The sequence below is a fragment of the Lactuca virosa genome, chromosome 3, assembly GCF_052849685.1.
Source record: "Lactuca virosa cultivar CGN04683 chromosome 3, Lactuca_virosa_CGN04683_v6, whole genome shotgun sequence".
NCBI classification, from domain to species: Eukaryota; Viridiplantae; Streptophyta; class Magnoliopsida; order Asterales; family Asteraceae; genus Lactuca; species Lactuca virosa.
The window spans coordinates 259,819,929-259,892,017 of NC_136428.1; the positions used below are offsets into that span (position 1 = coordinate 259,819,929).

The 72,089-nt window shown below is 35.5% G+C and overlaps 2 protein-coding genes and 1 long non-coding RNA gene across 4 annotated transcripts; 1 reads left to right on the top strand and 2 right to left on the bottom strand.

The window, feature by feature from the left end:
- Window positions 1-26,562: 26,562 nt before the first annotated feature.
- Window positions 26,563-30,987, top strand: LOC145167163 (protein KINESIN LIGHT CHAIN-RELATED 2-like). Its single transcript, XM_079086261.1, has 3 exons — window positions 26,563-27,010; window positions 28,195-30,090; window positions 30,684-30,987. Exons 2-3 carry the CDS (start codon window positions 28,256-28,258, stop codon window positions 30,856-30,858), a joined length of 2,010 nt encoding a protein of 669 aa, XP_078942387.1. The 5' UTR covers window positions 26,563-27,010; window positions 28,195-28,255; the 3' UTR covers window positions 30,859-30,987.
- An 89-nt stretch (window positions 30,988-31,076) lies between these two features.
- CA1 (carbonic anhydrase 1) lies at window positions 31,077-35,757 on the bottom strand. 2 transcript variants are annotated; one of them, XM_079086262.1, is made up of 10 exons: window positions 35,401-35,757; window positions 35,062-35,123; window positions 34,836-34,979; window positions 34,692-34,740; window positions 34,435-34,551; window positions 34,230-34,283; window positions 32,531-32,616; window positions 32,316-32,421; window positions 31,381-31,539; window positions 31,077-31,228 (listed from the first exon to the last, which is right to left on the bottom strand). In XM_079086262.1, exons 1-10 carry the CDS (start codon window positions 35,623-35,625, stop codon window positions 31,187-31,189), a joined length of 1,044 nt encoding a protein of 347 aa, XP_078942388.1. In that variant the 5' UTR covers window positions 35,626-35,757; the 3' UTR covers window positions 31,077-31,186. The 2 variants fall into 2 exon arrangements, with proteins under 2 accessions (XP_078942388.1, XP_078942389.1); XM_079086263.1 differs by having other exon boundaries at window positions 31,371-31,539; window positions 35,401-35,755.
- Window positions 35,758-36,811: 1,054 nt separating this feature from the next.
- On the bottom strand, window positions 36,812-37,148 carry LOC145162931 (uncharacterized). The gene is made up of 2 exons (XR_013739441.1): window positions 37,021-37,148; window positions 36,812-36,917 (listed from the first exon to the last, which is right to left on the bottom strand). It is a non-coding gene; the product is annotated as an uncharacterized LOC145162931 (long non-coding RNA).
- Between the last annotated feature and the right edge of the window lie 34,941 nt (window positions 37,149-72,089).

The window sequence follows — 72,089 nt, forward strand, 5'->3', positions numbered from 1 at the left end:
GTCTTTCAGTCATTGCAATGCTTCGTCTGCTTTTTCCTTCCATTTGAACTGCTTTTTATCTAATCACCCTTTGAGGGTTTGGTACATAGGAAGCGCCTTTTCTGCCGATTTGGCGATGAATCTTCCCAATGTCGTCAGCCTACCATTGATCTCTTGTACACCCTTGAGGTTATGGGGAGTTTTCGACTCGAGGAACGCTTGGATTTTGGTGGGATTGGGTAGGATCCCTTCCTTGGATATCTGATATCCAAGGCATTGACCTTCCCCTACACCGAAGGTACACTTATCCGGGTTTAACCTCGTCTGCACTTTAGCTAGCGTTTTAAAAGTTTCTTCCACATCATGGAGTAGAGTTTCTTTGCTACGACTTTTGATTACCATATCTGTTGGGTTTTGAGCATTCTAACACTCCTATGGTGTACATGCAACCCTATAAACCTTGGATCTATGTTTTCTCTATTATACATGCAAATATTAACTATTCCAAGGTTTCATCCTAACTAGCATATTATGAAACACCTATACTACAAAGTTCTAGTTAGATGACATACCTTTTGATGTAGCTTGATGTCTTCAAGCTTTAAGAGCTTAGCCCCAATAGTGTGGAAGCCTCAAATGGAATCACAACTCACCAAAACACCTTGGAAGAACTTGAGAGAATATGTATGCACACTAAAATCAGCCCGCTCTTATTTTCACACACTTGTGCCAATTTTGTGAGCCAAGGACCCCTTTATATATTATGGAGGATTAGGGTTACATCCATGTAAACCCTAATACCCATGACCTTTCATTTACATAGGATCCATGGGTTAAAAGCTCCATGGACCATCCATGAAAGCTTAGCCCAACCTAAATGAACTTGGCCCATTCCATATATATAAGAGTCCATATTTAATTAGTTCTTTTTGATCACTTAATTAATTCTAAATTAATTCTTGATCAATACTAATTAAATAATATGATTCCATATTAATATATTAGAACTTATAATATATTAATATAAATCATAAATATACTATTTTCAAAAGACTATCCATATAAATTGTGCCGATGAAGTGCAACCCAAATGGACCATGCCGGGTCGGGTCAAGTACATACCAAATATAGTTATGGACTTAGACATTAATCCAACAGTCTCCCACTTGGATAAGTCTAAAACTATTATTGAGTATGACTTCAAAACCTAACTGGCAATCGTAGCTCTTAAAGCCGCTGTCGAACTCTGACCTTGTCAATGACTTGTCCATTAGATAAGGGATCATATATTCCTCCATTCTAGATATCATATGGACTGAGACATGGATTATAATCATTCTCTCTGTCCATTTGTTGTTTCCCGATTTTCGATTTATGATGACTGACTGATTGAACAAATCAAATCAGTCCTGGCTTGGCCAAGCACTCACATGTGTCATCGCTAAATCATCGAGGGGCCCACAGATATTGTTTTATCCCGAAGGTAAAAGGAATGGATAAACTTCGACTCATATGGCTTGTTCTACTACTTGTTGAATCATACACAAAGGCACGTTTTATAACATCGAGTTACCAAATGCGTTTTCGTGCAATCAATGTATAACCAACTCATAGTAACAACTCATATCTCTAGGTTTGAAGAATATAAGATATTATCGTCTCATGATCAGTCGTGATAAAATCCATGAAGTGATTCAAATGAGCGCGGGTTGAATCCAATACTCAGAACTTATGAGCACTCATGAGTGTTGTAGCACCACTTTGTCCACCAACTTGGACCTCTACAAACCAACCCATGACAGTCTTGATTCATGTCTACTTCCAACATATGACCGACTGTGGATGGTTTGAATAACTTAATCATTCAGGAAGAGCGACTTAGTTATTCTGGAAGTCAAAACATGCAAAGTGAAACACAAGAATAAATGAATCAAATATGGTATCAAACCCTATGAATATAAATAAACACTTTTATTTATCACCATACTGATTACTCATTATTCATTGATTACTCAAATATGGTATCAAACCCTATGATCCTTACTTTGTGAAATAAACCAATTGAACATCATTTCAATGATTCTAATTTCACACTCCCAAATCCTTATCGAAAAATGTGAGAATTTCAAATTCCTATCATTTATCGAAATCTGTTTAGATTTTAAACTTATATGCACTGACCCTCCTGTAATGAATATGTACAAAGTCACAAAGACTTGTCAACAGTCATTATAAGGTATTCCAATGGAGATCAACTCCATGGAAACTACGTCTCATATTCAAAATACATTGCTTTGGACATGCTTCTTGCATTAAGTTTTCTAATCTTACACAGATAACTTCCACCTATGGAGACAACTCCATATTCTCATTTTGACTATCACTTCTGAATAAGATATGCCTCTTTTTCAGAATATGTCAATATGGTCCTTCCAAAATTAGCACTATACTTCCAACTGTCCCTGAGCAACCAATCTTTGGTAAACCTCAGATTGTCCTCGACAATTGCTTAATCATTTTAGTCATATCCAATTCTAGACCTTTTCCCTTCTTAATACCTCTGGGCATTTGGAAAAATTTAGAAATGACAAATATTATAGCACATGCAATCGATCCTGTACCCAAAGCAAATGGTACACGATTCATGATGTCTCACATAAAGACATGATTCTAGACCAGTCTTTTGCTACAATATTTTTATTTGCCATGTTTTTAAAATTTGACTATGAAGAGGGATGCCGTAATCATAATCGAATTTTGAGAACGCAATATATAGAATTTCCTTAAGTTGAACCAATCCAACATGAAATTCATATATATATTCTTGACTAAAGATGATTAAGGTCTCAATCTAAGCCTTTAGAACTGAAATGAAGTATATCCTCTCCCTTAATTATAGCAAAACAACTTTTTCAATCCCTGCAGCCTCACGAATTGAAACTTTTGTTTTCTATAATTAACATTGCTAACTTGCAACACTAACAATAATTATCATGCTCCCACTAACATGATGATTATTAGCATAACACTTATGCTCCCACTAGCTTTGACATGTACTCAGAAATCAGCTGGACTTCTAGAAAATCAATACTTTATTGACTTTCTTACCAAAGTTCAGATTTCTGATATGAGATGCTTTGATAAAACTTTATCAAAATCATACACCTTTCCTTAGATAGCATGCATGTGTGTCTAAACAATTTCAGAACTATGAAAAGGGATGCCGTAATCATAGTCTCAATTGTTTAGACCTTTTGCCATCTGTTTCAAATCTACTTGGTGGAAGTGTTTCCTCACCATCATTTTCATGAATCGGAGAGAAACCTTATGACCCTTAGATTTTATGGTGTATGTGTTCTTATCCATGTGAATCGTCAAAACCATAGTCACAAGACAAGGATAATGACAAATCCAAACTCATATGGACTGAACTTATGCAATCTTAACTTCTTGCCACCTGGCAGTACAGGGCCTGCCATTGCTTCCAAGTTGTTATGCAACCAATTGAGAACTTTCAGAACTCCTATGCAAAGCCAACTTTAACTGGAATGGGCACAGAATATGTCAACACGATAGGTTATAAACCTCAAGTCGTGTGCTAGTGAAGAACCTCAGGTTTTATTCTTGATTAGTTCTTGAAATTCTTTTTAGGATCTTTAAGACTCCCACTATCCTCTTGACATATAAGACTATCTTGCCAAATATTCAAGAGATAGTGCGGATTCTTTATCAAGACAAACACTTCACACAATTGGCCTTAGTTGGTCTTTGTTTTATCCAAAACATCACAACTTACCAATTTCAAATGTACAAGAGTAGGACACTTTTACTCTTACATTTGACAAGTGTTTTAAACCTTTCTTTAAGATATGTCACTCAAGTTACAATCTTGGAGTATGACTCTAAGAATTGTTTTTGGAACGAAGTATGACTCATCTTCCTGATCTAACCATTTCAACAATTCATGACTCCTCTTCTTAGTCATAAGAATGCACTAAGATGACCTTTAGAGGACTAATTGTGATATGATTTCTAAATCATTAAGATGATCACAAACATGATACTAAAGTACTCTCCCATCTTTTCAGATTTGAGAAACTTTTATCTTTCTGCCTAATTTGATTCTTCCCATTCGTTCTGCCATACATTGAGACTTTTTCCAATGTTTCAAAATTATACTTAAACTTGTAAGTATAACCATATTTACTAAACTTTAGTAAATCAAATAGTCTTAACGAGCGTTGTGGTGGACATGACCAGTGCACAAGAATGTGTACTCGATCCCTTTAGTCCTTCACTTGACTCACACATCCATGTGAACAAGTAATTAGTCTTGATTTTCCAATGCTTGAAAGTTCTCATTCATCATACTATTCAACTTGCATGATTCCAAGTTTCGGTCCAATTGAAACTTGGGCGATGAGGAACTTTCCTGATTTGGTAAATTTAGACACTACCACAAATCAAAGAATCAAATCCATTTTCCAATATTGCTGTCAGTGGAATCATATAAGCAACAACTTTACACAAATGTCATTGTAAGGATACTTCAAATAAATAAAATTAAACAATTTTCTTTTATTTTAAAACTTTGCGGAAAAACTTATCCTTACAATCCACATGGAAAATTGTTGTTATCTATTCCTTAGCAATATATCATAACTTCTTAAGCAACTGCTCAAAATTCTGATGCGATCGAAATCCACCTTCGCGATCAGAATCAGCATATACTTCCTTTAAGATTTCTCTCTATTCTTTGATTGTTAAAACATCAACATGTGATCCAGTCACATCATGTAATGAGGATCTCAGAATAGAACTTAACAGAGTTAGATAATGGGTTCTACCTGATGTAGAGTCAAACTTATTGACTTTAACATCCTTAGGTAAATTTGGCAGCTTTGCAATCAACGCCCCTTCCTTTGGCAAAATAAACATATGGACCCTTTGGTAATGGGACTATCTCAGACTTAGCCTTTTTCTTTACCATTTGGTCAACCGGGTTGACTATGGCCAATCCCTTTCCATTGGGAAGAGAATGCTTTTTCTGGATTTCCAGTGTCACCATTGTCACTGTCCATAAAGTTTTTGGGAAGTTGATCTTCTAATCAAATTTGCTTTACTATCGTTCCAAATCATTGCTGATTCAGCAGCACCAAGCAAATAGATATGATCATTAAGGTTCATGTCATAGTCTGTTTCATAGTAGTCCCAAAGGAACTCACTATGTGACTTAGAAAGTGATTGAACATCCAACTTTCTCAAGACTTTAACACCCAACTCTACCGGCTTGTCAATATGTGACTTCATCTCTAAGATGTGATCACACATAGACCTTGCTTGCCATTAGGGCTTGAGTGACCTTGAACTTGTGAGTTAGGGAGAATAATTGGAGGAGGTGGAGGAAGAGAAGTATGACTTCCATGAGCCAAACTCGGGAAGTCATATTCATTAGGAAAGCTTGGTTTGGGAAGATCATTGTTGTCTAAACCAGACATCAACAATGGGAGAAATTCACGTAAAGTTGATTTAAGTCCTTAATATAACACCCAATATGATATATTAAGGTTAGGACCCAACAAACTATTTTATAACTTGGAAGAGGGATGCCGTAATCCAAGCTATAAAATATAGGTAGGTGAATGACGATTCACCAATTTCCACCAAGATAAACGAAATGTATTATTAGGTTTTAATTGGTTTTGAAACTCCTAGATTCTTTTGAGATTCATTGAACTTTTCAATGGCATGTTTCAATCTCGAGTGTGCCCTTCAGGTTTTGTGACTGGGATGCCGAGGATCACAAAACAAGGTGTGAAGTAACCATGCAAATATACTTGGTACCCTTAATATTTACCCCTCAATCGATGTGCCGGTTAACCACACACGCTCCAACGATAGTATGATAAACAATAAGTTACCCTTTGCCTACCTTGTTAAGTCCAGGTTAGTGTGCCGGTTAACCACACACGCTCCACTAACAGCTTAAACAAAGTGCAAAGTGTAATTTCATGGATTAGCACCTTATTCATATTTTCCTAAGTAACTAAGATTGGGAATTTATAAGTGTTTAGTTACTTAGTATTTATCATTATACTTATAATGAAGGGAGAATTATAGTCCTTGTCCTACCTGTTCGGCTAACGACCCTCCACCGGTCAAGGAAGCGGTGAGTGAGAGTGGACACCCATTAAACTGCCATTTTATAGGCAGTAACCTTATACCCCCCTTATAGACCTGCTTCATGAATGAGGTCTACTAATGGTAAGACGACTTGCTCTTATACATATAATATATTAAACTTTTAATATTATAATAGTATAAGGGTGTATTTTAGACATTTAAAATACTTGGTGGTTTAATCTATTAATTAAACTAGACTTTTAATTTAATTAAACTCAAACCATATATTTATGGATTTAATAATACTCTTTTAATTAAACGCTTTAATTAACTATTAATAAAGTCCATAAGAGTTAATTTGAACTATTCAACAAAACATCATAATTCCAATTATTAAACTCAAAATTAAAACATTTAATTAATTGTTTAAGTTATGAACCCAAGAGTTTTAGAATTCAATTCTTTTTTTCATAAAAAACTTTTCTCAAATTCCAAAACTTGAGGGCAAGTTTTGTAATTCTTGAAAACCTTTGGATTCCATAACTTATGGAATTAATGGTGTTTTATGATGAAACTTTCCATGTTCCATAACTTAAGAACAAGTTATGGAATTCTTTAAAACATTAACACCAAATTTTGTAACTCCATAAAAACTTTGAATTAAATTTTTTTTTTTAAAAAAAACTTTCATATCCATAACTTATGGAAGTTTCAAAAACCCTTAAGATCACAACTTTAAAAAAACTTTTGAGCTCCAAAATTTTATGACAAAATATGTAACACCTTAAAACATTTAGATCAAACTTTTAAAACTAATAAAATAACCATATCATTTTATCTTTTACTAAATTTGACCTAATTCAACTCATATAACAAATGATTCAAATTTTACAAATAATTCGTTTTTCACAAAACAAGTAATTATCTTAAAATTTGACAAACGTCATGTTTTTTTTTCCTTTTTTTTCAACTTGAAAATAAAACATTTGCATCAATATAACAGAAAACAACCCATGTCTCTGATACCACTGTTGGGTTTTGAGCATTCTAACACTCCTATGGTGTACATGCAACCCTATAAACCTTGGATCTATGTTTTCTCTATTATACATGCAAATATTAACTATTCCAAGGTTTCATCCTAACTAGCATATTATGAAGCACCTATACTACAAAGTTCTAGTTAGATGACATACCTTTTGATGTAGCTTGATGTCTTCAAGCTTTAAGAGCTTAGCCCCAATAGTGTGGAAGCCTCAAATGGAATCACAAATCACCAAAACACCTTGGAAGAACTTGAGAGAATATGTATGCACACTAAAATCGGCCCACTCTTATTTTCACACACTTGTGCCAATTTTGTGAGCCAAGGACCCCTTTATATATTATGGAGGATTAGGGTTACATCCATGTAAACCCTAATACCCATGACCTTTCATTTACATAGGATCCATGGGTTAAAAGCTCCATGGACCATCCATGAAAGCTTAGCCCAACCTAAATGAACTTGGCCCATTCCATATATATATAAGAGTCCATATTTAATTAGTTCTTTTTAATCACTTAATTAATTCTAAATTAATTCTTGATCAATACTAATTAAATAATATGATTCCATATTAATATATTAGAACTTATAATATATTAATATAAATCATAAATATACTATTCTCAAAAGACTATCCATATAAATTGTGCCGGTGAAGTGCAACCCAAATGGACCATGCCGGGTCGGGTCAAGTACATACCAAATATAGTTATGGACTTAGACATTAATCCAACAATATCATCAACATAGACCTCGATATTTCTGCTAATTTGATCAGGGAATATCTTGTCCATTAGTCTCTGATATGTAGCGCCCGCGTTTTTTAGTCCAAATGGCATTTTCTGATAGCAGAAAGTGCCCTTCTCGGTATGGAAGGCTGTTTTCGCCTCGTCCTCTCGTTTCATCTGTACCTGATGATAACCTTTGTACGCGTCGAGGAAACATTTGAAATGAAAACCTTCAAGTGATTGGACTTTCTGATCGATCTTCGGGAGAGGATAACAATCCTTTAGACAGGCGTTATTAACATCTGAGTAATCAATGCACATTCTCCATGATCCATTGGCTTTTTTTTACCATAACAGGATTTGCTATCCATATCGGGAACATTACTTCCCTGAGTATGCTGGCTTTTACTAGGTCAGCGACTTCTGTATTTATAGCCTTGTTCCGATCTTCCACCTGGCCCCTCTTCTTTTTTTTAACAGGATTGCTTCCAGGCGTGATATTGAGACTGTGTTCTATAACCTGTCGATCTACACCTATCAGATCTGTTGGTTTCCAGGCGAAAACGGTGGAATATTGCTTCAGAAGCGCTACCATCTGTGCCTTGGTCTCGCCTGATAGGTGAGCGCGAATTCGTACGAGCTGTTCTGGATATTCCATGTTTATCTGGTGTTGTTCAGTGGAACATCCCTCCTTCGACTTCTTTGGTGCTCGCACCAACTCGGGAGAAGCTATCATCTGGTGGCAGTGTTGCGCCCTGGTATTTATGGCGATGATTGTCGATGATCCCTGGCGTGTGCTAAATTTAACTATGCTGTGTATCGTTGATGGCACGAACTGTAGTAGGGAGATTACTGACCGGCCAAGCAGAATATTGTAATCTGCTGGAAACCGGATCACAGAGAATTCGATTATTCTTGTGATTCTATCCCTTTTGTCATGAATAACCAACGTTAGGGGTAGCTGGATAGTTCCCAATGACCACAAGTTGTGTCCGGTGAACCCTACCAGCGGTCCTCCGGTTGGGGGACTTAACCCCTCCTTCCATGCCTCTGGTAGTTGCCTGAAACAATGCTCATAGAGTATGTCGGAGCAACTACCATTGTTAATATATATTCGATGGATTTTCGTATGACGAATGAATCCAGATATGAGGAGTGGGTCTCACAGATCCCAGTTCAATGGTCTGGGATCGGTGATCGAAAAACTAATATTGAGTAGATTTCTCGAGAGTACCTCTATCTTGTCCTCATCTTGGTGAGTTACGTTTCTCTTACGAGACTTAGAGATAGTGAGTACCTCGGTGCCATGATACGAAGGTTCCTGCAGCTGATCGGGATGCGGTATCACCGTCTGAGGCAGCGAACCTTCCAACAACAATTGCCGAAAACTGCTCTGGAGTGCTGGCTCTGCTATTTATGTCGTAATTGGTGGGACCTGTGCCATTAGCACCTGGATTGGGGCCTGTGTTCTATACTCACGATGGTGGTCGTTGTTTACCATCACCGGTATTCTGAGCAGATCTTCTACTGCAGTCCCAGATGCTGTTGGGTTTAGATCGCCCTTTTGCAGAGAACCAGCGTCGTTTATTGCCTGTATCACTCTGAGGATACGACCGGATGGCGCCAAATGTTGTGACATGTTCTACAAGGGATTGGAAGTTGGTTGATGGATCTATCCCGAAAGTTTACCTGAGAACACAACACAGAAGAATCGCAAAAGGATGACCGGGTGTTCTCCCAGGACGTCGCTCTGACGATCAAGTTAGTTTTCTTAGAGAGAGTTTAGGGTAAATTGTGTGAGGAAGAAGATGGATCCCCCCTTGATTCGGAAGAGATCCTTTTATACCTGTTTCTAACGGAACAAAGGGACTCTCCCATGTGGGAGTGAGACATGGCACCCTTTCATTGGGAGGTGTATCCCCACGGTAACTAACTGCCAGGTGACGTCAGTTCTAGGTGTCACTAGGATCCTTGTCATAACCTGATTGGTTGTGAGAGAATGAGAAGATTACGCGGAATATTCTTTCCTCATGAGGAGAAGCGGGCTGCTAGCTCAACGCTGGCCTACCCGAGCCAAGGTCGGGTACCGGCCAAGGCCCTGGCATGATAATTCTTCGTTAGTACTTTCCATTAAGTTTAACATGGCCGCGTACGGTAACGTTAACAGTATCAGAGCCTTGCTTTGAGGGATTCAGGCACACTCTCGGGTGTGTCTGAACTCAAGCTAATGAATTGATAATATTTTGAAAGAAAATAATTTTTTAGAAGAAAGATTGTTACTACGAAAGGGGTGCAACGCGTGCGATCAGCCAGGCTCAAGTAAGTGATTCCTAAAATACTCATACATTAGTATTATGATTAGTATGCTTTTATGTGAATCGCATGCTAGATTAGGGTTAAGGACACCCTCAGGAATGGCATGATAGAATTGCTTGATTTGTGTGATGCCTTGTAGCCCAAGGAGATTGGATGGTATGTATTACTTGGGATCGATATCGATAAAGTTAATTTCTAAGTGTATGCTTTAAAAGTGTATACAATTAGGAACTTATAGCCCTAGAATAACTAATTTAGCCTTATTTCCTATTCCTTGTCTGGTTGTGGGCCTATGGTACAATCATTTATTTGATAGTCTATGTGACCCCACTTTGTGTATAATTTGCATGCATAAGGCAACCGACGGTGTTGGTAGAAGTTCCTTGTAGTTTAGGAGCAAGTGAGATGAGGATTCCTACAAGAGCCTCGGAAGTGTTGTAGCAAGTTATGTATGTTGTTTAGGATAAGGATTTATGAGAAATACCATGGTTAAGTAACTTAAGGGATTTGATAAGATTCTTGAGGAAAGTACGGATTGGTGTGGAAGGTTGTATTGGGTCCGTACTACTGAAAGCACATGATTTGTACCCGATTCATGGAGATCTTAAGGAGATTGCAGTGTGAGAGTCCCCCGAGTATATTTTGATCATTTATATGTTTGTATTTCAGTATGGTGGTGACTACTCGAGGAGGAGGTTCTGGTTCAGGTTCTAGTTTTGGCTCTGGTGTAGAACCGATTGATGAGAGGATGCACGAGTTCAACACATATAAGATAACTCACGATAATATGGAGGCCACCCCTGTGATGTTTGGTACCATCAATAAGGGGATTATGGAGCTTTTGGATGATCGTCTGGCGGCCTGTCGAGCCGAAATTGCGGCGAGAAAGTTGGGGCCACGAACTCTCTCATTTCAAGAGTTTAAGGCTTGTAGAGGCCGAGAGTTCCTCGGGGTGAAGGACCCTATTGCTAGCTGACGGTGGATCACTGGCATGGAGCATGCTCAGAAAACGAGCTTCTTCCCCCAAGGGGTCGAAGATGGGATTCACATCTTGCCTACTGAGGAACCGAGCTCGTGATTGGTGGGAGGAGGTCAGACACTCGTTGGGTGCTACGACCATGGCAGCTATGACTTGGGATGATTTTGTGATAAGTTTAAGGGTGGATTTTGCATCAGCTATAGAGGTGCATCAGCTAGCGAGGGAGTTGTAGGACCTCCGCAGACTACGGAGACTATGGAGGAGATCACCGCCAAGTTCCGGGAGAGAGTTTTATTGGTTCGGCAGTACATGGCAGACGAGAAGATGAAGAATACAAGATACCATGATATGTTGAGGGATAACACATGGGAGTTTGTGAGCATCTCCAGCTATAAGACATTGGAGGACATGATTGCTAGGGCCCGGGAACGGGAGATTGATTTGGAGCTTCTAAAGAAGCATAAGCTAGTTCAGATATAGACGATAAAGGGCTCAACATTTAAGCCAAAGACTTTTGACTCGCCATCTAGAGGCCAGCAGGTCCGGAGCCGTTGCGGCAAGTGCAAGAAACCGCACAATGGGGCATATCGATTCAGTGGTTCAAGCTGCTATTGGTGCGGCAAGACTGGTCACATGAGCAGGGATTGTACCCTGGTATCAGGTCTGATTTGCTTCCATTGCAATCAGACGGAAAACAAGAAGGTTGATTGTCTGAGAATTATAGGAGGAGCAGTGGTGGCACCTGCACCATCCACTTTGAGGATTACTGATGGCCGCTAGGGCAAGACGGGGGCTCCTATGGTGAAGAGCAGGGGGTTCCAGTTGACACTTGAGGAGGCACGAAGTTAAAGGTTGAGATGTTAACATAACTAAATCATTTAAATGATAATCATATCATTGGTCGATATGAAGCTTGCAAAGTTAAAGGTTGAGATGTTAACATTTCAAAGTTAAGGGACCCAAAGTGTCAATTTGGAAAAGTATGTTTGACCAAGGATTGACTCACCAAGGTTAAATGGATGAGGAATGTTAAGAATGGGATGGTCAAGGACTCATTATTTCAACCTTTTAAGCAAATGTGAAAATAAATGAAGAAATGGTAAATTTGGCAAAATATGTAATCTAGAAGGACCAAAAATGACAAATCCGAAAATAACAATGTTTCATCTTCATTTCAGCCAAACAAGAACGATGGGAGGAGAAGAGAGGAGGTTGGATGGCGACTCAAGCTCAATAGAAACCCCAGGGGCCGATCTTAATCCTTCTTGGTTCATTTGGTGCAAGTTGTGAAGAAATCAAGTGGTTCAAGGTATAATTTCTTATCATTTTCACCTAGAATTCGGATTTGTGAAGTGGTTTTGACCCCAATGTCGAATTTAGATTCTTATAAGGGTTAGGGTTTTGGTTTCTAACCTCCCTTGAGTTGTTTTGATGATCCTAATCTCAATCCAATCATCTCATTGGTGGATTTGAGGATTTTGGTGAAAACCCTCATGAACCCTAGAAATTCAAATTGGGGATTTCATATTTATATGTTAGATTTTGAATGGATTCAATGACCTAGATGATGTTTGATGGCAATGGTAAATTGGGGATTTCATATTTATATGATTTTTGAATGGATTCAATGAAATGAAAACTGCCTGAGCCATGATACCTCGTAAGAGGCACTAGAGGAATCTATTGGGGTGGCGCCTCCCCTTTGCGAGATAGATGTCCTAATGGAAATGATTCCTTGGTGGATTGATTTGTTCTTTCCACCTTGGTCTAGACTTGGGAGTGGTTCCTTTATTGGACGTAGACCCTAAGTATAAAAATGACAACGATTTAATACCGGAATTAGCACTTAATGATAAAAGAAAATGAAATACGGAAATATGGCTTTTGAAAAGAAATGAAATGATAAGATATGAAATGATATTTATGACATGTATGAAATGAGTTATCCTTGAAAATCCTTGAAAATGTTTTATGGTCTAAAACTATGTTTTGCAAAGATGAAATGTTTTTGGTAAAAATGTGATAAATGTTTTGGGTCACAGACCCACGTAGCTCACGAGACATTATTGTCTTACGTATCTCTTTTTAATGTCATGTATCTCAAGTTACCTTTAAGGAGAGATGACGATCGATGGAAGTTAGAAGTCAAGTGATAGAGTATGGAGTGGAACTTGTTAAGTTCATTGTTAATTATATTGATGTAATTCTTATTGGCTTGTTATGGTCGTATTGATGGTTAATGGTAACACCCGTTGTTTTAAATTTGTAAATGTTTTTTTTGTGGGACAGGTTTTTGTTAAATGTGGGTTAAGACCCGAATGTTTTTTTAAAACCACAGCATGAAAAAGTTTTGAAAATTTTGGGGTGTTATATTATCGTTATGTATCTTTACGATATCTATTACTTCTTTCCTTGTTTATGCTTATGTTTTATCTAATCATGTATAGGGATGTTTTTGTCAATTGTATGACTGCTCATGTTCCATTCGATTCGGGTGCTACCCGATCTTTTGTGTCACTTGTGCTTATCAAGAAGTTTAGAAATGCTCCAGGTACTTTGGATTATCCGTTGGAGGTGGAAATTGTCGATGATCGTTCAGTTAGTGCTTCGAGGGTTCATTGGGGATGTGTTCTGAATATGTTCAGCAAGAGATATTCAATTAATTTAGTTTAGATTCCTTTATGGGGTCGAAGGTTATTGTGGGTATAGATTGGTTGGGCCCCAATGAGCTATGATTGATTGCAAGCACCAGTTGGTGGGAGTTAGAACCCCAAGTGGGGGAGAACTGATTATTCATGGCGAGGGTGCTCAGCATGGACTAGCAGTCTATTCAGCTATGAGAGCTAAAAGGTAAATTCAGTAGGGATGCTTCGGATTCCTTTTTTAAGTGGTGGATACACAGGAGGAGGGTAAGAGGACTATGGATGACGTACCCATTGTTCGGGAGTTACCTAATGTATTTCTCGAGGATTCCCTGGGAATGCCTCCAGAGAGGCAGGTTGAGCTTCAGATTGATCTGATTCTGGGCGAAACGCCGATTGCCAAGGCACCCTATCTTTTAGCACCTTCGGAGATGCATGAGTTTTCTACATAGCTGTAAGAGCTATTAGATAAGGGATTTATTAGACCGAGTAGTTCCCCATGGGGTGCACCGATTATGTTTGTGAAAAAGAAGGATGGTTCACACCGAATGTGTATTGATTACCGGGAGTTAAACAAGTTGTTAGTGAAGAACCGTTATCCACTTCCGATGATCGATGATTTGTTTGACCGACTCTAGGGTGCATATTGGTTCTCCACAATTAATTTATGATCGGGTTATCATCAAATGAGGGTCAGAGACAAGGATGTGCAGAAGACGGCCTTCAAGACTCGTTATGGTCATTACGATTTTGTGGTGATACCTCTCGAGCTCACCAACGCACCAGCAGCGTTCATGGATCTCATGAACCGAGTATGCAGGTCGATGGTGGATCAGTCAATGATTGTGTTTATCGATGATATTTTGGTCTATTCTAAGACCAAGGAGCAGCATGAGGAGCGGCTACTGGAGGTTTTGGAGACCTCGATGAGGGAGAGGCTTTATGCTAAATTCTCCAAATGTGAGTTCTGGTTGTGCGAGGTGTAGTTTTTGGGGCACATCGTCAACCAGAAGGGTATATTGGTCGTTCCGGCCAAGATTGAGGCAGTGATGCGGTGGGGGATTCCGAGGACACCATCTGAGATCTAGAGTTTCTTTGGTCTAACGGGTTATTATCGGAGATTTATTCATGATTTCTCCAGGATTGATGTACCTTTGACCCGCTTGACGAAGAAGAAAGTTTCCTTTAAGTGGGGTCCTGATCAACAGGTAGCTTTCGAGACTCTGAGGCAGAGATTGTGCGAGGCTCCAATTCTCACTCTTCCCGAGAGCATGGATGATTTTGTGGTATATTGTAATGCATCAATTTCAGGATTAGGAGCAGTACTTATGCAGAGGGGTCATGTGATTACATACGCTTCGAGGCAGTTGAAGCCTCACAAGACGTATTACCCTACCCATGATTTAGAGCTGGGGATGTGGTTTTTTCCCTCAAGATTTAGATACATTGTTTGCATGGGATCAGGTGCACTATATACTGATCGCAAGAGTCTAAGATATTTGATGGATCAGCCGAAGTTGAACATGAGGTAGCACAAATGGTTGGATGTGGTGAACGATTATGACTGCGAGATTTTGTACCACCCATGGAAGGCCAATATTGTGGCCGATGCCTTGAGTCGCAAGGAAGAGAATACACCCATCAGGGATATGTGTTTGAGGATGGTTATTGTTTCACCATTGTTGGATTTGATGAAGAAATCTCAAGTAGAGGGTTTAAAGAAGGAAAATTGGAAGGAAGAGAGAATCAGGGGTCATATTTCACTTTTTGTCAAGTATAGTCGTGGATTACTGACTGGGGGCGGTAGGGTTTGGGTTCCGATTGCTAGTGGGGTTAGACAAACATTACTGGAAGAAGCTCATAAATCAGAATTTTCGATCCATCGGGAGGACACAAAGATGTATAGAGACTAGATATTGAGCTACTAGTGGCACTGCATGAAGAGGGAGATAACATGGTTTGTGGAGCGGTGCTTGACTTGTTAGAAAGAAAAGGTCGAACATTAGATACCCACAAAAAGATGCAGTTATTACCCATTCCTATGTGGAAATGAGATGATATCTCTATGGATTTTATCACGAAGTTATCGAGGACGGCACGTGGGGTTGATTCTATATGGGTCATTGTCAATAGATTGACCAAGAGTGTTCATTTCGTCCCATATTGCTGAGAGCATTTCCACCGAAAAGTTGGCAAATGTCTATATCTGGGATATGGTTGTTCGATATGGGGTTCCGGTTCCGGTTGTTTCAGACCGCGATGTTCATTTCACTTCCAGATTGTAGAAGAATTTTCATGAGGGGTTGGGTACTCCGCTAATTTTCATCACCACATATCACCCTCAGACGGACGGGCAGAGTGAGCGGACTATCCATACTCTCGAGGATATGCTTAGGGAGTGTGTGCTAAATTTTGGCAGAAGCTGAGATACTTATTTTCCATTGGCCGATTTCTCCTACAGCAACATTTATCACGCCAGTATCGATCAAACTCCCTTCAAGATGATTTACGGGAGGAAATGCCAGGACCAGGTGTGTTAAGGTGAGGTCGGGCATCGTGTTATGAGGAGTACTAAGGTAGCACTTAAGACCACTGAGTTGATACAGCAGGTCTGCGGTTGGCTGCAGACCGCACATAGTTTCCAGAAAAGTTATGTCGACCGAATACAATCATACATCAAGTTCCAGGTCGGAGACTATGTCCTGTTGAAGGTGTCAACCTGGAATGGGGACATTTGGTTCCGAAAGCAGGGCAAGTTGGGCCCCCGGTAAATTGTTCTTTTCAGGATAATCGTTCGAGTGGGCACGGTTACATACTGGTTGGTTCTTCCTGACGAGCTCAGCCATATCCACAACACATTCCATGTCTCTCAATTGCGGAAGTGTTTGGCTGATGATTATGCAGTGGTTCCCTTGGATGATATTCAGGTTGATGAATGCCTTAACTATGTGGAGAGACCGATCACGATCCTTGATTAGAAGATGAAGATCTTGTGCAACAAGGTGGTGGTCTTGGTTAAGGTGCAATGGAAACATCGGAAGCGTTCAGAGTGGACATGGGAGTCTGAGGAGGAGATGATAGAGCATTACCCATAGTTATTTGCAGCAACAAACTTCGAGGATGGAGTTTGATTCAATTAGGGGCCAATTGTAACACCCATATCCATAGGTATAATTCTTAAGGTTTTATTTTCCATTTATGCATTATGGATGCCCTACTTTGGGTGTAGGATAGGCTCCTACGCGGGGAATAGGTAAAAGATTCCATGCGAGGGTTTAATGCCCTATGTTGGGCATAGGAGCTCATTATCTAATCCCGAATGGAGGGGTTATGAGCCCTATCTAACGTATCTAACTCCTTTAGGGCCTCCCCATGCTCAACCTCCACCCTCATATTCAGTCACCTCGAAACCTTCGCCATCTTGTGAGAGTTTTGAAGCCTTAGTGTGGTTTTTGTGTGCTTTTTGAAGAAGGAGTCCATTAGAGAAGATTTTTTTGAGTTCCAAGCTTTGTAGATCTAGACTTTACACTTCATCATCCACCTCCAGGAGGTATAAAGCTTGCATCTTGATGTTCCTTTATGATAGATCTAGTTAGCTCACGAGTTTTTATGTTTTTTGTCCCATAACCTTGGTCTTTATGGGTATGAGATACTCCAGACCCTATGAGTATCATTTCTAGAAGAATCTGATATTGTAGAGTCATAAAAATGGGAACTTGGTCACTCTTATCCATCCATGCATGAGCTCTTGAGCATTAGAATGTTTTATGGACTTAGGGTTTGGCCTTGTGCACTTTTTATCCATGCAAAGGCATAAAGTCAAAGACTTCACCCCTTAGGACGTTCATTAGATCCAAATATGAGGATTTGATGGTTGGTCTTTGTGTATTAAGCGCTTAATAGAAAGTTGGTGAATTAGCGTATTACGATGAGCATAATCTGGGCTACGCTTAGCTTAGACGGAAAGTTCCCCATTTTCCATCAGAGGCTTTACCTTGAGCGTAGAGCATGTTGTTACACTGCGCGTAGCACCAGAAGGTTGACTTTTTGGATAAAATGGATATTAGGTCAAGTGGAGTGGATTCTAGTCATTGAAGGGTAAAATGGTCTTTTACCCCCAAGCAGGTCAACTCTGAACCAAGACCCTTGAGTATGGATTATTACCTTAATTTATGATTAGGGTCTTATTGTGTATATGATTAGTGTGAGGAGTTCTGGTATCGACAGCTCAAGTGTGAGATTTGTTTGTCTTCAGATTGAGGTGAGTCTTTTCACTATATTATATAGAATGCTAGTTGTCTTTGTGATACTTGTATGGAAGACCCCGATGGTAGCCCGTGGCATTTGTATGAAAAACCATAGGGGTAGCCCATGGCACTTGTATATAATACCATGGGGTAGCCATGACAATGTGAGGAAAGACCATGGGGGTGGCCCATGGTAATGGTATGGAAGAACATGGGGGTACCCCATGACACTTGTGAAAGACCATGGGCGTAGCCCGTAACAATGTATGTATGGTATGTGGTATTTTGGGGAAGTCACTAAGCTTTGTGCTTACAGTTTTGTGGTTTGAACATTTTCAGGTACTTCCAGTTCTGAAGGGAAGGGCTCGACTTGACTGCACATCATTTCCCTCTGATGATTTTCCGCATCGATGATTTTTATTGTACTCTGATGATTATAATATATTTTTACTGTGATACGTTTTTGGAACAAATACTATGTGTTTTAATGAATTAAAAATGAAAAGTTTTATATATGTTTTTGGGATGTTACATACCACTGAATATATATTGAGTGATCAAAATACTTCCATATTAGTATATTTAACCCCCCTCATCTTCTAATCTTATTTCATTTACCCCTTAAATATATTTTAGTTTAAATATTTTGATTTATTTACTAGTAAGTTATTCAATTAAATATTGTGTAACGTCCGCAAGATAAGGCTAGATGATTTAAAGAATAATAGGATAATTATTCGACAGAACGATAAATGGATGTTGTTGATAGAAGATTATTTAGGATAAATAATCTAAACGAAAGTCGTAGGAATTATAAAACCGCGTGTGTGCATATAGAGAACGTTCAAATCTGAATTTTTAAGAGGAAGTTATGATTTTTCTAATATTTCGGTGTAACTGTGTTAACACAGAAATCAAAATTTAGATAGATTGGTTTTTAGCCGAAACAACCTAAACGAGCATCGAAGATCTCATAAATAGGAATTCATCGATATAAAGACAGACAAGAACGAATGTCGTATGGAAAAGACATGAATTTCAATAAATATGTTTTGCTGCTCATTTTTTTTCCAACACACATTCGCTCGCTCTCTCTCTCTCTCTAGAAATTTTCTTTAGTTTTAAGTTTCCATAGAGACTTTGAGGGCCCTGAGTGCCCGACATTAGTAGCTATCAGGTCAGAGTTTTTCCAGTGCAATTTCCGACGTTTTGCTAGAAAATCTCGTTAACCTACACTCATATCGCTTTCAGTGTAACTTATATTTATATTCATACTCGTCGTTATGAATTTATAAATAAGATTTATTAGTGATTCCAAACCATTAAATTGATTGATCTACTTACAAGAAAGATGTCTAGGTTGGATTTAGTGAGGTGTTTAAAGTGAGATTTCCAAACAGTATACTCTATATACCAAACGGACCCTACCTCCGATCGGATCCTACTTGGTTGTTCCTTAATTGATAGATCTTGATGTAGACATTGGGATTAGTGAGGAATATATACTATCATTAGTCGTCAGGAATATAAGACTAAGACTTAGTGACATTCGAACCTAGGTCACATCAAGAGAAGAGTCAAGGTGTTAGGCGAAGTGCTGCCAAATTCTCCAGTCACCAACCTAAGTCAGGTGAGTGCATAATCCCTTTCATGAACATGATTTTAATACAAGTATTAATTAAAGAATTAAATATATGTCAGAGAGTTTATATGTGAGTTATATGCTTATTGCCTGGAATATGTATTAAAAACGTATTTGATAATATACGATATGCGAGCCAAATATGGTTCTATATGTGTTGAGATAGATATCTACGGTTTCATGATAATAATAATAATAGAAGCATTATTAGAAAGAAAGGTAAAAGTATATTAATACTCTATGTCAGATAAACACATTAAGGTAGAATAGTGTTGCCTAAGCGGAGTTGGTATTCGGAGTTGAGCATTGTAGTCTTACCGAGAGATAAAATAAGACTTGTAAAGAAGGCCTAAGTTTAATTAAGTTAGATATTGGGTAGAATCTTCTTAAGAGTACGTGTGAGGTGTGAACGAAGGGTAGAATTCTAACATTTATGATCCGAGAGTATAAATTAGGTATAGTCATTCATCCTGATCCGAGAGTATGGATTATGTATAGTCATTCATCACTGATCCAAGAGTATAGATTAGGTATAGCCATTCATCACTGATCCGAGAGTATGCATTAGGCATAGTCATTCATTACTGATTCGAGAGTATGGATTATGTATAGTCATTCATTCCTGATCCGAGAGTATGGATTAAGTATAGTCATTCATCGCTAATCTGATAGTATGTATTAGGTATAGTCATTCATTCCTGATTTGAGAGTATGAATTAGGTATAGGCATTCATTCCTGATCTATGAGTATGGATTAGGTATAGTCATTCATCATTGATCCGAGAGTATAGATTACTTATAGTCATTCATCACTGATCCAAGAGTATGAATTAGGTATAGTCATTCATCACTGATCTGAGAGCATGAATTAGGTATAGTCATTCATTCCTGATCCAAGAGTATGGATTAGGTAAAGTTATTCATCATTGATATGAGAGTATGGATTAGGTACTATTATTTATCACTGATATGAGAGTATGGATTAGGCATAATAATTCGAGTATTCCATTATTTCCTCTGTTGTCTCTATTGATCCTCGTCTACTGCTAAGGAAACCCCAAAGCAGCATAGTCAAATTGTTGTTTACATTAATTCTTCTGGATAAATGTCGTAAGGTCGTATAGGATCAATATATTAGGATCGACGGGATGAGGTAAATTGTGGGTTTTTAAGATATATATTATTAAAACAATGTGTGATTGAAAACTCTGTGTATCTCACCAGGTTTCCTAACCCGACCCACTTAATTTCTTTATATCACAGCTTGCGATATGAAGGTACAACTCACTGAGAGATTCGAGGAGTTTAGACTATTAGTACAACAAGTTAATGTAAGGTCTGTAATGTTTATGCTTATGTTTTGTATAAGTTATGACATCTCAAGTTCTAATAATTAATGAAAAACATTTATTCGAAAATACTTTTTACGTGACAAATTCCGTTATATAAATTACATTATGTTTTTAAAATAAACATAAATAAAAAGGTCTTTTCTGACCATTAAAAATAGGGATATCACATATTTAATGACATTTTATTTATGAATTATAAATTTATAACAATTATTTAATATTTTTAATTTTTTATAACTATGACATATTAACTTTTTCGTATTTCACATTTATAAAATAAAGATCTGATATAATTTTATATCTATTAACATTTGTTTGTGGCATTAAACGTTAATAAAATATAATGTGTGTTTAAAAGATGACTAATTAAATGGAAGTGATTTTATTGAACATTTTAAATAGATAAAGGTCCAGTTAAAATTAAAGAAAAATCTATTGAAGGTGACTAATCACTAGAGTGGTTATTTAATTATAGATTAAAGTTAATAGAATTATGACATGATAATAATTTTAATTGATAATATATGTTAACCGTCGGGATATGTTCTAATAAACTTATTTGCTTTTTTTCATTTGAACATTCAATATATTTAATATACTTTCATGTTTATTATGTTTATCCTTCTCATCTTGTAAGCATATATGCCTTTTTACCCTTTAGTTATATTTTAGGTTTAAATATTTTTTTATTTTATTTATTATTTCTATCAAATATTTTTATGCCATTTTATTTCTAAAATATAAATTTATAAAGATTATACAATATTTTCCATCTTTTTTATAACTACAACATATTATTATTATTATTTCGTATTTTTCGTTTATAAAATAAAGATCCAATATATTTTTATATATATTTTCGTTTGTTTTGTAGCATTCAATGTCTATAAAATATGATGTGTTTTTTTTTAAAAAATAACTAAATAAATGGAGGATAATTTATATAACATTTTAAATAGATGATGATAGATCAGGTAAAATTAAATAAAAAAAACTATTAACCAAGGTTAACCATTAGAGATGTTTTTAATTACATATTAAAATTAACCGAACGTTGTACCGGTTACAATAATTATAAGAGATATCATATGTTAATCTATAGAGATACTCTCATCTTCCTGCTCATAAAAATAATGACATATAATTTTTTAATTCTTTCTTTTATATGACCAAAATAAGAGGATATTTAATTTCTCTTTTTCATATTGTTACTTATAGATATAAACATAAGACAACTTGACTATTGGTTTTTGTGTTTTTTTTTTATTTGCCACGAGTATCGAGTATCTTGGAGGCGAAAGGTTCGAATTTTTTTCCACTTCATATATTTTTTTTTAGGCGGGCAGGTTACAACTTACAAGCTCGGGTTTTGCAGTTTTGCTTTCCCAACCCTACTCTAGATTCTTACCCACCTAGACCAAGTTCGACCAAACCTTTTTCCTATTACATTTTTTCACTTAGATTTTAACTTTTGTTATAAATTTAAACCAAACATTTTTAAAAAGTTGCCCCAATATTTTTTACAGCTTTGATTCTATATATTGTCACAAAATTAGTTTTTGTTTATATGTATCGTTTTTTTTTAATAACTTTTTTCCTATGTTAAAAATACCATGTTTTATAAAGTTACTTCTTCATATAAATCCACTTTTACATTAATTTTTATATCAGTAACTTTACGACAAAGTTTACTAATGTCTATAATTATTTTATGGTGTTTTTTTTATCTATTAGATGTCTACTTCAAAGTTATCAGCGCTTCATTTAATCATTAAGAAAAGTTCTGGGTTTGATCTTTTCTCTTCCGCTTATTTTTGTAAGGGTGACAAAACTCGGGTTGGGTTAGCTCCATCATACCCCATATCCTAAACCAATTTTTTTTTTAAAAAAAAATTTGTCAAAAATTTTAATTTTGCTTTTATGCTTGTTTTCAGAGATTTTACCATTTTTAGAAAATAATTCTTTTTTTACAAAATCGTTTTTCCATTTTTTTTCGGATTGATTTTCATGTGTTGGATAGTAAAAACATGTTTGAATTATTTATTTACACATTTATTGTCAAACTATAAATGCATTTTCTATTTATAATTAAATATAATTTTACTGTAATTATGTCTTATTTACCGTATATCCATAAATTTTTCGCAGCATAAACGTTGTGCATCCTCTAGTTAGTACCAAGATAGATCGGTTATATGATATATACAAGTCATACATGACATAAAATGCTAAATGATAAAAACTTTTAAAACTATAACAAAATAATTTCATATTTTTTACATTATATGCTAAAAACTATGTGTTATATTTGTTAGTAAAGGTGGAAATATTGTAATAAAGAATCCATACGGAACTACCTTGAGAATAGTGGGGACTGGGGTGCAGACGGAAGCCAGAAAGAAGGTTGGACGGGGCCAGGGTGAGGGAGGGGTTGCACCATGAGAATATGCCTTGGTTGAGATTGTTTTCTAGCATATCTTTCTTATTATAAAAAGTTTGTTTTATTTTTTATATATATTTTATTGTCACCAACTCTTTTTTGTTTTTTAAATCATGGTTTGGTTATATAAGACCATTGTCGTCAAGGAAAGTTATAATATCATATTATTATTATGCAAAAAATGTGGGTGAAAATAAAAATTATTAGGTTTAGTCGATTTATTATTAAATAGCTTGATTGTTATTTATATTCCTTTGCACACCAATGCCCATAACTTGGTGTAGTCATCATAAAAATATAGGAATCATCATTTTATAAACATTTATCCACCTCATAACTAACATTTGTTATTTGAAAAAGTCTGAACCCCAGTAACAATTCAAAACCATAAGAACCCTAATTTTTAGCATCATCAGCCTTTGATATGTTTTGTGTAATTCATTCAATATTATCATCTTTGAGCTCAAATATAGATATAATGCAAGTTACTTCATCTTACACTGTCATTTTGGTGTCCATAAAGATACAAAACTATAACCCAAACATACACATCATTATCCAAACATATAAAACTATAACCCAAACATACACATCATTATCCAAAAGTACATAATTGCATAGATTATCAAAAAATTTACCTTTGGGGATGCTATCCTTTAATATAATATTTAGATTATCTTCAATTTGAGCATTAAAACTCCCTTCTCCTTCTAGATTTTGGTTCAAAGACTCTCTCCAAGAGTTTATAACTCAACTAGTGAAATAGATAAGTTACACTCTTAAAACAAGGTCATGTTCAAGGAATTTTCTCCTATCAACTATTGGTTGTAATGCAAGCCCCAAACTGTAGCCCTATTATGTCGGGGCTGAAGGGTATTCTCTATTGACTTTGGGGCTAATGCATGACCACCTGAGGGCTCGATGCACACCCCTTGACCACTACAATTTTCATGTCTCTCATTATGGTGGTTGCAGATCCAAAACTTCTTGATCTTTAAGGAAAACTCACCTAAACCATCTTAGAGACTTCATAAAGCTCTTCATATCCTTAAACCATAAAAACATAACCGAAAATTATTTGTTTCACTTTTGAAATTGAGTAAAGCATTATACTTGATTTTTTGTCATTTTCCTTCCAAATCTCTAGCATATATAGAACCTTGTCATATGTAAACATAGTCGACACATAAAAGCTTCCTCAAACATATATTAGATTTAAGACTTAACAGATAACACTATTGACACATTTCCCTTAAATATACAAAACAAGGCTTATTTTGTCGACTTAAGCATTAGACTCTCATTGATATCCACTTTCACAACATACTTCATTGTTTAGACATTTAAGTTTTTAAGAAGTGATTTGTAACTCTTATAAATTAAACAGTAGTTTGATATCTTCTTCTTATCAATATTACCATATCAACCTTATATTTCCTATTGAGGTAATATACTTTCACCAACATTATATACACATGTTACCACATATCATCACTTATATATATATCAGTTGTAACTCTTACAAAAATTAGGTGTTATACATGAATATATATCTCATGTATCACTTATATCTCAATTTCCCTTGTTGATTTCTACTTGATCTTCTAAACCCATTTATAACCAATAGGCTTTATGCCCACTATATAAATTAGTTGCAACCTAAGTCTCATTCATGTTTAAAGCCATTTAATCATTCACTACAACTATAATTATTATCTTTAATTGCATCATAAAAACTAGACAAAATCACATAAATGGTCATTATGGTATATAAAATGTCACGGCTTCGGTCCCTGCAGTTTGTTTTACAAACATGGTCATTATTTTTGGGATATGATGAACATAAGAGCACAAAACAACAAATTCATTAAAGTTATGACTTGATCTTCATGATCCGCTATGGATCTTGTTCTAGCAACTTTTTAACAACATAACTAACTAAAAAGACATAGAAGGAATCATACCTTCTTGTTAGGGCAGAAGGAACACATAAACTTTGAATACATGGACGGTATCTCTCACTCATCATGTCACAAACCAGACATTCCTTGTTTGACTGTTAATTATGGACAACATTAAGAGCACCAAAGCACAACAAACTACATGACTAAGAATCTCATTCATCTCCGTTTGAAGAATATATATGATATCACTATCTTAGAATTACTTGTAATAGTTTCGATGAAGTAATATTTAAGTACGGGTTATTCCAATACTTAATCTCCATTAAATACACATGAGTATTAGTCACATCTCCATACTATGTTCATCTCCATGAAGAATCTACTAATATTTCGTGACAGTCTTAAATCACTACTCAGTTCTAGAAGTACGACCAAATGTGGTATATGGAGGCTTTAAATAAATTAATATTCTATAATTTGGTCAAACATGCAAATGGAATGCAATAGTAAACTAATGAAATGACTTTTCTCCGACACACATTATGATATCCACTTAATAATTACCAAATCACATAAAGATTTACAATTTATAAGTTCCCAAATAAGATTAAACTAAACTAAACACATTCAAGCCAAATAATTTGTAAATCTAATGTCTTTTGACCTAGTATGACAATCATACTTGTGACAGAATTATATTTCGATATAACTCTACCGACTATAATGTTTTCACTTTCTACTAATTGTCGTATGCAATTATACTTGCTGAGTGTATGCCTTGTAGAGTAACGACGTCTCACACACCTATTTTCATAATTAATGTATATATTTGTTGATGGTTAACAAATGTAATGATTCACCCCTGACAAAAATAAATTAAATCTTCCTCTTAAATTTGTTAAAATTGTAAAAATTTATTATTATAAATAAAGTTACAATATGTAATATAAAATTAATTCAAAATACATTAATAATAAAATTTGTTAAAATTGTAAAAAATTATTGTTATAAATAAAGTTACAATATTTAATATAAAATTATATATTATTATTATTATTATTATCATTTGAGTTAAATTAAATATTGATGGGAGAGTGTAAACTAAAAAAGCACGATCAAAAATGACATGCCAAGTAACACGATGGAGAAAGGGCGAGGGAGGGAGCGTTGCGGTTGCTGAGAGGGCGGTGTTGGTGGGAGATAATAAGTCCCCTTCGCTTGTAACATTCCATCTCTCTCCACCTCCATTTTTTTTTTCACATATTTCTCCATTAATTCTCTCTGCACATTTCCACTTATACATACATATATATTTATATCTATCTACCAACACATCACCCACAGACATACCTTAAATTATACATATATCATTCATCAGAATTATTTTAGTTTTGATTCCATTTTTGGTTCTTATCTTCTTCATCAACCACCTTTTCTCTGTTCATCAATCGGCGTATACCTTCATCTTTTCCTCTATATAAACACACACACTCCACCTACTAGGAGTCAAACACACATCTTATAGTTCTTCCCCTTTCTCTGTTCTTCCTCTTGTTCATAAATCACACTCACAGAAACGATTCGGTTGATTTTGCTTCGAGCTTATCGAGGTAAGTTATAAATTCTCCCGCTCATTTTCGATTATTCCAAGATTGTCAATTTCGAATGAGAATTTATGAGATGTTTTCTCTTCGACGTTCTTCATTGATGAATGTTTGTTTATTAGTTTTTTTGATATTTTTGATATTATAATCGTGATTCAATTACACAAAAAATAGAACTAATTTAGGTTATAATCATGATTCAAAATGAACTGTATGTCTACATCTTTTCTATTCAGAATAATTAGATTATTATGGATATAATATCGTTTTTGTAATAATGTTTAATGTTAACTGCATAATATAATGATATAAAATCAGCATACTTTTGTTTATTTTTCATTTCGGCAATACAATTTTCTATTCTTTTTATTTTTTCTTTTCAATTTAAGACTTTTATATTATCGAAAACATATTGCTACTTTAGGTTAAAAATAACAAAAAATATTTTGTTTAAAAGGAATACACGTAAGTGTATGCTAACATTTTGCGTAAAATTTGTGTACATATAACAGATTTTTTTTGACAATTTCTAATTGGTTTTTCTTTTTAGTTTCTTAGCTTAGCTAGTTCTTTTAATAATATGTGGCTGTTAAATAAAAATATATAGCAGATTTTTTAAATTAAGTATTTGATAAAAAAAAACTTATTTATATATTAAAGAAAATAGAGATTATCGGTTTTATATGCTATCAACTCCAAGTGACCCAAATTTTACGACAATATATCCTTAATTCCTTATCTCATTATGCATTGAATTTTACGTTTTGTGATTCTTAAGTTTTGTATTCTTTTATTGTGATTCAATATTTTAAATTTTTGGGTGAAGAGAATATTAAACCTTGGAGTAAAAAGAACTGAAGTCGACATTAATTTCCATTTAGAATTTTATGAAACATTCATTAAATGTTACTCTAATTATTCCCTTTTTTAATATTCTTTATCTTTCATACCATGATTATTTCACACTCAAAAGTGGAGCACACGTTTTAGTAGAAAATTTTGTGTTTCATGAACATCCTTTTCAGTTTAAAATAATTATTATATTTCTACAATTTTTGTAGCTCCAATGCAAAATTTTTAGAAATTGTTAAAATAATTATTTTATTTTATAAAAGTATTTTTTTTTTTTTTCTATTTTTGATTGCTTCCATGGATATGGCTATCTGCTGTCATATTCCTATGCACACCAGGTGTTCGATCATTTGCCTCTGTGAGAATACCACCGTGTAATTCAAATCAAAGCTGTTCAAAATGCCTGAAATTGTCGCCGACGTTTCAACCTCAAATCCGGCCGGCGATAACATACAAACCGGAGGATATGTCCCACACAAAGAGCTTTTCGGATACTCATCGCCGAGAAGCCCATTGACGACACTCAGCCCGGAGAGCGACTCAATGGGTTTATCCGTTGACAGTCCCGGCGGCGTCGACACCTCCATTGAACAGCTTTATAACAACGTCTGTGAAATGCAAAGCTCCGACCAGTCACCTTCCAGGTTCAGTTACTTATCATATGGTCAAGAATCGCGAATAGATTCAGAGCTCCGCTTTCTCGCCGGAGGAGACTTTATGAAACCAGACGGCGGTCCTACAAAAGAGACGATCGTCGCAATCGATGAAAAAGAAGTGAAAGAAACATCAAACGACAGCAACCCGACTGTAATCATCCCAAAATCTGAAGAGTCTTCAACTCCAAAAACCCGAATTCCTTCTCGTAAGAGGATTCCATCGAGGATGAATCTCAAAAAACAAGAAAAAATTTCACCCAACGAAGATCCAGCGTACCTGGGGACTTATTTACTCAAACAAGCGCGAGACTTATTGTCATCAGGTGATAACCCGAAAAGGGCTTTTGAATTGGCTCAACGAGCATTGAAATCATTCGAAAGCATCCAATCAGAGACACCAAATTTGGAAGTCGTCATGTGTTTGCACATCGTAGCAGCTTTGAATTGCAGTTCCGGACGTTACACCGACGCCATTCCTTTGTTAGAACGTTCAATCGAAATCCCAAACATGGACCAAGGTCAAAAACACTCTCTCGCTAAATTTGCAGGGTGTATGCAGTTAGGCGACACGTATTCAATGATCGGAAACATCGAGAATTCAATACTTTGTTACACCGCCGGTTTAGAAATCCAACGACAAGTTTTAGGTGAATCCGATTCCCGATTTGGTGAAACTTGTAGATACGTAGCGGAAGCTCATGTACAAGGTATGCAGTTCGATGAAGCTAAACGGTTATGTCAAATGGCTCTTGATATACACAAAAACGGTTCACCGGAAGAAGCAGCCGACCGGCGGCTCATGGGGCTGATATGTGAAGCGATGGGAGATTACGAAACCGCCCTCGAACATTACGTTTTGGCAAGCGTCGCCATGGCCGGAGATGGACACGAAACGGAAGTTGCTGCTATCGATGTTTGCATCGGGGACGCTTATTTATCATTGTCTCGTTACGATGAAGCAATTTTTTCGTATCAGAAATCGCTTAATCTTTTCAAATCAACAAAAGGCGACAATCATCCATCAGTTGCTTCGGTTTTCGTCCGATTGGCCGATGTTTACAACAAAATCGGGAAACTACGTGAATCGAAATCGTACTGTGAAAACGCGTTACGGATTTACGTGAAACCAGTCGCCGGAATCCCTAGAGAAGAAATCGCGAGTGGTTTGATTGAAGTTTCAGGGATTTATGAGTCGATGAATGAACTCGATCACGCGATTAATCTACTGAAGAAGGCGTTGAAGGTGTACGGGAAGGCGGTGGGTCAGTTGAGCACGGTGGCCGGAATTGAAGCTCAGATTGGGGTTTTGTATTATATGATGGGGAAGTATTTGGAGTCGCATGGGTGTTTGAAGGCGGCGATTGAGAAGCTGAGGGCGGTGGGGGAGAAGAAATCGGCGCTTTTTGGGGTTGCTTTGAATCAAATGGGGCTCGCTTGTGTTCAGATTCACTCGATAAATGAAGCGGCTGATCTTTTTGAAGAAGCGAGAGGGATATTGGAGACAGAGTATGGACCTCACCATCCTGACACACTTGGGGTTTATAGTAATCTTGCCGGCACTTATGATGCCATGGGCAGGTATAGTATCTAATTTGAATCTATTCCATCTTTATAACTTTTTATGTTAGGATTTGATTTGATTGATTTGAACTAAGCTTTGTATTTTCAATGGTAATAATAAGGAGAGGGTATGTATGTCTTTTCCATAGACCAGATACCGAGATTTGACCGGTGTCTGACCGTGTTCCAATTTGTCAGCGGAACAAAAGATTGTAACTTTTGTATCTTTGATATCGGTTAGAATGCTAATGCATGTCAAATGCAGTATAATATGTTTGGTCATCTATGAAAAACAAGGCCTTAAGGCCTTGCTTGTTACGTAGAATACGACATTACAAATTATACTACGTTCGACATGCATTAACATTAACATTCTGACCTATATAAATGATACAAAAGTAACAATCTTTTGTTCTACTGAAAAAGTGGAACAAAATATGACATGGATCAATTCTCGATCTCTGGTCTGTGCAAATGATATAATTGCTCTCCTCACACTTATTATCGAAATTAGTCTAAAGTTTGTCCATTCTTGTCATATCTTGTTCCGTGTGATGTACACAGTCCGAATAATTCAAATATAATTAAAGTTAACCATTTGATGTGTGTAGATGGGACGATGCGATTGAGATACTTGAATATGTGGTTGGGATGAGAGAGGAGAAGCTTGGAACTGCAAATCCAGACGTAGACGATGAGAAGCGGAGACTGGCAGAGCTTCTTGGCGATGCGGGCCGGAATCGTAATAAGAAATCATTGTCACTTGAATTCCTTCTTGACGCCTAATTTGGACTTTTTAAATATGGTTTGATAGAAACATAGGAACATTAAAGTTGGGGTTCCATTTTCTATTGTTGTATGATTTTACTTCAAATTTTGTGTAAAATAAATAAATGGGAATTTGTGCTTTGTTAATTGTGATAGTAATATTTTGTTTATTCCCGAAATAGTTAGCTATTTTTTTAATTCCAACTTCCATAACATAGCATATAAGATTGATACCATTAACCGAAATATATGTTGTTATTTAATTTATGATCGGGTTTACAAGGTTATAGTTTTGTTATAAAAATGGACTTCTACATAACCACCTCATAAGCTTCATCCCACCCTCTTAGAAGAGCTTCCAATGGAGTATAGTGGCAACATCTTTTACCTAGCAAAGGAAGAAAGGTGCAAAATATATATAGTAACCACTTGTATATTATATATATTATTTTAGGAAATAGTGATGACAATTGACAAATTCCTTTTATTATTCAAGATACAAAAGGGTAATGAAGGAAAAGATGTTTAACTCGTTCATACAGAGGTAGGAGGTGAAAGGCCAAAGTCGAGTCCCCATAGCTCAAAGGTCCCATTAACAAAATCGTAATGACCACCCTTTAGTGCTAGTGTTTTCTTCACCAATCCATCTCTTACAAATGGGTAAGTCAATAGATGTCCCAATGATACGTTCACAGCTTCCTGCATACCCAAGATTCGTTAAAGTGTTGTTTCTTTACAAAATTTTGGACTTAATAAGAAGACTTGGTGCTTGTTTACATTTGATGTGATAAGCTTAGTGAGTTAAACACTTAATATGGACAACTACACATGTTTGCTTCTTTTTAACTTAATATGAAGAAAATGACTTAATGTGTTGAACAAAAAAAACTTGCCTTGATGTATTAAAATACTACCATTTCCATATTTATCCTTCTTGATTCATATAATCCCCTTCGTGTCAATCTTAATAAATATTGTGATATTTGTTTTTTAAAATGTAATTTTAGTCACATTTATATGGATTATTTAGTCTCGTGTACCAAAAATAGAAAAGAAAAAACATTATGCATACAATATATTATCAAGTAATACATCATTACATATTCAACCGCATTTAAATAATAAGAAAAAAACATCAACTAAGTCACGAGTGTTAATATAGAAATAACAGATTAATAGCAAAATCTTTAGATTAAATCTTAGATTTTATTATTTTTTTTACAAAAAAATTATGAATTTTTAGTCTAACGATATTAGAATTGACGAAAAGATTTATCTAAACCAAAAGTTGAGGATTTTCTACTCGTGTTTGGGACAAAATGTGCAGCTTTATGAATAGAATAGTGAGTGTTTTTAAGCCGTTTTTCTAAAAAAAAAACATGACTCCAAATTCTTAATAAGTGTCTCGACATTTTCATATATAATTTTTTAAACATTAACCGACACTGATAAAAAAGATCCAGTTAGTTGTTTACCTTTTCACAGCTAACACATTGATCATCAAGAGTTGAACTCCCACTTTCTGCTACAACTTTCGCCTTGGCAGGAGAACATACTTTAACCCAGTCCTCGATGAAATCGCTGTGGTTGTTCGCAATTTAGACGATAGAATTATGTTTTTTTTTTTTTTTTTATCAAAATTGAAAAAAAAAACATAAATTAAAGTAGTATTAGGGAGGAATTAACTTACGTGGTGTGAGGTCCCTCATCAGGGAAAGTCATGAGACCCTTGATTCCTCCACAACGGCTATGCCCAATTACGATTATTTGCTCTACCTAAAACCATTAGAACTGATTACAAATATTATCCGAGTAGAGGTGGCATTTGAGTCATTTTTCAAAAATTTTGGTGAATTTGGGATTTTTTATTTGTAATGGGTCAAACTAATAAAAAATAGGGAAAATGACCAAAAAAACACTATATTTTTCCAAAAGTTCGGTTTAACCATAAATTTTTAAAAAGTTACGAAAAAACCACCAATTTTTGATAAAATGTTTCAGCGTGGCCACTGTTACCTATTAAAACCTATTTTAAGTACGAAAAAAACACTATATTTTATCAAAAGTTCGGTTTAACCACCCATAAATTGGTGGTTAAAGCGAACTTTTAGAAAAATATAGTGTTTTTTTCGTATTTAAAATAGGTTCTATTAGGTAAAAGTGGCCATGCTGAAACATTTTACTAAAAATTGGTGGTTTCTTCGGAACTTATTAAAAATTGATGGTTAAACCAGAAAATGTGACAAAATATAGTGGTTTTTTCGTCATTATCCCTAAAAAATAAATAGAAAGTTATCAAAATATATTTAAATTTTTATAACGTTTCAAATTGCTTTATTAAAAAAATAGATTATTACTTTAACAGTATAGTTTCTATAATAATAATATTAATATACTAATCCGTTTTCTCACCAAAGGCTGTATGGTTAGGGCTGTATGCAAATAAATCGATTTGTCTTATCAGATTGAACAATTTAATTGGATTATATGGTACTAATATTTAGATTTATAGATTGTATTAGACCAAAATCGAAATATTAATTTATGATTAGTTTTGGTTAATAAAATGAGAAAAACTCGAATAAAATATTTATATTTATATATTTAATATATATCTTTAATAATCAATTATTTTTACCATAGTTATTATGAAAATGTTGTAATGGAGAATTTGGATTTTATTAGATATAAAGTTAATTTAACTATGGACAAAACTTGTGTTTCGTTAAACATATTTCATATCTTAGATTAGGATAACACTTTTTTTCAAATCGGTTTTTTGCATGTATTCGTTTACTAATGACTCTAGAAATTTAATTTTATAATTCGGTTGGTTTGAATCAAATTTTAATTTATTTTAGGTTATTTAGATATGTATAGCGAAAACCGAGGATCCATCTAATCATATCAGATTGAATCATAGCAGATTGGATCGAATCAATCCATTTAAACGAACAACCATAAATATGGCATAACAATATAAGAATTGATGAAAATATATTCCTCAACCAAATCGTCCCTTTGGAACATGTTGTAGATATAAAAGTAGATTGAAGGTAGGTAATTTTAGTCTATCAAAAAAAAAAAATCAAATCCATTTTGTCACATCCATAAAAGCTATTATTGGAATAATGAGATAAAGTTTCTAATAGATCGATTTGCATGTTATTCAATCCATTTTGTCACACCTATAAAACCGAATATTAAAAGAAATGATACAAATTTTCTAGTAAATCAATTTAAATGTCGTAAATACCCGAATATGCATTAAATAACTCAACTCTTAACCCATTAACATGTTTGCCTTTTAATAAACATTTCTTTAAAAAAATTCTAATTCGATTCGTTATCAATAATGTGTAACCCGTTGATTTCAAAATGTACATTACCTTGAGATGCAAAACTGCATACTCAACAGCAGCTCCTACTCCAGCATATTTAGTCTGTTTTTGTAAGCAATAGATAAAACACATGTTAATAACTTGATATATAAATATTTGTTTTAACAACACAGTATCAGTATCAGTACCAATATCAGTACCAGTATTAATATTAGATTAACAGTAACAGTAACAGTAATATCTGTAAAATGACCTTGTCAAAAGGAGGGACCATGTTGGCAACGTTACGGACAACAAATGCCTCACCGGGTTGGAAATCAAGGACATGTGAGGGGCAAACACGCGAGTCTGAGCATGCGAAAACCATGAACTACACAACACATAATATACATTATCACTAATGATTTTGTTATGTATACGTATAAACATTTGTTTATAACTTCATTTTGTGGGTTTTGCTTTCATAATGGGCCAAATATCATTTGGTAATTGGTAGAAAATCATTGTTACCTTTGGGCTCTGGCCTTTGGAAAGTTCATCATACAATACAGGGTTTGTTCTACATTCACATCACACATACACATGCATCAAATAACGTTACATAGAGCAAAAGATGAAAAAAATTGTTTAGAGCTTGTTTGAATTTGAATTTACTCGTATTTCTCTCTCTTGAACTTGACGAATCCGGTTTTGATCCTCTCAACCGGGTCAAATGGAGCTTTGGCGTCGGGTGTTTGAAGTTCGGCTGTGATTTGATCGATTCTGGCTGCAGCAACTGGTTCTAATTCGCCTCTTTCACTGTTGAATTACCATAAACTCATCGTTTTATTATGAATGATATGATTAAATTAGTGTTATACGAATGTCATACTTGACTTACATTAGAAGTTTCTTCAGTGCAGCAATGGCGTCTTCATACGATTCGTTTCCCATGTCTTCCGTCTGCATTTAAACATTAACACCGTTTATTTCTCGATCTAAGTAAGCTTTCACTTTGCATTTTGTGCTTGTTGACGATTCAGATTTATTCTTCATTTACTTAGATTTGAATTTGTTAGGTTTCCTAAAACGGAAATTACTTTTCGACACGGATTCCTCCATTAATGGCGGACACTCTGATTTTGTGTGATAATGTCGCTAGTCTCAAAAGCTATATTCGCGATCAAGTGCGCATTTGTGTGTGTGAGAGAGTTACACATCTCAAGAACAGAAAACGTACCCATTTCGGTGTGATGATCGGAGCAGGAGCAGCAAAAACAGGCTCGTTACGGATGAGCCTGGGAGGAGTTGCAGATGAAGACGACGACGATGATGACGATGATGACGAATTGCAAGTAAATCTGGCGGAAAATGAAGGAGATTTGGATGAAGAAGATGATTTCTTCAGAGAAGAAGCATTGATGAAACAGGGAGCGTTAATGGCGAAAGCAGATGAGGTCGACATTGTTAACAATTACTCAACCAAACTACTTGATTTCAGATCTCGTTTGGGGATTTATACAAATTCTTCAGATAAACCGATCAGGTACGAGCGTTCCAAATCACTCACACGTTTTCGTATCCATGCATAATCATCCATTATTCTTCATTTCAGTTTTTATCCATTATTCTTCATTTCAGTTTTTCGTTTGCTTTGTATTTTACGCAAAAATTAAAATTGATTCAAGGAAAAAAGTACAGGGCCCATGATTTTACAGTTTGCCATAGACATGTATGGTGTTCTATGCATATATCACACACTAACACATCATCGCCATTGATGATGGACCCACTGTGGTCTCACCATGCTCTCCGGTGATTAATTACACAAAACACATCTAAATTTCATAACAATTGCAACACTTTCTGATTACATTTCTCCATTGAGAATGAAGTTTCATAAATCCAAACACATTCTGAAATCAATTCAGTTCGATTTTTTTTTCGGGATGAATGGAATTAGGAATTCATGTTAAATGTCACTTAGTTAATTTGAGCTCTAATTAAGCAGCTATTGTATGATGATGATGATGATGATGGATGAATGGTCATGGATGGATGATGTATCTTATTTGTTGTTCACATTTTAAAAATAATCTCTTAATAAGAAAATAAAATGAAAATATAACATTTTAATTACGTGAATTTCAGAGTACAATGTTTTATTTTCAGAAAATTATACAGAAAATAAGTGTATGATGGATTTTTGTTTTGTTGATTTACCATATATTAATTTCAACGTATTTCATTCTAAAAGCTGATTACGACAATGACACATTCCAATAATGAATATGAATAAGGTGGTATATGAGTATATCTATCTTTTATTTCTATTTTAAAAAAAAAATTCTTGCTATTTCTACTTAAATATAATACAGATGACATGATATTATAGTTGTAAAATTTAAAATAAAGGGTGAGTTTTGCAATGTAATGGATGAATGGCAAAGGATGGAGGATATGATACTATGATGATAGATGGATAAGGTGGTGGTGGTGGTATGAATTGCTCTCTTTATCTACATTGAATGGCATGTTGATGCTCTCTTTACCCTTTGCCTTTTCTATTTAGCTTTTTTCGAGATATAGCTACATTTTATTTTATATTTTAAAATTTAAAATGTGTGGTACAAAGTATACGCATTATCACGTTCACATAGTTTCAACCACAAGTAAATAAGAAAAAGAATAACAAGAGAATCAAAGAATGAACTAATAATATAGTTTCTTGCCCATATCCAAATTAGTGTTCGAGTCCTGAAAAAAGTTAATGAAAATTTGGTATTAGCTAAATATGAGTAGGATTCTAAAGATTATATATATAAAAAATTAGATTAACAAATGGGATTAGAAATATTACACAACAATACCATGCCCATATCGAGGAGAAGATTTTGAAACATGGCAATGCTATAATAAATACATGAGTTATATATATACTTTAATGCACCCGGCACCTAGTGCAAGATTGTAAGTTTGAGTATCAATGGTGTTCAAAGTATAAGAGGAATGATTTATATATAGGGTAACAGGGGTCATGCAACTTTAAATGTACACATGATGGCATCATTTTGTAAGATACAAAGAAGTAATACAAAGAGAACTTTTTAACTTGTTAGATACTATATCAACATACATGTTGACATTCTTTAGATACTATTTCAATACATGTTGTCATCCTTTGCCACCTTTGCAAAATCTTTCTTATATTATTATATATATTAGTTTGATCTTTTTTTATTTAAATAATTCTAGCATATGTTTGTGGGCCATAAGAAGTAGATATCACAATTTTTATAATCTGTTTTTTTTTCAAATAAAAAAAATAATTTTTTTAGAACATGGTGGTTTTAATTTAGTGTTTGTATTTCATTTTTGTTAAAGACACTATAGTTAGTTTCAGAACAATTCACTTAGGTCCAAAGTTTTTCATCATGCATCGTATTGATACTATATGAATTATATGCATGTTTGAGCTCTTAGCATGATTTAGCATCTTTACTTTATATTATTATGCAGGTGTAGGAATGTCTTGGTATGGTGTGGGTATGAGCTCGGGGTTTGCAATATATTATTGTTGTATGATAGGTGATGATCGACATAACATATCTAACCCCCCAAAACAAAGAAAGGTACACACAATTTAGTTTTAAAATGTTTACATTGTTTACAAACAACTTCCCCAAAGTTTTATATTGTGTAAAGAGGAGACTAAAAATTTGTATAACATGATTTTAACTACATGCAAACTTTAAAATACACACAACAATACAAGTATAATCATGAGTTGTGACATTTACATAAAAGCTAGGAGTCTTTTATTTTTCTAGTTCTCTATTTAGGTCAGACCCTTCCCTTTGTCAATAGGACTTGTACATGAAACACGATTTTAACATGATATATGTTAGTATATTGCTTAGTTAGTACTAGTAAGCATCATTTCACAATAAAATTCTCGTCTCAGCATGTACATATGAATGTAAGACAATTTAGCTCATAAATGTATGATTCATGATATGTAATCAAATGCTCATAAAAGTGATATGAATTTGACTCATGGTAACTTACCAATCGGGATCCCAATCTCATATGCATTAGTATGTAACGTCCCAAAAATACTAAGTAAAAGATTTCATTTTAAATAAGTCAAAACCATTCACTCATTGTTCCAAAAGACGATCAAAGTCAAGTATTCTCAAAACATCAGAGTAATTCATAAACATTCAGTGCGGAATAAATCTCCAAGGGATGCAATACGATCAAGCCGGACCCTACCTTTTGAAACCAAAAGTATCTGAAACATTTTAAACATAAACTGTAAGCACAAAGCTTAGTGAATTCCCCAAAATACCATACATCAAACACGAATGAGCCCAGCCCATGCAATTCGGGCCCATCCCATGCAATTCGGGCCCAACCCATATCAAACACAATCGGGCCCAACCCATAACACACATAATCGGTCCCAACCCATATAAAACATACAAACACATGCAAGAGTCACAAAGACAGCTAGCATCCTACAAACATAATCCAGTGGGCCGACATTGGTGCCTTCGACCTACGAGTACAATGAAGAGACTCGCCTCGATCGGTAACCGAATAGATCTTACACACGAGCTGCCGGTGCTAAAGTCTATCCCACTAAAAATATCCACAAACCAAACCCTAATTAGAAATTAAGGTAAATACCCTAACTCAGCAAGTCCAAATACCAAGATAAATCCTCACTTGGGCAAAAGACCATTTTGCCCTTCTAAGTCCTCAACCCCTCACAGTTTACCAAAAGTCGAACTGGTAAAAACGTCAACGATCAACCTTTTGTTGACTTACGCACGACATACACCTAGCTCTACACAGGGTGTAGTGCCTTATCCAGAAAACGAGTGAAAATCAGGCTACATTGGGTGTAGCCCAAATTACGCCCCGCGTACAGTGTCTATTGCTAAACTTCATTTTAAGCCTTTAATACATTAAGACCTTTCACTCAAAGCTCAAATATGGTCCTAATAGCTTCATAATGGATAAAGTTTCCAACTTTATCTATTTGGATGGTCCAAACAAATAAAATCCAGTCTTTAAGTCTCAAAGGGACCAAACATGCATCTTTCTTAACTTAATCCATTAAGTCCAAGTCTCCAACCTTCATATCTGAATCAATATGATGTTTAGGTGGATAAAGTCCAACTTTATCCATAACAAGGTCACAAAATTTCAAGATCTGAACTTTATGCACTAAAATGACCAAAAATGCTAACATAACTTGCATGGCTTAATGAACAAGCACCAAAGCATAACTTTCCAAGTCCAATAAGTCCTAAGAGTGTTCCATAGAGCTCAAAAGGTGTTGGAGTTATTACAATTCCCAAAACATATGCTCAAGGGACCAAAAAGTGGCAAATATGAAAAATAACTAGATCTATAAAATCAATGAGCAAGTTAGAAACTTTTTACTCACAGTGGTCCAGGAATGAAGTAACCTTGCTGGATCTATACTTGAACCCATCTTCTATACACTTTGCCACCACCTTGCTCTTCAAGATTCAACCTTCCAATGGAGAAATAAGCTCATAAATGATGTCAAGGCTTAAAAACAAGTAAAAGGAGGATATGATTCTCAATGAATGATCTTAGGTGATGGAGGTTGGTCGTGAGAGGGCTTCACATAAGTTAGAGCCCTTAAATAGGGCTTAAAACCGAAGAATTAGGATTTTGATCTGCCATAGTTACGCACATGCGTCGCATAACTTACGTCATGCGTAGGTTATTTAACCCGCACCCAACATTTCAGCATTTACGCCCTGCATAATTTTCCTATGCCATACGTAACTTTCCTACGCCCTGCGTAGGACAAAAGCCATAATTTCCACTTCAACTTCAAACAACCCTAACTTCTTCGTTTCAACTCCGTTTTCGGAGTTCTTTATACGCACGGAAAGGTATTGAAGAGCCTTACAAGTCTATCTAATTACCTTTGACTTAAAACATACCAAACTAAAATCCTTAATTCATGAAAGAAGTCCGGAACATCACTTTTCCCCTTTTACCCTTAGACTCCAAAACACAAACCAAGGGCTTGGATCACATAACCAGTATTATCAACATCCAATAAGGTCTAAACCCTATTACCTTGAAGCTCAAGGCCTTTACTTGATCCATTATGGTCCACAATACCGAAATAAGAAACTTCTCGAAACAGGATGTTACAACTCTCCCCCATTTAAACTGGGTTCCGTCCTCGAAATCTGTCTTGGTTAGGATCTCTGAAACAACGCCAACATATTCCGTAAGCTCCCTCTAACCATTTCAAAGTCAATGCATCTTATAAAGAAAACTCAAGATACCACTCAGAAACCCACAACTGTCAACAAACAACCCAATAACTTGAAGATACTTAACCACAACAACTTTCTTTCTCTCCCTAAATGTATGAGCCAACTTCCAGAGAAAACCACTCAAACCGGGAACTCTCAGAACTACAACCACAAAACAACTATGTCAATATTCTCCCCGAAACCGGGAACCCATTAGTCTAATCTTCAGAAACCATACCTTAGGACTAATGATCATCCAATTGTTGTACCCACCCCTAGTTCCCTGACTAGGAACACCACTAACCATGCAGAAAAATACTCACAACATCCCGATCGTGAATTTCAACCAATCCAAAATCCGGAAATTGTGTCCAAAAACCTTAAATACACACTTGACTTCCTAACAAGTCATCACCAACCCGCTGCTCCCACGAGCATAATGATGGTCAATCCAAGAATCTCACATTGCATCCAAATCCCTTATCAGCTCATGTGTACATCCACCAAACAAATCACTCGAGACATTTACAACGAACTTCATGACTCAAGATTTCAGAACCGATTTCAAACATTGGTAACAAAACTCCTAATAGACAACCCACAAGAAAACGGGGCTCATAATGTAAACATTCAGCAAGAGACTTCTGATGAACAATTAATACTACCACCAAACTTTTACTGTCCACATGATCCCAAACCATCATTTCATCGCGAGAATCATTCACAAATACAAGAGGCATCATTCTCATAGTTGGGATACATCAGAGACAAGAAAAGTTTTTTGTTCCCGATTCACTTCCCTGATCACCTGAAACAATCAACTAGCACATGACCTGAATATATTCAAGGAAAGCAGACCCTTGATCTCATCTCAAGGCAACCATACCACAAGAATCCTCATGTGCCTTCCCATATTGCCATACTTGCCGCTAATAGCCGCAACTATCTAGACCCATGTTGGGTCTATATCCTAACTCTGAAAATCACATGTCTGCTCTCTCTTTCCTCCGAACACGGAAAACTAGAAGAAAATAACCCTCGTCAAAGATAATGACATCCCAATCCATCTGCCACTCACTCAGCCTCTGGTTGCAATCCTCGAGCCAATCATCAGAACCACTTCCTTCTTGAGTCCTGTGACTCGACTGTCACTACCTTGAGCAAGGCCCTCAAGACCTCATAATCAACTAACTCACCTAGGTCTGCACCATTCAAACCCAAACTGATATGGCCACTAAAGCCCAAACAATTCACCATACTCATCCTTAGCTTGAATAACCATAACCGATAAGGATGAAAACACACTATAGTGAATCATGGTGCCAAACCATACAATTTACCCTCCATCGGCTCCTTAGAATCCCTTAAATCCTCTTCGATTCGAGTATGGATCCTATGCTTTTAGTAGTATGGGCCCAATACTACCTTCCACACCTATCCGTACTTTTCTCAAGAATCGTTCCAGATCCTCTGAGTAATTACCCGTGTCTACTACAGTTTGATCCAATCAAATATACTTGCTCTCAACAAATACACACTGCTAAACAGCACACCAATTCCTCTAAGGCACTTCCTAGGCTCTCCTAGGATTCCTACCTCACCTTGCCATAAGCTGCTGAAGAACCCCAATAATATCATCTAACTACTTCATGAATACAATTACATGCAACAAAACTTAAATAATCTTTCGAATAAAAGGCCCAACCCTACAACGGTTAGACTCAAACGAGAGCTGCGGAACAGGGCCAAATCAATCATTATAGAATTTTTTTTAACCTTTGTAGCATGTAACTTAACATATTCATTAAGAGTTAGCTCAGATCAATATGGGTCCCACAAAGCACAAAGCAAGCGTCATTCGGGCAGTAACACTCTATAGGCCATAAAACATAAAAAGTCATCCTCCAACTAACTTGCTTCTGTGATGCTAGAAAATTCTACCAACACTGCCGGTTGCGTTATGCATGAAAATTATACACAAACTGGATCACATGGACTGTCAGATGAATGATTCTACCCTAGGCCCACAACCAGACAAGGAACATGTGTTGGAGCATGGAAATGCTCTACAAATTATGAGTGATGGTTAGGTTATTATATTCCCTTTTATTGATCGTAAGGCACCTCTCTCTATAAATAGATAGGGAGCGGTCATTTGCATGTGTGCACCAAAATGTAGGCTTCTAGTTAGAGAGAGTATGATGGGATCTCTCCCACAAGTGTTCTTCATTTTCATATTGTAATTCTTTCTTTCTAGTAAATTATTGGATTACTCATATTTTTGTTCTTCGTATATTTTGTTTTCGTTAATGTTAGATTAGGTGTCTAAGTTATTAACTATAATTGATATAAACTTGAATTGATAGCAGCACATTCGTTTTGGGTTGCCCTCAAACCTAGCAATTGGACATAATGATTTTGGAGTGAGAGGTTGATTTATTATCTGATTAATAAATTGAAATAAATAGTTTATTAATGTATTATAAAAATAATATATTATTAGAAATAATAATATTTAATTAATAATTAATTAGAAATTATTTGGAATTAATTTCAGGATTAATGGAATTAGTTAGAAGTGCTGGGACTAAAGCGCAGTTATTAAATAGTTGAGCAAAAGACTCCAAAACCTTCCACCAAGGTGGTGAACTGTTTTAAGGGTTCTTTTGGAGCTCTAGAGTTACCCTTAGAGGATAACTAGGAAGTTGGATAAATACCAAAAATAAGATAATGTTATTTTATTGGTTTGAGGCTTATTTAGGGTTTCATTGGTGCACTATATAAAGGCCCTTAAGCCTTGCAAATTTCGGCCACTCCTTCAACAAGAGAGATCCAAAAATTACCTCTCCTCTCTCTCGGAATCATCTTCATTGCTAGCTTGGGTGTGAACCATTAGAGGCACGACATTTGTGGTGCTTGCTTCCGAAGGATCAAAAGGTATGTTTTCCTTCTTTCTTTTTAAATTTCAAAAATACCTAGGTATCCTTAGGGTTCTTATTTGATGTTCATAGTTATAGATTCAATTAGAGAAAACATAACTCTTTATTAGGGTTTCATGCACACTTAAGAGTTTAAGTTTATTTGTTTTGCATAAAACCCATCAGTTAAATCTCAAGATCATATCATTTCGCACAAGCTGATCTTTCAAAATGGGATCCTACAATTGGTATCAGAGTCGTACCTTGAAGATCTAAATGATTATTTCAAGGGAATGAATCCCGATCAACTACCTTTCATCTTGTGGTTTTCGATTTTCATACAAAAAATTCTTGTGTTCGCAACCATAAATTTTTAAGATGATTTTTCGATTTTTGAAGTGTTGATTCAAACTATCCAGAATAAAATGTCGTTGCTGTTTCGTTCATGTTTCTGCAAAAATCCGGGTTTACAAAGTTGTTTTTTTCTTGCTGATGGAAAAGAATAATAAGGAAGATGATATTTGTGGTCTAAATCATTTGAAGATTTTGCTCCAGGCATCTTAATGTTGTGGAATGAAGACACAATATCATTGGTTTTGTGGAAACGATGGTTCTTGAGGAAGATATCAAAGAAAATTTTGAGTTCATACAACTTGAAGATTTTTATCTTGCAAAAACATTGAAGAAGACCACTTTTTGAAGATGTTATCAACATATTTTTTTGAGTCATATCATCTGCATATGAGAAATCATCAAGGTATGAAGCTCTTTGTTCTTTACTTGAAGCTAGTATATCTTTTTTTTAATGTCTTAGACGAGATGAAGTTGTTTAGAAAAAGCGTATGTCCTTTACTCCACCATTATTGCATTGCCCATGCCTTCCTGAAAATCCACGTGACTTTATCCATCAACCCACATTTTGTCCCCCATGCTTTGTTCTGTACACCATACCTTTTACTTTAAACCATGCCTTTTCTCTTTCCTACTTTCTTCTACTTTTTACTTTTCCCAACAACCCATCTTATCCCTATATGCTTTATAAAACATTCCCATGGATAACCACGAAGATATAGCCTCTTTGGTCTCAAAAATTCATGAAAAACGACTTTTTTTTTTATCAGCCCGCTCATCCTCGGTGCTCAGCACCGGAGCCTAAAGCTAGAACGAAGGCATGCCATACCGAGGAGTTATACTCATAGACCGAAGACCTGCAGTCCTTCCAGATGAGATCCTTGCATAAGCAGCTCCTGCGAGACATCGCAGACTTGCTACCGCATCCGGCTACTTCCTCCCTGCTCTGTCCTCGCTCAAAAGCATATCGCAGATCTAAAGCATCCGCAAACCCCCATTCTTCGCAACCTCCTATTCTTCGCTACCTCACTCCTCGCTACAACTTCTTCGCAATCTACCTACCTTACCCTTCACCACAGACCTTCCCATTCATCAGAGACTTCTCTCTTTAGTTACCATCATCTCCTCGCCATCAATTCCTCTCTCCCAACCCCTCCTCCTCGCATCTTAGCCTTCCTCATCCCTTCCTGATCCTCGCATACACCCTTACCCCCCTTCTCTGTGACATCCCCAAAATCACGGCCAGAAAAGACCGCTTTCGTTTATGCTTTTTAAAATAAAATCAGAGTAATCTTTTAAAGAAAACTGTTGCGGAATTTGTTCCCAGAAAACATTTGGGATGTCCTGGTCAATACAGACACATAAGAATAAACCGAACTTACATTCATCTACACTAATGATATACACATCTTTAATCTCTCAGTGTAATGTGTCTTTGTATCGATACCTGTGTTACAAAAATATTGAGTGGGTCAGGTTTGGAAAACCTAGTGAGTACATAGGAATTTCAATCCCACAATGTTATAACATATATATAATTTAGAATTCACACAATATAAAATTTTCTCTATATATATAACCAACTCTTACCCCACCCCGTCAATCCTCAAAACGAGACTATCCATTCCCTTGGACCTTAAATTTTAACTCTTACTCCCGGATCTAATCCATATTCTCGAGTCCATGATTGTGCCCATTCAATACTCCTGGATAAGGGACAATTGGTCTATGTCTAAATCCATACTCCCGGACTAATGACAGATTCCATGTCCTGTCCATACTCCCGGCCTAAGGACAACTGACTATGTCTTAATCCATACTCCCAGATTAATGACAATTAACTAAGTCCAATCCATACTCTCGGACTAGGGACGAATAACTATGTCTAATCCATGCTTCCGGATCAATGACATATTTTAAAGTTCCATTCTCCGTATATATCTCACTCGTACTCATAAAGAGATACTACCCCATAACCATTATAACAAACCTTAGGTTTACTCTTTAACCTAAGTTATCATAAACAATCAGGTATGTTCTTTAACACTTAATTCAGACATCATCAAATAACTCACACAAATCATATATTTAATACATTCAAACAATACTTGTATTAAAATCATGTTCATGAAAGGGACTATGCACTCACTTGATAAGACGATGATCGGACAGCGCCTCGTCTCTTAAAACAATCGTTTCCGATAAAACCGAGATGCTTTTCTTGAAAACCGGGCTTCTCGCGGGCAGAGTTTCGGCTCGGAAACTTTACTTCTCGGGATCTTCAGGGCTTCGGGACTTGCTTCAGGTCTCGGGAATGATACCGGGGATTCGGGGGTATTTCTTGCACATAAAACGAGGAAATATGGGAGAGAGAGAAGGATTTTGAGCAAAAAGATCGGCAGCCTCGGCCTTCTATTTATAGCAGCGAGACCTCGGACTACGCTGGGCGTCCCGAGGCCCTACGTTGGGCGTACTTCGGATAAGGGTGCCAGGTGGCGAGCTTCGGATGGTGCAACGTGGTCACTTCTGGGCCGAGGAAAGCAACTGTATGCTGCGCGTAACTATCTCGTACGTAGGGCGTACCTCGGTGTCGACATGTACGCAGGGCGTACACCTAGTACGCTGGGCGTACCCTTCGGATCAGATCAGACTCGTCAGCTCTTCAGATATTATCTGAATAAATAATTAAATTTATATATTTTAATTATTTAAAAACTTCAGAAAATCATATCTTCCTCATACGAGCTCCGTTTTCGACGTTCTTTATATCCACGAGTAGGTGAGACTAAGATCTACAACTTTCATTTAGAGCCCGTCGGCAAATTTTGACTTTATTTTTATTATATTATTTTTAGTAGGCCGTGACAGGAAAACTCCGTTATAAAATCATAACTTCTTCATATGACGTCCGTTTTCGTCTGTCTTTTCACCGTTGGACTACTATCGACGAGATCTTCGATTCTCGTTTAGATTGTTTCGGCCAATTATCACTCGATCTCAAATTCGAGATTTGGGCTGCATACTGCTAAGTCGAAACTTCAAAAAATCATAACTTCCTCATTATAACTCGGATTTCGGCGTTCTTTATATGTACGGAATCCTTGTAACATATACTACAACTTAGTTAAGATTACTCCTTCTAAATAATATTCCATCAAAAAGTCATTTTTGACGCTTAACGTCTCTAAATTGACTAGCCCGGATCTACGGGCGTTACAATTATCTCCCCCTTAGGATGATTACGTCCCAGAATCATCAACGAAATAGGGCTTGTATAATGATTCCATACGTTATCTTTTCATCCTAAGTAATAACCGTGAATATGGGTGTTCGTTTGGATGGATCGGTTTGATCCGATCCAATCAAGTGAATCCGAATAGATTTCGGTTTTTAAAACATTGATCCGAATAATCCAAATTAAATTTAAATCCGATCCGATCCAACCAAATTACTTGGATCGGTTTTTACAATTCGGTTTTCAAGAGGCAAGACATTTTGAAAATATATAACTTGAATATTAGCAAAATCTATAAAGAAACTATTTTTTTTATAAATTATAATTTATAAACAAATATTAAGAAAATATATTATAGTTAATATTTCGTTGACAAAAAACTTTTGATAAGAAGTAATTTTAAAGTATTATATTCGATGAAAATTTCTAATAACTAAAAATAACAATTTAGTAAATTTATAAATAGTTAAAGATACATATGAAAAATAGATAATAAGTTGTTGTTCGGTTTTTTTGGACTATTCGGTTCTTAGTTTATAAACCAAAACCAATCCGAAATCCAAAATAATAATTCGGTTTTGCTGAAAACCATTCCAAAAATCCGAATATCCGAACCAAATAGTCCGATCCAAATTGTCCAATTGGACAATTCGGTTTTATCCAAATAGTGAACAGCCCTAACCGTGATGCTAAATCTTGCACCTGTTCTTCGTACTATGTTGGACTTTCAATCGTAACCTACAAGTTACAAAATAAATCCTTATTGAGGACTCCTTCTTCTTCTTAGGATAAGTACTTCCCCTTATCTATTGTAACAGATCGATGGGTCATGTTCTAATGATCTCTCATCGTATGATGTAACGATTTGACTCAAGTCTCTTAGAGTCAAATTCCAAAATGGAATATACCTTCCTTCATATTCTAATGTGATATAGTCACATTTTAACATATAGCATCTCTAGCTACTAACGAGCGAGATGCTATTGGTCGCATTGATTTCAATCTTCTGACTTAAGTCAGATGCTACCTCGAACTTGGTTCTCCGAACCACGTAACAAACTCATTGTAGTCGGACTCAATTCGATGTGACCACTAGGGTCGGAATAACAACCATCTTACTAGTCATTACCAAAACAATGGTAATGACATACTTGAATAAAACGAAATCAATTACTAGCTTGTTGGTAACCTTGTGACTTTCCCTGATCCAAGCGTGAGTCCTGTGCTTCCAGTAGTATAGATCTCTACTACTATTCACACCTACTCATACTCGTCCCAAGTATTGTCTCTCAGTCTAACCAACTCACCATACCAAAAATCACACAATCATTTAACACATCAGATATTAAAACCATAAATATCACATAGATATCAAAACCAGGGTTTATATTATTTCTTGAAACGATTCAACAGAGGTTCAAGTTAACCCTATACTATGCCTCTAATAGGCTACACTTCCTGATACTAGCTATATCCTAATATGAAGTCTTCATCCTTGATTCCTTGCATTGACATCTGCTTCGTTAAGGATCATTTGAAATGCTCTTGCCTTTGGTTGTGACAACACATTCGACTTTGTAGCCCTTTCTCTTCTTGGGTAGTTTTGCTTGAAGTGTCCTTCTTCACCACACTTAAGCAGGCTTCTCTTTTGGTTGTGCATTCACTGGCATAATGACCAGTCTTCCCGCATTTGAAGCAGGTCATCTCTTTAGAGCATCTCCCAATGTGCTTCCTCTTGCACTTATCACACCATTGTGCTCCTTCTTTGAACACCTTCGAATCAGACTTCGAGAATTTTCTCTTCTCATCGGGCCTTGAGGATCCTTCAAACTTTCTTTTCTCGCCCACTTCGGCCATCTCCAGATTCTTTTCCCTTATCTGGGTCTCGACGTTCTTAGGCCCAGAAGACAGCTTTCAAAGTGGTTGCTTGCTTGACCATCGGACCAAAGTCCGCTGGTAATCCATGGGCAAACTTGTTAACCTTGGAGAGTTCAGTTGGAACTAAATATGGAATAAGCTTCATCTTTTCCGTGAAACTAGCAGCGTATTCAGTAACGCTCATTTTTCCCTTCTTCAAATTCTGAAACTCATTATTGATTTCCAAAAGGTCCTGCTCGGAGCAGTATTGCAATTTGAGTTGCACCACAAAGTCTTCCCAAGACATCCTGCTCGCTTCTCCCTTGGGCATCGAGTCAGCTAACAGCTTCCACCAACTCAACACTCCAGATTTTAACAGAGGGATCGCAAGTAGGGGTGTTAGTTTGGATGGATCGGTTTGATCCGATCCAATTAGGTGAATCCAAATTAATTTCGGTTTTCAAAACGTGAATCCGAATAGCCCAAACTAAATTCAAATCCAATCCGAACCAATCAAACTACAATTCGGTTGGATCGGTTTTTACAATTCGGTTTTTAAGAAGCAAAACATTTAAAAACATATATAACATAATATTAATCAACTTTAAAATAAATTGTTTGGTGAGAATTAAAAGTATGAACAACTATTAAAAATGTATTATAATTCAATATTTTATAGATAAAATCTTTTGAAATGTATACATTGAAGTATTTTATTAGATAATACTTTCTAATCTATTCAAAAATACAATTTAGCAAATTAATAAATAACTAAAAGATGTATATTTGAAACAAATATATATATATATATATATATATATATATATATATATATAAATAAATAAATAATAAACTCTTATTCGGTTTTTTTGGACTATTCGGTTTTAATTTTATAAATCGTAACCAATCCAAAGTCCAAAATAATAATTCCGTTTTACTGAAAACTCATCCAAAAATCCAAAAATCCAAACCAAAAAGTCCAATCCAAATTGTCCAATTGGACAATTCGGTTTTATCCGAATAGTGAACAGCCCTAATCGCAAGAGCGGTCTTCTGCCTGTTGCTGCATTCGCAACTTTCAAACATTGTCTCCATTTCGGAGATCCAGTTTATAACTTCTACCGGCGTCGGGCTTCCGGATAGACATGGTGGTTTGGATGCCATGAAATCTTTATACTTGCATCCACGTCCGTCGTTTCCTCCATCCTGGTTGTTACGTCTAACCACCGGTGGGTTGGCTTGACCAATAATCCCACTGAAGTTTCCTCCTTCCGACTGCCCTTCACTTAATTCGGGCTGTTCAATCGACATTGAAGGTTCTTCACGATTCTGCTGAAGCAGACGTCTAGTTTCTTCCATCTGACGATCCAACATCGTTTGAATTATCAATTGTACACCAGCCATTGACAATTGGTCTATGTCTAAATCCATACTCCCGGACTAATGACAGATTCCATGTCCTGTCCATACTCCCGGACTAAGGACAACTGACTATGTCTTAATCCATACTCCCAGATTAATGACAATTAACTAAGTCCAATCCATACTCTCGGACTAGGGACGAATAACTATGTCTAATCCATGCTTCCGGATCAATGACATATTTTAAAGTTCCATTCTCCATATATATCTCACTCGTACTCATAAAGAGATACTACCCCATAACCATTATAACAAACCTTAGGTTTACTCTTTAACCTAAGTTATCATAAACAATCAGGTATGTTCTTTAACACTTAATTTAGACATCATCAAATAACTCACACAAATCATATATTTAATACATTCAAACAATACTTGTATTAAAATCATGTTCATGAAAGGGACTATGCACTCACTTGATAAGACGATGATCAGACAGCACCTCGTCTCTTAAAATAATCGTTTCCGATAAAACCGGGATGCTTTTCTTGAAAACCGGGCTTCTTGCGGGCAGAGTTTCGGCTCGGAAACTTTACTTCTCGGGATCTTCGGGGCTTCGGGACTTGCTTCGGGTCTCGGGAATGGTACCGGGGCTTCGGGGGTATTTCTTGCACATAAAACGAGGAAATATGGGAGAGAGAGAAGGATTTTGAGCAAAAAGATCGGCAGCCTCGGCCTTCTATTTATAGCAGCGAGACCTCGGACTACGCTGGGCGTCCCGAGGCCCTACGTTGGGCGTACTTCGGATAAGGGTGCCAGGTAGCGAGCTTCGGATGGTGCAACGTGGTCGCTTCTGGGCCGAGGAAAGCAACTGTATGCTGCGCGTAACTATCTCGTACGTAGGGCGTACCTCGGTGTCGACATGTACGCAGGGCGTACACCTAGTACGCTGGGCGTACCCTTCGGATCAGATCAGACTCGTCAGCTCTTCGGATATTATCCGAATAAATAATTAAATTTATATATTTTAATTATTTAAAAACTTCAGAAAATCATATCTTCCTCATACGAGCTTCGTTTTCGACGTTCTTTATATCCACGTGTAGGTGAGACTAAGATCTACAACTTTCACTTAGACCCCGTCGGCAAATTTTGACTTTATTTTTATTATATTATTTTTAGTAGGCCGTGACAGGAAAACTCCGTTATAAAATCATAACTTCTTCATCTGACGTCCGTTTTCGTCTGTCTTTTCACCGTTGGACTACTATCGACGAGATCTTCGATTCTCGTTTAGATTGTTTCGGCCAATTATCACTCGATCTCAATTTCGAGATTTGGGCTGCATACTGCTAAGTCGAAACTTCGAAAAATCATTACTTCCTCAGTATAACTCGGATTTCGGCGTTCTTTATATGTACAGAATCCTTGTAACATATACTACAACTTAGTTAAGATTACTCCTTCTAAATAATATTCCATCAAAAAGTCATTTTTGACGCTTAACGTCTCTAAATTGACTAGCCCGGATCTACGGGCGTTACATTCTCATACAACAACCCTTACCCTCTCTCATACCGCATCCCCTTCTTAAGCCTTTCTTATTTTTTTTACTTAACACTCATTGATCATTTTATTTATCACCAAATTTTTTTATCAATTTTTCCCACTTTTTTTGCTGAACGGCAACCAATACCTCAACCTTTATTATTATTATTATTATTATTATTATTATTATTATTATTTTTATTAATACCAATCAATTTAAAAAAAACCAATTATTATTTTTAACTCCAATTTTCCACCACCGCAACCCATGATCGGAAGCACTTTTGTGAAAAATAATTTTTACAAGACTCGATTTATTGTCTTCGCAAAAGAGATTATTATTGGATATTTATTCAAGCTTCGATAGTCATGATAGATTACTTATGGCTGATTATATTGGAAGAATTTCATAATTCTTACCATGAGGATTACCCTTTAATAAGAGTTCGTCGACCAACATTTCTTGGATCACTGTCTTAGGACCAGTCATTCTCCATACCTCAGTCGGACATCTTATTATTTCTTTGCAAGGTTTGCATCGAAGTTGCGTCTGATCAACAAAGTTGTTTCGCAACCTTCGATCTACGAAGAGTTTTTATGAATTGGCACTCTTGATCTTCGGTTGATGAACCATGTGTCTTGAGCAAGTGGACTTTATTTATTGAAGACCGCTTCAGGAGTTCCGGCATCGTAGTTTGCATACATCAATATTTTTCAGCAGAGCATAGAGTTTTCATGTAGAGTACTTATTGTTACTGCGGTACTCGCTCAGACAGTTTTCAATGACATAATCAACCGGCTACAAATAACCGGAGAGTATTTATTTTACTCTCGTTCTCGTGTTTTATTGATACCCTTCATACATCTAAGGAGAGGATATGAAGCTCTTGGTATCTGACACCCTCCATCCATATTTATCTATTTATTTTTGATATCCGGGCATTGGTTATTAAAAATAAGGAGAGAATATTATGAGCATACGGATCATTGGTTATGTTTTCAGAGTGTGGATTTTGAAGAAATCTGGGTGTGACAACCGTCAATTTCTGGTCAAGTCAAAGTCAGATAAAGTCAACAAGTCAAACTGGTCATCTCAACTAACCCTTGTATATTAGGGTTTACATTATGTTTACTATTGTACAACTCACTATATTAATACAAAGTATCACTTGGAAATTTCACATGTTCAGAAATCCAAAACCCTAATCAGGGTAAGTGATGTAACGACTCGATAAAACACTATTACATACCTTTCGGGGGCGTGTAACACTCATAACAAGGCTTAACAGGGCTTACGAACCTTGCATTTCGAGGCTAAACACTCACCAGGGTCACAAACAAAGTCTCTCTCAATCTCTCACACTCTATCTCTCTCTCTCTCTCTCTCTCTCTCTCTCTCTCTCTCTTCCAAATATCTCCCAAATCTCTCTCATAATCTCTTTTAACTTTTTATAATCACTCGGGGCATCCCGACCCATAACTTAGTCAAACACCACTCGAAACGGGGAGATTTCTTGATAAACAGCCATGTAGGGCCGAAACCACTCTTCGAACCGAAGCCTCCCTTAAGAACCGAAACTACCCTATAAGAACTGAACCTACCCTAAGAACCGAACCTACTCTTAAGAACCGAGACTACCTTCGGTCCGAGGTCTAGCTTCGATTCATCTTCATTTCGGTTCCACCCACTTCGGTTCATCCCACCTTCGGTTCATTTCGCCTTCACTTCCCACATGACATTTTCGCCTGTGAGCTTCTCGGACCGAACCTACTTTCGGTCCTCAACAACATGAACCGAAACCTCGCAGATTCGCTTCTTTCTTCCCGGTTTTCGAGTACCTTCGCGTTTTAGGCCCGTTTTTCATGATTTTAACGTGGGATTTTCACCCAAATCCATATTTTATCATTTTCAACCCTCTAACATCATGATTTATGCATATCTTGGAGATTTCTAAGATAAAATCCATGATATTGATTATGATAAAGTGCAAGTACAAGAAGGTACTTTTGACTTTCCCCATAAAGCTATGACAACAAGTCATCCCCCATACCCACTCTATGACAACCTCCAGTCACTATTCACACTTTACCATATCAAATCACTGTCCTTTCATGCACCTTCTAACACTCCATATGATTCTCTAACCAAATCTTAGACAAACATTACCTTCTCCTCTAAGACTTCACTCTTCTCACCAAAAACAAAACCATTTCTCTCTCACTTTCTCTCTCTAAACTCGAGATTTCAAGGCTGTTCTTGAGCATTCTCCTCCACTCTTGGTAAGTATCTTCATCCTACTCTTGAATACTCTACACTTCTTCACTCAAATCATGGATCTCTTATACAAATATCGTTATATTTGTTCTTAGGATCTTCAAGGTGAGTTCATACCCCTACATTTTCATGTTTTCTTCAAGTTTTAGGGGGGGGGGGGGAATACAAGTTAATACACCAAAAACTTAACTAAACTCAAACATCAGCTTTCATCAGGAAAGTTTAGTTCCATTCACGGACTGTTTTGAACATCTTAAACTTTTTAGTTTGAAAATAGTTCGGGTTTATACCTTTCTAATGACTACTTGCACATGTTCATACGATTTTTCTACAATTTATGGCGATTTTTACAAAACTGCCTATCATTTCAGAAACAACTTCAGACCAGTCTGTGAAGTTCAACATTTTCACACAAGGTAGAGACTTCTAAAAATCATAATAAAATTATGAACAAACTAGACACATTTTCTAAACTCTCAGAGTTTACGGATTCAGTTTTCGACTTCGTATGATTTTTCTGTGATTTTTCTAAAACAGTGCAGAAAAGTGAAATGCTAGTTAAACAGCTTACAATATTAACAACACTTTGTAACATGTTGAACAACGTGTATAACAATAAGTTTCTAAATGTTGAATGTATTTCTTGTTAGTTTAACATCATAAACAGAAATTAGTCATTCTTAATAAGGGTTTTTCATTCACTTCGAACATATACAATAAACTATAATAGGTATAGTTTATGGATTCTACATTACAAACATACTACATAAAAGGGGATTTACTTCCACCACGGAAAAGGTTTTACATTCAAACCACTCGTAAACTCGTTAATGTAAATTGTGAGACAATTCTTCATTGTACTCTTAGAGTACGGGTTAAAATTTCGGTAAGTTATAACCAGAGTCTCTTATAGGGAGAGCGTGATAATTGTATATAGATCTATATTGGGATTGACACCCCACACCTTGCTGCTAGCTACAGTGGGACCTGCAGGTCTATGGGTGACAAATGTCATAACATTCTGACGTCTGAAAAACGTTGTAATAGGTTCATCTAGTTATAGTATGGTTATAGCGACTTACATAGGGAGTTAACAACACATACACTTTACGGGAAATTCTACCTTAAAAAGGGGGGGTTTTATCTATTTAAAACTGCATACTTCGTTACAAGTACGAAACACACACACACATTCGGTCTTGGGATTTAAGACTACATAACATTTTATTAGGAAAATATTGGATTTTTCTTGAATATACATTACATTTACAAACAAAGGTTTTCAAACTCTACATCTAAAAGCTTATGAACTCACCAACTTAATTGTTTACACTCTTTCAAAACTACTTGTAATCTCTGGAAACCAGTGAAATAGGTAACCAACTGCTTTTGAGGATGGGACGCAAAGACGTCAATTAATACATTTTTGTCATCATAATGTAATTGATTTTGAAACATGTAATTCATACTATGGTGTAACTTTTTCAATTATATTTATGATGGTTGTGTTTGCTTTGGTCACTATTATACTCGTTGTTATGATACTGTTCATGAAGTCATTCCCACCCCCGAACGTTTCCGCCATCCTTGGTTTGGGGGTGTGACACTGGGAAAATGAGATCATTTTTTATTTGGCTTATCATCTACTTGTTTAGTCAAAGCGACACCATGATGATATTTCTGATTGAAATTTGAAGTCCGATCCTTGCCTTGGGATCACTGCAGCTTCTATTCCTGGATCCAGACTTGTTTATTATTCCAACTCTACTGCATGATCTTTTCTTATTTTTAGCAGGTTATTCTTTTGAAGAATTTTGGGTGTATTATGATTCGAGAACTAGAGATGTTTCAGACTTTTGAAGCCAAAGTGTTTTCTGATTGGATCTTCAACATGATCATTAGGTTTGTGATAAGTGTGAAGACCCGAATCTCATTTTTCTGCCTCTAATGTGAAGTTTTGAAGCCGAAGACCTTTACCAATTAGAGATTTGTAGCTAGCATCATAGATCATTGACACTTCAGAGTTTCAGAGACATTTCATCATTTGGTTCTCCTTATGTATCATTTTTATTACCGCACTTGCTAGTTGGTTACTATGTATATTAGCCTTTTATCATTGTATTTGTATCCCTCATCATTTGCGAGTATTTAGGGATAGATCGTTGGAACATGGAAATGCTCTACAAATTATGAGTGATAGTTAGGTTATTATATTCCCTTTTATTGTTTGTAAGGTACCTTTCTCTATAAATAGATAGGGAGTGGTCATTTGTATGTGTGCACCAAAATGTAGTCCTCTAGTTAGAGAGAGTATGGTGGGATCTCTCCCAGCAGGTGTTCTTCATTTTCATATTGTAACTCTTTCTTTCTAGTAAATTATTGGATTACTCATCTTTATGTTCTTCATATATTTTGTGATCTTTAAATCTCAAGATCATATTATTCCGCACAAGTCCATCGTTCAAAATGGGATCCTACAATAGGAAATAAGGCCTAATTAGTCCTTCTAGGGCTATATGATCATAATCGTATACAATCTTAAAACATACTCTTAGCAATCAATTCCACCAACACAGATTCTAAATATGACATAGCATCTAATTCCTCCTAGGCTACAAGGCATCACAAATCAGGTCATTCAATCATGCAATTTCTGAAGGTATCCTTAGCTTACTCTAACATGCAATCCAGATATAATCATATATAACAACACATATGGTATTTTGGGAAAACTTACTTGAGCTCGGCTGATTGCATGCATCACACCCCTTTTCTTTAACAAAACTATAGAAAATTGTTCTTTTTTTTTTTAAATATTTTTACCAACTCCTTAGTTTGAGTTCAAACACACTCGAGAGTGTGCCTGAATCTCTCAAACCAAGGCTCTGATACCAACTTGTAATGTCCCAAAAATACCGAGTAAAAATTTGATTTTAAATAAGTCAAAACCATTCACTCGTTGTTCTAAAAGACGACCAGAGTCAAGTATTCTCAAAACATCAGAGTAATTCGTAAACATTCAGTGCAAAATAAATCTCCAGGGGATGCAGTGCGATCAAGCCAGGCCCTACCTTTTGAAACCAGAAGTACTTGAAACATTTTAAACATAAACCCTAAGCACTAAACGTAGGGGTTTTTTGATTTATTGTTGACCGGGTCTGGCCCGACCCTTTTGGTTGACTCGGTCCGGTTTGTGCGTTTGATAACTAAAAAAACTACTTACTCGGTCAGTAAATTGACTCGGTCACCTACTTTCCTCCGAATCGGTCCATCTAAAAAATAAAGCTAACTGGAATCTATACATGCTTGTTCCCTTTTATAACCTTGACTATAATCGCCTCCAACATTCCCTTGAAACTTCCATTAGTTCGATCAAGCGAGACCACCATCTTAATTTATCAGCCACACTGTCGTCCTCCAACCTCTTCCTCTCCAACATCTTCCTCCGCCCCTCCTCCACCAATGCCGACCTACAACTCTAACGGTAAGCATCATTCCTCTGTTTTTTTTCATGAAAATAGATGCAAATATGTATGTATTTTCTGAAATTAGATGTTATTTGTGTATTTATTTTCTGAAATTAGATGTTTTTATGTATTTATTTGCAGAAAATTGATGCTATTTGTGTATGACCCAACTATATCTTTCCGTTTGGACCTAATCAACAGGTTTGGAGTTGTGTTTGAAGCAATTGTTATTTTATGATTTTTTTTTCTTAAATCTTTATATCTTCATCATTCTAATAACTACTTAATTTAGTTAATTACATGTGGTTCTGTTGGAGATCAAACCATAAATAAACAACAATTTGAATAGATATACGAAATATATGAAGAAGAAGAAAGTTACAGATCGAACATGAAGAAATAGATGCTTTTATGTGCAATAAATAGTCTTTATTAAATCACGTATCATTCTTTACATAAAGTCATAGACGCACATACATATTACATGAACCATTATGATTTTTACACACTCATTTGGAAGGGGCTTAACTGCTATTAATTGGTATGTTTCTTGTTATAAATGTAAAACTTTATTCCTTCATGACTACTAGTTTTAGATTAGAATAAATTCAAGGTTTAAGATGGGTATTACAACAGATTTGAAGCTTTGCATACATTAATGGAAGGTTTTTTAGAGTGAGAAGAAAATGAATTTAAGTTGATCCGCTGGAGCTCAGTGAATGAATTGATTAAATTTGGCTTTATTTGTTTGTTTTTGTAATTGCAGGTGAGTATGAAGATAGATTTGATGTATGGTGGTGGAAGTGTTGGTCTAAAATTGTTCGGTTCCTTTGTTAGATTATGGTTTATGGAAAAAAATTTTGGAAAATACCTTGTAACTCTAATACCCAGATCATGTGCATACTTTTGATTTGTCTTTGTTGGTCTCATATTGTGTATCTATCATAAATGGTTGTACTTGTACAATATTTTGTATATTTTGTATAACTCTTCATCAATTATATTCATATATTTTATCAATTATCAAACAGATACATCTTATTCAGCAAAAAACAGAACATAAGGGTATATTGGTCATTTTAAACAGTCAGAACAGCTAGTCAGATGCGTAATCAAACAACATGGTTAAAGTCAGAACCAGATGCAGTCAGTGCTTTAGATACAGATAAGCCCTGACTCAGTCAGAGCTGACTTAGTCAGCAACTATCAAACAACCCCTTAGTGAGTTTCCCAAAATATCATACATCAAACACGAACAGGCCCAACCCAACATACATTACTTCGGCCCCAACCCATATATACACAATCGGGCCCAACCCATAACATACATAATCGGACCCAACCCATAACATACATAATCGGACCCAACCCATATAGAACATACAAACACATGCAAGAGTCACAAAGACAACTAACATTCTACAAACATAATCCAATGGGCCGACATTGGTGCCTTCGACCCACGAGTAAAGTGAAAAGAATCACATCGATCGGTAAACGAATTGATTTCACACATGAGCTGTCGGTGCTAAGTCTCTCCTAATAAATATATCCACAAACCAAACCCTAATTAGCAATTAAGCTAAATACCCCAACTCAACAAGTCCAAATACCAAGATAAATCCTCACTTGGGCAAAAGACCATTTTGCCCTTCTAAGTCCTCAACCCCTCACAGTTGACCAAAAGTCAAACTGTCAAAAAGTTAATGGTCAACCTTTCGTTGACTTACGTGCGACATACACCTAGATCTACGTAGGGCATAGAGCCTTATCCAGAAAATGGGTGAAAATCAGACTACACTGCGCGTAGCCCATATTACTTCCCGTGTACAATGTCTATTGCCAAGCTTCATTTGATACACTTAATACATTAAGACCCTTCACTCAAAGCTCAGATATAGTCCTAATAGCTTCATAATGGATAAAGTTTCTAACTTTATCCATTTGGATGGTCTAAACAAACAAAATCTAGTCTTTAAGTCTTAAAGGGACCAAACATGCATCCTTCTTAACTTAATCCATTTAGTCCAAGTCTCCAACCTTTATATCTTAATCAATATGATGTTTAGATCGATAAAGTTTCCAACTTTATCCATAACAAGATAACAAACTTTCAAGATCTAAACTTTATTCGCTAAAATGACCAAAAATGCTAACACAAGTTGCATGGCTTAATGAACAAGTACCAAAACACAACTTTCCAAGTCCAATAAGCCCCAATAGTGTTCTATAGAGCTCAAAAGATGTTGAAGTTCTTACAACTCCTAAAACACAAGCTCAAGCGACCAAAAAGTGGCAAATATGACAAATAACTAGATCTATGAAATCAATGAGCAAGTTAGAAGCTTTTTACTCACAATGGTCCTGGAATGAAGTAACCTTGCTAGATCTATACTTGAAACCCTCTTCTATACACTTTTCCACCACCTTGCTCTTCAAGATTCAACCTTCCAATGGAGAAACAAGATGATAAATTATGTCAAGGCTAAAAAAGTAACAGGAGGCCAGGATTTCTCAAGGAATGATCTTAGGTGATGGAGGCTGGTGATGAGAGAGTTTACCATAAGTTAGAGCCCTTAAATAGGGCTCAAAACCGAAGAATTAGGGTTTTGATCTGCCGCGATTACGCCCTGCATAGCATAACCTACGCCATGTGTAGGTTATTAAACCCATTTCCAACATTTCAACATTTATGCCCTACGTAATTTTCCTACGCCATGCGTAGGACAAAACCCCCAATTTCCACTTCAACTTCAAACAACCATAACTTCTTCGTTTCAACTCTGTTTTCGGCGTTCTTTATATGCACAGAAAGGTATTGAAGAGAACTACAATTCTATCTAGTTAGCTTTGACTTAAAACATACCGAACTAATATCCTTAATTCATGAAAGAAGTCCGAAACATCGCTTTTCCCCTTTTACACTTTGACTCCAAAACACAAACCAAGGGCTTGGATTACATAACCATTATTATCAACATCCAATAGGGTGTAAACCCTATTCCCTTGAAGCCCAAGGCCTTTACTTGATCCATTTATTATCCACAATCCTGAAATAAGAAACTTCTCAAAACAGGATGCTATATAGTGTGTATATGTTTATAGGCCTTATTGTATATTTTTATTCTGGCCCAATGTTGTATTACTCGGCTTAGCCCATTCGTTATATTGTTTATCCAAGAGGGATGAGAATCAATCAGTTGTATGGAAAGTATACACTTTCATGGTATCTAAGTTGTAAGTGATTACACCATTCTTGCTCCTCCATCTTTCAACGATCCTCCCATAACTCCTTTATCTACTATCACAATCGTAAATATAAAAGCTTATGTACACTTAACCCTAGGCATGGGCGAAATCAACTATGGCGAGTGACGATAATTGTTTCAAACACATTGCCTTAGTTTTGGTGTTGTTGATCACCTCAATGAAGCCACACCTTCCACACTAGATCAAGAATGGAAAAAGCTTGATACCCTAGTCAGGATTTAGATTTTTACAGAACCATCAACAAGTCTTTCCTTTAGATGATACTCAAGAATGGTCTCACAACTATAGTCGTTTGGAAAAGCCTTGAAGATTTATTCTGCGACAAAAAGGATACTCGTGCAATGAAACTCAATACCGATATTTTTGCACTATTGAAATCGACAATCTCTCCATCATCGACTACTGTTAGAAAACCAAGGTATTTTTTGATTTACTCGCAAACATTGACGAACCTGGCCTAGAGAAGATCTTAGTCACATATATTATCAACAAATGGGGAAACAAATACAAACAAGTCATTGGTATTACCCAACACCGTTCTCGGATGTCCAGTTTTCTTCAAGAACACTCAATGTTACTTCTTGAAGAAATTCACATAAGTCGTATTCACCCACCTCAAGTTTAACACCATGATAATTGCTCACCTATTTTTCTTTATGTTATTGCCAATGATTAACGTGGGTTCAATAACCATCGGGGAGATATCCCCAATAACGGGCCTCACAACTCCTTTTAGGGTCAAAATAGTTGCCATCAATATGATTATCACCAAGGAAGCAACCTTTGGTAGTCCGCCACCTTCTTGGCCTTATTGAACTGCTTTGCTTCCATAGGCTCCGCTCCTCCCACAGATTAGACTCAACAACAATTGCCTCTGTGCAACTCGGTCTGACACGCATACCCCTGGCATCTTCGCCTAACCGAGCTCTTCTCCAACTTATACACCCATAACACATGGAAATTCATCATTTCCAAGCCATATCTTTTGGTATAAGTTATGATGAATTTGGTATAAGTGGAGAGGAGGGAAAATAGATTGGGAGCAGCGACTACCTGCTCAACCCTCAACTTTGTTGTACCGTATGGTTGTACCACTGATACTGTGCCTAGCCACCACCCCATCCTTCACGACCCAGTGCACCCTTATTCTAAAAGGAGTATTTTGGGACCAAACTTGTAACAAACGACAAGCGTAAGGACTCAATGGTTAGAAAAATAAAAATGGGGGGGGGGGGGGGAGTGGGGGGGGAGTGCAATTTTCGGACAATCACAAGGATCATTTATGTAATAAACTGTTTTCAGATGAAACCAATAGTAACATGTAAAAAGAACCAAATCACAACAAAGAAGTAAGTTTAAGGACCGTTGAAGATAAAAAAAAATTTGTGAACGAAATGAGACTGGAGCAATAGTTGGTTGCAATTTTCAAACATTTCCTTTTTCTTTATCATATTTTGGTTTAATACCATTTTCAAATCCAAATAGGCGCCACGTAAGATTTTACCATTTTTGTCACAATTTACCTATGGGTGGGGTGTGATGATGTTTTTATCTACAATTTTTTTTTTAAATATTAATTAATATAAATACAAAGTTTTCAATCTTTTATTTACAATAACAACTAATTTAAAATTTTATATAAAAGGCTGTCATGACATTTGAAAATAAATATATAATTTACCTTTTGTTTTATTGTAATGTGTGGCTAACCAAATTGTAATTTTAAGTCTTATTAAACTATAAATAATATATATGCGTTACCTGGGAATACATAATATATATATATATATATATATATATATATATATATATATATATATATATATATATATATATATATATATGTGAAATTAAATATCCTTATACTTTTGTTCCTACAAATTTTCCTACCCAATTAAATGATAACATGTGTTATATTAGTATACTAAAATATCATTAAATTTCTTTAAATGAACATTAAATGTTACACATGTCTCTATTTAATTGGTTAGGAGGATTTATAGGAACAAAAAGTAGGATATTTAATTTTTTTTTTCTCTCTCTCTCTCTCTCTATATATATATATATATATATATATATATATATATATATATATATATATATATATATATATATATATATATATATATATATATATATATATATAGACACACACAGGAGCAGATGCAGGATTTCACAGTAGGGGTTGCACGGGAAAGTCAAAGGTTGCACAATAGTAGAAAAAATAAAAATTTCGCAAATTTTCGAAAAAAATTTCACCGCGGCCGGAAAAGTCAAGGGTTGCCGGTGCCACCATGGACCCCCTAGGTCCGCCCCTATATATATATACACACACACACACACACACACACACACACACACAGGGACGGATGCAGGATTTCATAGTAGGGGTTGCACGAGATAGTCAAAGGTTGCACAATAGTAGAAAAAATAAAAATTTCGTAAATTTTCGAAAAATTTTCCACTGCGGCTGGAAAAGTCAGGGGTTGCCGGTGCCACCATGGACCCCTAGGTCCGCCCCTATATATATATATATATATATATATATATATATATATATATATATATATATATATAGAGAGAGAGAGAGAGAGAGAGAGAGAGAGAGAGAGAGAGAGAGAGAGAGAGAGAGAGTTAAGATCATATATAACCTATAATTATTGTGTGAATGTATGACAAATTCTTAGCCAATCATTTCATATAATAAATTTCATTAACAAATTAATTACCTAACCAAAATTGTAAGCCTGTTATTATGGAAACTAAGTCTCTAATTATGGAAGTGAAATTATATCTTTATAATATGTTATATTTGTTCTGGCCGTTGCATGGATCCGTATAACAGGGTGAAACCAAGTCAGACTCAAATATTTTATTCTGGAGAACAGCATGCACAAATTGGATTAGTCGTTTTTAAGGATCTGCAGTTTGATAATCAAAAGGAATGGTTGCTATCCATATTCTTTAAGAATGCATAATGTGATAATCTAAGAATGCATAATACGATATTCTTTAAAAAATACATATTTTTTCATAATGTTTATTAATTATTTTTCCAGTCATTTCTTAGTTATTCAAAGAAAAAAGAGAAACAAAAGTCGTTATTGAGTTCTTCCATTTTTTGCTGTAATATTCTTTCAAAATGGACATTACAAAGAAATCTTATTCTTTGAGCATGTGTTACCAATTTTTTAGAATGAAACAACATATTATATTTTGATTTGCAATAATTTTTATATGATTCTCAGTAGAATCTATCAATATCAATTTTGCAGTAAGAATATTCTTATTATTTATAATTTATTCGGTCATATTTTTTAATAATGTTTAATTCATATAAAATCTGTTTATATAACTTGAATTCTTTAAGAATATTTAATTCTAAATGAATGCTGATACAATAATCAACGAAATGAACCAAAAGAATGAATGTATTCTTAAAGAACATCCAATATGCAAGATTTATTATATCAGATTCTCTAAGAATGCACGAATAATATTCAACTTTTTAAAATAAAAATCTTCAAGCGGTTTTACTAATCATATTAAAAAATACGATAATTAAGTAAAAATGTAAAATACATAATTTTATTTTAAATATAATTTAAATTGCAAGCCTTAGACTCCTCACTTTCCATCAATTATTTTTAAAATTTTTGAATAACGTATCTTTACAATTAATTATTATATAGTAAATGTTATCCAATGTTAATAACATGTACCACAATATCATATCCATTTATTCTTTTAATCTAACGGTTAGAATTTGGTCACACATTCACACAATACTTGTGATTCACATTTGATCCTAACCCTATATATATATATATATATATATATATATATATATATATATATATATATATATATATATATATATATATATATTGTACCACTTTTGTTGTATAATTTACTTTCGGTCAAAGGTAAAAAGAATTTGGAAGAATTAGAGGTTTGGACGGCAAAAACATTTCTTTTGAGAGGTGAACTTCCACCGGTGGTACATTAGCGCCGGTAAAAAAGTGATAGGGCGCGGTGTTCACCGCTAGTAATATTGTACACGTCAGATTGCCACCGGTTAAAATCGCACCACCCCGTTTTATTTTATTTCTATATTAAAAACGAATATCTGAGTATCGATCGTGTTTGACACTACTACAAAGGAATATGCATCAATAAATCTCCCTAAAACTCAGTATCAACAATATACAAGAAAGTCGAGTATACCCCGTTTATAGATTCGAAATAATATATTGTAGTTGGACATAGATCTTGTGATCTTATAAACATAATGTTTGAAATAGATAACTTATTTTTTTTTTTGAGTAACCAGATGAAAATATAATAAAACTAACGAGAGACCATGAAAAATTACAAAGAAATGGCCGTGACTGGATGTCTGGATTTTTCATCCAAGCCACCCAACAGATATTAACATCAGAAAGCATGCCTATTAAAGAAAAATTACAAAGAAATGGCCATGACTGGATGTCTGGATTTTTCATCCAAGCCGCCCAACAAATATTAAGTTTAGAACATCAGAAAGCATGCCTATTATACATATTAGCAACAATATTATCACACAACACATCTTTCTTTAACTTCTTAAACACAAAAATAACCGAGTTGCAACCTGATGAGGTAGAGACACAGACATCCCTCCATAAAAAAAGGTGATGAATACCCGGGGTCACGAGACGGTTGAGGTAAAGTGACTTGCCACAAATCTTCGCTCTGTCCCTCGTTCAGCTTGACTCCAGTGATACCTGAAACAATCTCGGGTGGGGACCCTAGATGACACTCCATGGTAAAGTCAGTTTTCAACCAGGAGAAAATCGATCAAAGCTAAAAGTAGGGTATTAGAGTTTTTTTGCCTCCTTTTCGGACTGCAAACCTTGACTATTTATAAGATATAATTACCTGTCATCCGAATTAAGTGGAGAACCTATTCATCAGTTTGAATCGTGATTATCTTTTAGTTAAAGATATTCTAATATGTTCAACACGTTCTGATCCACAAGTAACAATATTATATATATATATATATATATATATATATATATATATATATATATATATATATAGTATGTGCATGAGCGTGACACAAGTGAGACATGTATTTTGTATGAGCTATGTACGCTTGGGCCATGCACGTTGGGCCATGCACCATGTATATGTTGAGCCATGCACATTGGGCTATGCACGTTGGGCCATGCACCATGTATATTGAGCCATGAACATTTGGCTATGTATTTCTGTCAGTCATTTATGTTCGTCACTTCTGTTCCTCATTTCTGTTCCTTCACTTCTATCCGTCAGAACTGTTGGTCACTTCTGTCTGTCAGAGCTGTCCAGTTTCTGTCCGTTAGAACTGTCTGTCACTTCTATCCGTGAGAGCTGTCCAGCTCCATCCTATGCCCGTGGTCAAAACTCAGAAGGGATCTCTAATCTGGTTAGAATTTGGAAGCCCAGCCTATTTGATTCATTAAATAATTTGTCTGGAACCTTATATCCACATGATCAAAACTACGTTCGAATACATAAAGAGATAATAAGATAAGTAAGTTAGAGATATAAATTTAAAAATATTTGTCGAAGTTGAAAGTTGGATATAAAAAGTTAAAAACACTAGCTTCTTATACCTTGGGCTTGAAAAGACATTTTATACTATAAAAATATATTATTCAATTCTAATGTTTTTCATAAAATATTTATTATTACGATACGTATACTAATTACAAATTTCATATCTACGACTTTTTCTAGAGTGTAGAATTAATCTGCATACTTTGTAAAAGATCATGAGGAATATGATTGACAATAGAATGGTTACAAACTGCGTCTGCATCTGCAATCTGCATCCGTCAAAAAAAAAAAATTTGGGCTGGACTTGATTGGTTTTGGGTTGATAAAACATTAAGCTTACGTACAACTCATGGAGTCACGGACTCACGGTTGTTCATTTTTTCAAACCCATCATTTCTCTTGTTATAATACGTCATTCGTCTCGTTATACAACAGCCGCCTTATCATTAGAAAAAGTTAAATACTAAATTTTAGATTAGTTGAAATAAATACAAATAAATTGATAGAACAAGTAAGTAATTCAATTTATATTAATAAAAAAACTATTGTCATATTTTAAATAATTATTTAAATAGTTTAAATCTAATCACAAACTTTTTAGTTATCATCATACAACGAATGAGAAGACAAACGGGCAACAAGTTGCGCCGTTAAACCCTTTTGTATGGTAAAGCCAATTCTTTTGAAGACTACATCCATAGATCTAGGGGATACAACATTGCTATGCATGATCCATTGTAGTCTACTAAGAAGCTCCACCGCATCCGGCGCAAGGAAACCAAACGTATCAAATGCAAATGGTATGAACGTGTGTTGATTTTTCATGCACGATTTCTCATGTTTGGTGACCTTGCATGTAGCAGCTTTTAATGCAGCCTACCCGCCGTGAAACCCCCGACCCTCAATCTTACGAGAGGGGATACCCCTGTAAGGTCCACACATGCGTGTTTCCCTCCAACCCATCCAAAAATCAAAACGTCAGCTGGTCTAAGGGTTGACCTTCCTTCTGTCGGGCCAGTCAGGAAATTAACAGGAGCCTCTTTCTTGGCGGAAACCCCGACACGCTTACATATGTCGACCAAAACATCCCTAACCATATCGTGCCTGTATTTGAACCCCATAAGTTCTTTGTAATGAACTGCATGCTCGCCGAAAGAGTCCAAACATGCCTTGCGGCACACCGGATATATCTCATCGGCTGGGAATATTGGAATCATGAGTCGATATTTGAGGATGGTACGATACTCCACCGGAGACATATGTTGGCCAAACCCATCTATAGGGATAGCTAGAAGAAAATCTTGAGCATGTGGTGCACGTAAACACTGGAAAACTGCTTTCTGCCGAGCCGTCATATTGAAATTCACTTCCATATCTTGAATAATTTTACTAAAAAGGGCACTCGCTAGTGTATTCTGGGATTTAGGGGGGGGGGGCGGTGTCCTTAGTAGTAAAACTGCTAAGGTCAATGTCCGGAAGCTTGTTACGAAGAGACTCTAAGACACAAGCATAATCAGAATCCATACCATAAATGCCGCTATCCCGTAAGATGTGGTCTTGCAATACCCAAGATTGGGCCCTTGAGGCAACAAAAGCATATGAATCATAAATTTCAAAGACTTATTTGAATACAACATTAGATGTTCAATTACTAAGTTTCGTCATTGTCTAAAATTAATATTTTTAATACATCTATGCTTTTAACTCTGTACAATGTAAGATATTACTACCAAAGAGTGAATACTGGTTGTCTTAAAAACAACGCCGTCTTCGATTTGGTATGTCCTTGTCTCTAGTTTATTTTCATCGCAAAATATACAACAAAATGATTGCTATTTTCCAACAAAAAGAAATAGCTTTTTTTACTTTGGTTTCTTTGACAATCGTAGAGTTCTTGTTTGATGGAAAAATAAAAGTAAACGGATAGTAATGCATTTTTCAGTCTCAAATTACATGGCATAATCCTTCCTCTACAATTGTATTTCTTATTTATAGTTGTATCTCTCCTTTTCTTGAATAAAATCCAAAAATAGTCTTTTTGAGCTTTTAAATCACTCAAAATCATAAAAGAAACTAAGTATAGACAACACAGTTTAGATGGGTTCATGACATACGTAATAGGTGGTGTAGACAACATAGTTTAGACGACACCCATGTATTGGGTGCCATCTCCTCCACCTGTTGTACTTCTCAGAGGACATTGACGCAGGTTGGCAAGAAGGCGGTGAATCAATCGCACACCTCCCGCTCCCACACCCATATATATTATAACGCTGCTCTCTCTGCCATCAGGAAAGCCCAAAAACCAGTGAGCAGAATGGACCAATCAACAACACCATCAGACCAATAATCGGTTACCGCTATCTCCATCTTCTTTTTTTGGCCAAAATAAAATGACATCACTGGCCTTCAATTTTCGAAATATGAATATGAAAACAAGCCTCGACATCCCTAAATATCATTTTTTTTGTTTACATTGGGGATACAGAAACTGTAGTGACTTTAATCTTAGACCTCACAAGTTGAGATGCTGAAAGGTAACTACGATAACTATCCTCCATTTTCTCCAATGTTGACATTTTCTTTCGGATTTATCAGTGTATTCACAGATTGGAAACACATACATCAACCATTGAAGTGATTGGAATAAATTAGAAGTGATTGGAAGGTTCGTTGTGAAAAGCACATGTTCCTGGATAAAATTGAACTAAACCCACACAGGTATGTATGTATGTATGTACTTTCAATTTCTTTTTTCTCTATGATGTTGGTATTTTCTTAACCCTAACTTCAATTCCTTAGATGTAATAAAATTTATTGGAAATTGATGTATCGCCATAAAGTTGATACAAAACTGAAACTTGACTTAAAAGTTGATATTAGACTTCACAAATTCCGGCCCATTAAAGTTTCCCCCTTTCATTTTTGTGTAGGAAGAAGATCTCGTAGGTTCGATTTAAGTTCAAGGTTTATACTCCTAACTTTCTTGAAGGTATCCTTTCTCAGATTTGAAATTTGATGTCTTAATTTTTTTTTTGAAAAATCTCATCTATGTTTTCTTTAAGGTTTGAAAAATGTTTTTGAAATCTAGATGAAGATGGACCTAAATAGAACATAAAGGGGTTTGAATATTGGTTAAAATGGCATCAGGTAGCCTTTCTCTCTCTGTCTCTTCATAGCCTTTATTACCACCGAAATCAACCATATATGTGTGCCTCTTCTTGAATGTTGCTTTTACCATCGTTGACCCTTTCAACAACAAATTGCCTTCACCATATTGGCCACCTTCAAATACCAAAGCTAGGTACAATATCTCTCTATCTGGTTTGCATATAGAATGGAAACTGGTCAACCGCTTTTTAATTCATAGTTTAGTTTTGCAGGTGCACATTATTTCCATGTGATGGGTGACTTTTTGGCCATCCAGATCATCCTCCTTTTTAGGACATGATTTTCACATTTTTTTAGTAGTTACCAATTCTTATATACTTACCTTGAGAACTCGTAACATATTTTTGTCTACTATTGTTGCCTAACTGTTGGTTTAATTGTAGGTTATTGAGAAAATACATCAAAATATTTTCTTGCAACAATCGTTGGATGATGATGATGTTAGGAATATATTTACATCAGAGCAGAGGGAAATATAAGGTGGGTGTTAGCACAAACGTTGAGCTAGAAAGTATGGTTGTATTTCATTTATTATTGCATTCAAATTAAAAATATGTGCCATGTTATGAGTGAAGGCTAGATATGTCGCATGCTTAGAGCTTGTCGAAAAAATACAAGTATAATATGAGAATAAGCCATAGGATGAATTAAAGGAACATTCAAAAATACTTACAAAAACTAAAGAAATATTCTTGATCTATTGAGTATTCAAAAGAAAGGTAATTGTAAAATGTTACATAGATGCAAAGTTCCAGATAGATTGAGATGATCCTTGATCACTATCTGACGTTTCCTTATTATGAATGAAGAAAAGTTGCATTGAAAGGAGTACCATGTAGATTTTAATTGCAGTTACAATACAGAGGTAGAATCCATTGTTGTTTATGAAACTGTAGATGAGGATGATTTGAATGAAGAGTTTATGTTTTTACTATGAGTATTCTTAGTATCCAAGTATTGATATCCAAGTCATATTTAAGCACCTAAAAGATTTTCAAGACTTTTCTCTATATATGGGATATGAATAAAACCAAAGATGTTAGTATTTACAAAGTTTATACAAATCAAATTTGTCGAATCTACTTAACAAAACTCATTCGTTAGCTAAAGCATGAAAGTCGCATTAGAGCTATAAGACCTTGTTATTCTAAGTGATTGGATTTGACTAAAATTTAGTATTCGGATATTGGAACAATATAATAAAAAATTATTGCAATGTCTTGATATATTGGATGTGATATTTTCATTAAATACTTGTTGTGTTCTCTATTAGCATGTTTAATCCTTAAATAACCTTGTTATTCTAAATGTCCATAAGCATTCATAATTTTGGGAGCATCTATAAAATAATACTAATATGAATTGGATTGGTTGATTTTCATGGAAATGAAAATAGCAAAAGGTTGTAGCTAAGTACATAACTCCATTAAAGATCACTCCATGGATTGTAGTCATAAGCGATGGTTGATAAACATATTAACTTTGTATTCTTCAAACCCGAGATACATATTTGGGACTTGAGTGTAGGAACTATTGTACTTTGATATGGTTCAACGCTGATCATGGTAAAAAGTAGTTATAAGGGCCATTGTTGGGTATAACATACACTACATGAAAGGCGTATGTAGTTAAGATGGGATTTGTTCCTCTTATTCGTTCAAAGTTAGACATGTATGGCCTTACAAAAATTTGAACACCATATGAGATTGATTGCGGTCCATATCTCATGTTCAACATGATCTCTATGACAAAGGGATAAATAATACAACACCTTATAACCATTTGGAGCTTTGAGCTCTTGGAAATTGGTAATTTCTAGATAACACCTCCTCATGTGTGTTTTGGGGGCATTGGTTTGTTGTTAGACGTCAACTAATGTCTATATATATATATATATATATATATATATATATATATATATATATATATATATATATATATATATAATAAATCTTATATAATTGGGATATTGTTAGATCTATATGCTCAAGAATCATTTTAGAATGACGTTTGCTAATAACATATGATCCTAAAGGGTCACACCTTAAGCAAGTTGTCACTTATTGAATATTTAATAAGAATTTAATTATAATATATTCAACTCTTGTATTTAATTAGGAATAACTATTATTTTATGAAAACAATATTTTAAGAGAGTATAACTAGTTATTAAATCATTTTGTATGATTTAATAAGTCATGTGTAAGTTTTTGATAAAGACGCATACAAGTATTAAATGGGATGAAGTGTAAGACACTCCACTCTATCTTTCTTTCTTCCTTATTTTCAGGCCTACATAATCCAAGAGGGATGATGTGTTGATTGTTTGAATTTGTTCATACATGAACCATGCGTCCCATACCTTTGCACCGATTAAAATCATAGGTCTTAGATCTCAAGTGTTAGTATATAAGAGAGTGAAAGCCTTTCTTTTGAAGTTAGTCATTCATATTTCTTTCTTCTTTCTAGCCTAGGGAGAGAGCATGATGCTCCCTTCTCTTCTTCCTCTTTTTTGAAGTGTAGTGAAGATATAGTATGCTTATTAAGTGCTTCTCCTTTAAGACTTATTTTTGAA

Excerpts from the sequence above, each read along its gene's own strand:
- LOC145167163 (XM_079086261.1), top strand. The coding sequence starts at position 28,256 with ATGCCTGAAATTGTCGCCGACGTTTCAACCTCAAATCCGGCCGGCGAT. Across the intron at positions 30,091-30,683 it reads ACTTATGATGCCATGGGCAG|ATGGGACGATGCGATTGAGA; the intron begins GTATAGTATCTA and ends TGATGTGTGTAG.
- CA1 (XM_079086262.1), bottom strand. The coding sequence starts at position 35,625 with ATGTCGACCTCATCTGCTTTCGCCATTAACGCTCCCTGTTTCATCAAT. Across the intron at positions 34,980-35,061 it reads GCACTGAAGAAACTTCTAAT|TGAAAGAGGCGAATTAGAAC; the intron begins GTAAGTCAAGTA and ends GTAATTCAACAG. Across the intron at positions 32,422-32,530 it reads GATGAGGGACCTCACACCAC|CGATTTCATCGAGGACTGGG; the intron begins GTAAGTTAATTC and ends GAACAACCACAG.